A 60,948-nucleotide genomic window follows, 5' to 3' on the forward strand; every position below is an offset into this window, starting at 1 on the left:
GTGTCCACCACCGGGTTCGGGGATTGCCGCCTCGACAGGCACCGGAGACCTTACGGCCACAGCTCCGAGCGGCCGCTTCGACAATGGCGGTGGAGAACATGGTCCACTCGGACTCAATATCTCCAGCCTCCCTCGGGATCCAGTCGAAGCTCTGCCGGAGGTGGGAGTTGAAGATCTCTCTGACAGGAGACTCGGCCAGACGTTCCCAGCAGACCCTTACAGTACGCTTGGGCCTGCCGAGTCTGTCCAGCTTCTTCCCCCGCCATCGGATCCAACTCACCACCAGGTGGTGATCAGTTGACAGCTCCGCCCCTCTCTTCACCCGAGTGTCCAAGACATACGACCGCAGGTCAGATGAGACGACAACAAAGTCGATCATCGACCTGCGGCCTAGGGTGTCCTGGTGCCACGTGCACTGATGGACACCCTTATGCTTGAACATGGTGTTCGTTATGGACAAACTGTGACTAGCACAGAAGTCCAATAACTGAACACCACTCGGGTTTAGATCAGGGGGGCCGTTCCTCCCAATCACGCCCCTCCAGGTGTCACTGTCGTTGCCCACGTGGGCGTTGAAGTCCCCCAGTAGAACAATAGAGTCCCCAGTCGGAGCACTTTCCAGCACCCCTCCCAGAGACTCCAAGAAGGTCGGGTACTCTGCACTGCCGTTCGGCCCGTAGGCACAAACAACAGTGAGAGACCTATCCCCGACCCGTAGGCGCAGGGAAACGACCCTCTCGTTCACCGGGGTAAACTCCAACACATGGCGGCAGAGCTGGGGAGCTATAAGCAAACCCACACCAGCCCGCCGCCTCTCACCATGGGCAACTCCAGAGTGGTGAAGAGTCCATCCTCTCTCAAGGAGTGTGGTTCCAGAGCCCAAGCCGTGCGTACAGGTGATCCCGACTACCTCTAATCGGAACCTCTCAACCTCACGCACTAACTCAGGCTCCTTCCCCGCCAGCGAGGTGACATTCCACGTCCCTAGAGCTAGTTTCCGTGTCCAGAGATCGGGTTGTCTAGGCCCCTGCCTTCGACTGCCGCCCGATCCTCTTCGCACCGGCCCCTTATGGTCCCTCCTGTGGGTGGTGAGCCCACGGGAGGGCGGCCCCACGTCACCCGTTCGGGCTGAGCCCGGCCGGGCCCCATGGGGGAAGGCCCGGCCACCAGGCGCTCGCATACGAGCCCCAATACCGGGCCTGGCTCCAGGGTGGGGCCCCGGCTGCGCCATACCGGGCGACGTCACGGTACACATAATTTTAATCATCATTAAGGGGAACGCAGTATGTTATCGAACCATTTGCTATGCCCCTACAGTTCAATACGCACATGTGAACCGCAGAGTTACGATATGCCAGTCATTTTCCTATAATTTCCTAAACATTATTACTTATTGTGCTGCAGACTACACGCACGTAAGGAAACCAATTTGACCGATGTAATTGCTATTGTTAAAACAGTAAGCCCACTGATAACAGTAACATTACTGGCAGTACTTCACGGAACTGTCACCAAATAAAACAGAGAAATGCTGGGCGTTAGTTGGAGGCTTTTCGCTGTGTTTTTGTGTTTGTCACACTTCATATGGGATTCCACAGATTGAATTCCCATGAATGTGCCAAGTTAGAAAGAATTCTTGCAAAAATACACGTGGGTTTCATTATCTTTCCCTTCAATGGATTTCAACCATAAAGCAAAATTGTGGTTGTTCAACAACTTTTTTGATTGATAGCTACATTGTCTATATGTTTAAGAGTTAGTCATGGTTCTGCTGCCGCCTGCGTTTTTTTGTGAATAATTAAACAAGTAGCTAGATAATGGGTTCATATTTTGCCTGTAAACCATGGAAAAAGGTGTAATTTTTTAAACAGTATTGCGACTTTCTAGTGGATTCCATGATTCTCTCATCTTTTCACTTGACGAAAAAGTTAGTTATTGTCCCCTTGTGATGGCCATTCAAGGCTTCTTTAGCGTTTTCTTTTTCAAAATAAAAGCCATCATTAAAATATGTAAGTTAATATAGTTATCAATCTAGTCTGTGAAAAAGTACAAGAATAACATTGGAACGGACATTAAACATAAAATATACAGACTAGATTAACTATATTACCATATATATTTCAATGATGGCTTTTATTTTGAAAAAGAAAATCTGAGTTAACGCTGCTAGCATAATATCCTACTGCTAGAAGAACGGTAATGAAGCCTCGAATGGCCATCACTATCGTCACCTATATTGATAGATACTGTATCAATGTCATTCATGAATGGCTAATTAGCTGTTAAAAACAGCCAGTGGCAAAAGAGGATTTTTTTCAGGATAGACAAACTTCACTGGCTAAAAGCCCTAAGTGCAACGGTTTACTGTTATCTTGTGACTATTTCTGGTGTATTTTCAAGTTACAGACAAACACTTTGCTGACATTTTGCTGACTACATGATTCTCTCATCTTTTCACTTGACGAAAATGTCCGTTATCGTCACCTATATTGATACAGTAGTTATCTATCGATGTCATTCACGAATGGCTAACAATCTGTTAAAACGGCCAGTGACAAAAGCAATACAGTTCATAGATGCTATTTGTGGTGGAGGAAATCTTACTCAGTTTAACACAATGGTTAATGGTGTCTAAAGAAATATAAAAATATTGACATGATGTTAATGCGTGAAAGAATTATTAGTGGTTTGAGACACAACCTTTCATGTGGGTGATATGGGTTTGAATCTCGGGATGGCAAGAACGATCAAAGCTTTTTATTGCGGCCCGGCTGAACTAGGCTTGCCTGGTTTTTTGTTTACTTTGTATTATTCATTTTATTCATTATTTATAGCCTAAAACAATGTAATATGACAGTAAAGTCATCACAAAATCACAAAAAGCCATTGAAACAAAACTTGGTTTCTATAACATTTGGTAATACCATGTTGCAGAAATGTTTTCTATCACTGTTAAGCCTAGCCACAACCCCCTGACATGCTCCTGACCAAACCCACCACCATAGCCTCTTTTCAATCCAGAAAAAAACCTGATTTCATTAATTTTTATGCTCAAACAGTGTATGTTCAGATACAGTGTCAAATTATATAGTGGAGCTTGTAGTTCCGCAGTACAGAATCAATTGATAGTTTGGAGGGCTTGTCTTTGTTCTATGTTAATTGTTCCATTAGGGTAACGTCAAGAGAAAACAACAGATGATCTAATAAATACGAAAGGTAAGATATAGAAGGGCTGGCTCACCAAAAAGACCCAATGCCCATCACTACTAGCTGCTGTTCATTAAATAGATGTTATTTGACGACACTTACCTGGAGTAACCCAACCTCTGAAACGAAAACCCACCAACGAAAAGGAGGACGTATCACATAAAAAAATGGAGGTTGGAGATAAAGGAGTTTCAAGATGCTGCCTACATTAAGGTACTGAGGTTGTGGTGACAAGTTGTTCTGTAAAGACACTAAAAAGTAATTAATTATTTTGTCCGGTAAAAATATGGTGGATTTTTTTCATCTACCTGTCCCCTTGGCAAGTGAGACAATTTAATTTTGGTTACTGCTCACTGTAGTGGTGTTGTGGGTGACACTATATTGCATATTTTTGTACGTACTAAGATACCAACTATGCTTTGGAATCAGGTTTTGAAAACGTCTCATGATCTGGCTTGACACTGGTATTATTAAAACCTATGATTGTGTTTTATGGCATTGTTATTGGCCTTGTTTAAAGGAGGAGATTTCTGCCTACATCAATACATGCCAGCTGACTGGGAAGCCCAATCAACCATTAAGATGTTCCACTACATCCTATTCCTGTGTTTATTGTGTATTATTGTGTTGGGCCACTGCCTCGCTCTAAAGTTGGTAGTACCTATCTGTTAACCGTAATGTGTGAAGCTAACATATCCAGCGACGTCATGACAACATAACCAGTAAATCTGTTGTGAAAGCTCTGTCCCAATTCATGTCAATCTTTGGTGTACCTAAGGGGATTCAAAGCAATCTGGGTTCTAATGTCAGTTTGCATATATTTGCACAGGGTTTGCAACACCTTTGCATTAAACACAACCATGCCAGTGCTTAATGTGTAGTCAAGGGGCCATTAAGTGTTTCCATCAGACTTTGAAATTACTGTTATATGCATATTGCACTGAGTCGGAATGTGACAGGGAACACAGATTACCGTAGTTTTTTCCTGCTGCTAGAGAAGTGTCACAAGATTACAGGGTTTCGTCTTTACGACCTTGTACTTGGTCATGCGACGTGGTCCTCTCGCTGTGTGACATTGGGATTGGAGGATGGCTGAGCCACCTCCTAACATATACGTTAGTGTGTTTGAACACAGGTTGTATGCGCTTGTGAAATCGCTAAACAGAAGCTAGTGTCCTCCAAAGTAAGGATGAAAAGACTGTAATCTGCGAGCTGAGTCTTCGTCACTTCAGTTCAGATTACCTGGTTCTGGTTTTCTTGCCAATCATTGGTTCTCCCTTTGAGGCCAAGTTCACTGGGCCATACACTGTGGTTCGTAAGTTTTATCTAACTGTTTGATTTTTACCCAAGAGTGGAGGAAAGCACATTAGCTCTGTCATGTAAATGTTTTGAAGCCCTATGCTCAATCGTCTGACTCGGAGTTGGTTAAATCCAAGCCATATGAAGATCCACAAAAGATTAAAGATATTTCAACGGATGGTGTACATCCGGATGTAGCCACTCCACCACATTATAGAGTAGCTGAGTGTGAGGAACAGTGGGTGCCTGGCTCCAATTACTGTATTCTGCTAGGTAGGTCAAAGAAATTAAGAAACCCTGGTAAATTTGTAGACCTTGTTGGGTTATCCCTCGGATGTCTGTCGAATGGCATTAATTGATTGGATCACCAGTTTTTCATGTTTGTTTGCTCCCTTGGCGAGACACAATACAGATATTGGCGATTCAAACCCCCATCAGACAGCTCTTCTATCGTGTCTTCTTGGAGAAGCAACGTTACTTAGATTCAGAGGTTAAGTATATGCTAGATAATGATATTGCTTTTTCGTCGGCCTCTAGCTGAGCCTCCGTATTGTTTGGGGACTAACTTAAGGTGGGGTTGGGAGATTGAAGCGTGACATGGTGTGAAAATGCAGCATGTTGTTCTATTCAAATGGCAATGTGTATCGTTTGATTTAGGTTTCTCATAATGGTTTTCATCCGATCTAAAACAGATCCCTGATAAAATAAAGAAAATTAAGCAATAGTACAGGGCAGCAAAGATTCACAACGGAAAGAGTTGGACTGACCGATGGTGGTAGGATGCCATTGACTAAATACAAAACACTGCATGTTGTCCTATTCGATTGGCAATGTGTATCATTTGCTTTGTCTTTAGGCTTCTCGTAATGGTTTTTATCCGATCTAACGAACAGATCCCGGATAAAATAATGAAAATGAAGCAATAGTACAGGGAAGCAAAGACTCAAAACGGAAAGAGTTGGAATGACAGAATGTGATACAATGCCACTGACTCAATAGAAAAACGGAGCGCTGAAACCGAGACATTGCCTGCAGACCCTTTTACAACATGAAATTACCTCCAGAATTATCCCAAATCCTTCTATTAAAGGTAGATGGTTTTGACAAAATAAGTTTCAAACTAAATAATGAATACACTGGCTTATAGTTACGAGTGTAGGTGGCGAAGGAGCCGGTCGAAGGAGTTTAAGGGGGGGAATTTGTTTTATTACTCAAGTTCAAACGCCATATTGTAAACAGAGTGTGGCGTTATTGTTGATTTGATTTTACTATCAGAAAAATATCGCTTTACAGTATACTACTTTACAGTATACTACTTTTAATAAATAGATCCCATGGAATGTGCTTTTCGAACCAGAGACACAAACATGGATATCAGCCCTCAAACACTTTTAAAAACATGTTTGTTCAAGGTTTGCTGTTCCAATGTACTGCCCAAACCTTTTTTGAAAGCGTTAAACCAAGCCTCAGTAACATTACTTGTAACATTCAAATGTAGTTTCAGTTGTAATCAATAGATCATATTTTTGTCAAAATAATTGTTACTTGCAGTCCTACTGCTATTAACTGTGTATTCTTTCATCCAGATGCCCAGATGCTCATTGTCCCTGAGGAGGTTCATTGTGAGCAGGAGCAGAGGCCCAGTCTTGGACAGGAAGACTCATATCCTGCACACATTCAATGGGAACAGGAGCTCTCAACCAGTCAGGAGGGAATACACCATCAACAACTAAACTCTGACATCACAGAGTTGATATTTTCTCCTCTCTGTGGGAAAGGTCACTATGATCAGAAACAGCCAATGCCCTTACTAACACCCAACAGAACTGAAGCTATGGACACTGACCCAGAGCAAGAGAGAGACTATGTATCAGAAACCAGCAGCAACTTTCAGCCCATTTCTGTAACAAGTCCAGAACCCTCTGCATCTCAGAATTGCACCAGTAGGTGTATTGATATAGTACCGAATAGAGGACTGCTGTCAGCATTGGGGTTAGTACGGACAAACAGTGTTCAAACAAGTGTTGTAGGCCGCAGAACCAAAAGATTACCACACAAGAAAGTACAAAGCCCCAATTCCAGTGCCGTAGCCAGGAAAATTGCCAAATTACATAAGACAGCGCAAAGCCTCAATACCAGTACAGGAGGCCGTAGGACCACAAAGTCAACCCTCAAGACTGTGCAAAGCCCCAATACCAGTACAGTAGCCGGGGCAACTACCAAGTCACCCATCCAGACAGTGCAAAGCCTCAATACCAGTACAGTAGCCGGGACAACTACCAAGTCACCCCTCAAGACTGCACAAAGCCCCATTAACACCGTTGGAGGAACAAAATCTGGCAAGACAAACCTTGAGTGTGTTCAAAGCCCCAATACCAGTGTTAAAGGCAGGAAGACTACAAAGTTACCCCTTGAGACAGTACAAAACCCCAACAATAATATAGTTGGGACAAATACCAAGTCATCCCTTGTGACTGTGCAAAGCACCAATACTGGTGTGATGATTACAAAGTTACCCGTCAAAACATTGCGAAGCCCAAAGACCAGTGTTGGAGGAAGGAGAACTTCCAAGTCACCACATGTTAGAGTTGAGACAGGAGGACTACGGTCAGCACTACAATTAGTTCGGACATTGAGGACACGGATTAAGAAGGAACAGAACTCTCCCACCAGTCCTGAAGCTTGGAAAACTACAAAGTTATCCCACAATAAAGAACAAAGCTCTCTTACCATTGCTGTAGAGAGGAAAAACCCCAGATTATCCAAGGTAACATCACCCAATAAAAGCCCTACTTCTCCTCATTGTTGCAAGATGTGTGGGAAGTCTTTTGTTTTCATGAGTTACCTTGTCAGTCATGTACAAAAAATGCATTTAAAGGATAAATACCATCTTTGTGGGGTTTGTGGAAAAGATTTCATGTCCACAGACAGTATGGTGAATCATTTGCAAACTCACATTGGAGTAAAGCATTTTTGTCACGCCTGTGCTAAAGTCTTCACTTGTAGTTCAAATCTGAAGGTACATATGAGGATCCATACAGGAGAGAGGCCATTTAAGTGTAAAGAATGTGGGAAAGGCTTCACTGTAAGAAAATCCCTGAAGGACCATGTTAGGAATCACACCGGTGAGAGGCCACATAAGTGCTCCAAATGTGGAAAATGTTTTGCATCAACAACTCATCTAAGTCGCCATCAGGAAATCCACACAGGAGAGAAACCATATCAATGCAACGATTGTGGGAAAAGCTTCAGTCGGAAGGAAAAGCTAGCAGAACATATAAGGACTCATACTGGGGAGAAGCCATTTCCTTGCCCTAAATGTGGCAAATGCTTTGGTCTGAAAGGAAATCTGAACACCCATATGATTAGACACACAGGGGAGAAACCATGCAAGTGCATTGAATGCGGTAAGGGCTTCTCTTTGAATGCTGATCTGAAAATTCATATGAGGACACACACAGGTGAGAAAAGATACAAGTGCAATGTTTGTGACAAATCTTTCACCCAGAAGGGATATTTGGCTGGCCACATCCTGAAACACACAGGAGAGAAACAAAAGGATCAGTAATTTTTGGGATTACATCAATCAGATTAATTCTGAATGCTCTTGAAAGTTTTAATGTTTCCATTTATTCTAAGTTTCTTTATTGTTGTTTCATGTTTTCTGGTGTAACAGAAAATGGCAAAACATCACAACAGTACAAAAATGTGAAATCACCACATAATTTAGTGACTTATTAATTAAACCTGTGTTTTGTTAGATAAAGTCTAATGGATTGTATGATATTAATGTATCATCAATTTCAGCTTGATTTCATTTTACGGAATATATTTTTTATGTTTCATCTTTATTTTCACTTATTGTAATGGGCTTCTTTGGCTTGACATCTAGGTTTAACCTTTGTTGCTTTTTGTTTGATTTTCTGTGAATCCTTTGGAGATTTGTGAACTATTTCTATGAATAAAGAAAAAGCATAAATCTTGATTTTGCACTCCTTGCACACTACATGGAATTATGGAATTTACAAAAAGTGTTTAATACGGTCTTCACTCTGCTCTGGCAGCGTTGCATGGGCTTTCAACCATTTAATTGCCCTTTAAAGTTGGCTAATTGGGCAAGATTAGATTCAACAAGCACATAGTTATAGTAAGTGATGACAATTGTGAAAGGGTTTACTTTTTTTGCTTCAAATTGTTTTGTTAAACACTATGGGCTGGTTTCACAGACACAGATTAAGCCTAGTCTAGGACAAAAAAAAAAAAAACAAGCTCAATAGAGTTTTCTAATGAACTTGATTTTTTTTGTCCTATACTAAGCTTTAACCATGTCTGCAAAACCGGCCCCAAAAGATGGGCAGGACAGGAATAATCAGGCAACATCATACAAAACTTCAGAGGAAAGAAATGGGTGAACAAAAGGTACCCCATTACACTCTTCCCCTAGACAGATATGAACCCCTTCCCTCCCAACCACCCAAACTCTCCACCTGCTAATCCATCCCCTCTCACTCACCCCAACCGCTCCTCAGACAAAAGGGACTAGCACGTAACCCACAGTCTTGTACAGTAAGCACAACAGCAGCACTTTTAAAAATGCCAAAACTTTATCAATTTAAAAGCCAATAAATGTCTTGCTCTAATTACATAGTCTCTTATGAATTTTAATGGAGAACTTGAAAGATGTAAAAAGTTTGTTACAAAGCTGTGACTGCCAGGAGTGAAATTGGCGATTTGGAGATTAACATTTCCAATTTGGATTATTGTCTTCACTGGTTTTTTGATTCATTAGAACAGTGTTTCTCAACCCTGCTCCTGAAGGCATCCTGCCCTGCATGTTTGAGATCTCTCCCTCTCTATCAAATGATGAGCTCATTATGTTAGGGCAGGGAGAGATCTAAAATATGGAGGGCAGGGTTGAGAAACACTGAATCAGAACAATTGCATGTTTACTTTTTGAATGTTTAGCTTTTGAAAATAAATAATTAACTGCCTAGGCACCTTTCTATAGTAACTATAGTTTGACAGGAGTGACTACATACAAGTGCATCTCAAATAATTTGAATATCGTAATTCAAATTAAAAAGGGATATGTTCTAGATTCATTACAGAAAGTGAAACATTTCAAGCCTTGTTTTAATCTTGATTATGGCTTACAGCTCATGGAAATAAAAAAATCCAATATCTAAAATGTATTAGAATAAAGGATTTATAATACAGAAATGTTGACCTGAGAAGAACTCTAATCAGCTAATTAACTGAAAACACCTGCAAAGGTTTCCTAACATTGTTAATTTATGCACTCAATACTTGGTCCGGGCTCCTTTTGCACAAATAACTGCATCAATTTAATGTGGCATGGAGGCAGTCAGCCTGTGACACTGCTGAGGTGTTACGGGAGCCCAGGTTGCTTTGATAGCGGCCTTCATCTTGTCTGTGTTGTTGGGTCTAGTGTATCTTGTTTTCTTCTTGACAATACCCCACAGATTCTGTATGGGGTTCAGGTCAGTCGAGTTGGCTGGCCAACCAACCACAGTAATACCATGGGCAGCAAACCAGTTACAAGTCATTTTGGCACTTGGCAGGTGCCAAGTCCTGCTGGAAAATGATATCAGCATCTCCATAAAGCTTGTCAGTAGATGTAAGCATGAAGCGCTCTAAAATCTACTGGTAGATGGTGGCATTGAATCTGGACAGTGGACCAACATCAGCAGATGACATGGCACTCCAAATCATCACTGGCTGTGGAAACTTCACACTGGACTTCAAGCAACTTGGATTCTGTGCCTCTCCATTCTTCCTCCAGACTCAGGGACCTTGATTTCCAAATTAAATGCTACATTTACTGTCATCTGAAGAGAGGACTTTGCTTAGTGGTCCTAAGCAACGGCCCTGTTCTTTTTCTCCTTTGCCCAGGTAAGATGCTTCTGACGCTGTCTCTGGTTCAGGAGTGGCTTGACACTAGGAGTGCGACACTTGTAGCCCATTTCCTAGACACGTCTGTGTGAGGTGGCTCTTGATGCACTGACACCAGCTTCAGTCCACTCCTTGTGAAGCTCCCCCATGTTCTGGAATCAGCTTTGCTTGACAATCCTCTCAAGGCTGCGGTCATCCCTGTTGCTTGTGCACCTTTTCCTACCACATTTTTCCTTTCCAGTCCACTTTCCATGAATATGGTTTGATACAGCACTCTGAATAGCCAGCTATTTCAGTAATGACCTTCTGTGGTTTTCCCCTTTATGGAGGGTGTCAATGAGTGTCTTCTGGACAACTGTCAAGTCGGCAGTCTTCCATGATTGTGGTTGTGTGAACTGAACCAGACAGTGATTGAAGGCTCAGGGAGTTAATAAGCTGATCAGAGCTTCTCAGTTTTTATTGACATTTTTTGAGAGACTGGATATTGGATTTCTATGAACTGTGAACTGTAATCATCAAGATTGAAACAAAGAAGGCTTGAAAAGTTTCACTATGTGTAATGGATCTAGAACATGGTGTCACTTTTCCATGATATTCTAATTATTTGAGATGCACCTGTACAGTGTCTTCCCGAATGATTGGAACCCTAGGTAAATATGAATCAAAGGTATGTGAAAAAATGCTGTTGATCAGCTTTATCTTCATGTCATAGTTCTAACCTTTTGAGTTAAAAAAAAGTTATTTAGTACTTTTGACACCCTCTCTTTGCCAGAATAACCACTCTGTCTCTTGTATGTTTCATTTTGTGGGAGAACACATAGGAAGAGATTTGAGGCTTAATCTATTTGGCTAATTCCAGGAAATTTTGTTTTTAGTCTGGGGACAGCAGAGGCTTAATCTGAATATACATTGGTCTTAACATTTTCTTGGAGTGCCAAAAATGGTGTTACTTGTTTTTCTTATATTAATATTTTTCTCTGAACAATTTTAGACAAAGGTTCATATGATTGTGTGCAACTTTTTCACAACCTTTGTTGTTCATATTTACCTAGGGTGTCAATAGTTCTGGATGGCACTATGTATACACATACATGCAGTATCTCAAATACATGGGCGTAAGTAAGTCACAGTATTAGTTTGTGCTTATTGTTGGTACACTACCACCTTGATTTAATCTTTAAATGTGAAAAGGTACAATATGATTATGTAACATGTTTAATTATACTTACATCATAAAAATGAAAAAGAACTTCGACATTTAAAAAACCTTCTAGTTTTGCTTTAACTTCAATCTTTCTAGCTATGTGAAATGCTGTGCTTAAATATTAAGCGGCAGCTGAGTATTGGGAGACCAAGCAATAAACTAATCCAACAAAATTTAAAGTAATATCTCAATCTTGAAATCCTTTTTTGAAACTTCTCAATACAGAATATATTGTTTTCTCAACAATCAACCTTACCAATTGCTGGAATGTTGGAATTTTAAATGAGTAATTGAGTTAAATGTTCACCATACCCTTTTTGTCTGTGCAATGGAAAACCAATTTTACTCTTTAAATTAACTGCCTTTACCAATCTACAGTAGTTTTCCTCTTACCTTCTAAACAATATCCATTATCATCTTTTCACAATAGTATACATTTCTGACCAAAAGTTAGGATAGCTGTTATAATGGATTGGCAACTCAAGGACACAGCCGCATGCGTCAAAAACAGTTCACCTCTTGAATCCAGTTAGGGGGGTGAAGTTGATTGTGATGGTGTCAGACCCCTTCAGGTATGAATGTACATGTCCTACTGGACAGTCATTGTGGATGGAAAAACAAGACTTCAACCTTTCTGTATGTGACCTGCAGGTTTTCAAATGCTGATAATGTCTTCTAGCTGCTTACTAAATTGAGAGAATGCTTGCTTTCTCCAAGATTACTGGTGCAAGTTACTTCTCAGAGGCAGTGTGATGCTTTGGGCAATGTTCTGCTAGGAAACCTTGGGTCCTGCCATTCATGTTATTTTGACATGTACCAACTACCTAAGCATTGTTGCAGACCATATGCACCCTTTCATGGCAACAGTATTCCATGATGGCATTGGTCTCTTTCAGCAGGATAATGCACACTGCCACTAAGCAAAAATGATTCAGGAATGGTTTGAGGAACACAACGAGTTCAAAGTGATGACTTGGCCTCCAAATTCTCCAGATCTCAATCCAATCGAGCATCTGTGGGACGTGTTGGACAAACAAGTCAGATCCATGGAATCCCCACCTCAAAGGACTTAAAGGATCTGCAGCTAACGTCTTGGTGCCAGATACCACAGCACACCTTCAGAGGTCTAGTGGAGTCCATGACTTGATGGGTCTGGGCTGTTTTGGTGGCAAAAGGGGGACCTGCACAGTATTAGGCAGGTGGTCATAATGTTATGGCTGATCGATGTATTTCCCATTAGGAAGTACAAGTTGAATTTGTATTTCAGCATTTAGAAGGGTTTCATTACAAAAAAATATGAATTATGCAAATAGTTGTCCTCTGTGCACAATTACATTCGTTTTTTCAGTTCCAATGTGAGGAATGTGTTCTGGGGCAATGTGTCACCTGTTACATAGGATGGAGAGTGAAACTGATAAGAGGAATAAGCTTAACTGGTTTAGACCAGACAAACGTATTGATGAAATGTCAGTTATTTTGTGAGATGTTGTCACACCTTACCTATACAAATTGTGCACACCTTCCCTATTTTTATTGTGCTTCAAACAGTCTTTAACTGATCTTGTGTTAATGTCTTTCTGTCTATTTGCAAATATAATATAATAAACTCGTATTGTGTTAGAGTGTTTTGATCTCAGCTGGTAGAGATTGTGTTGGATGAACAGACATGATCCTGGGTCCCTTCATTTCTTCTAGGAGCTATATCATTTGTTTGTGGTTCAGGTGTTGCTGCATTTTAATGTTGCCTTTGGTTTGCTTTTTGTTGTAAAGCAGAATCTGATGAGTGTCAACTTTGTGTCATAATACAGTTTTCCTACTGTGGTACCATAATCCAGTGACAGTTCCTGGTAATCTGTAATATCCACTTCAAATTCACGGAAAGGATAGTTTGACCTAGATTCGTATTTGGGTGAAATAACTCTTACCCTGAGTTGTTCTTGAAGACCCATTTTTCACAACAAGCCATTATTCACCTCTGTCGCAGCCTGGAATTAACATTATTAGCATCGTCCAAATGCATGAATTGAAACTGCGTCCGAGCTACAAAATCTGTATTGCAAGTGAAAAGTCATAGAGGCAGATTTACAGTAGGCCATATTCTCTCCTTAATAATGGAGTTCACTGTGCTTTGGGGGTTATTCAGTGCCTTGGAAAGATTTGTATATCCTACCCCTGATTGGTGCCTGTGAAGAACCTTATTCTGGATTTGCTTTGAATGTCCCTTTGTCTTCATGATGTAGTTTTTGTTAAGAATTGTACTAACGAACTATGGGACCTACCAGATTCAGGTGTATGTAACCTGAAATCGTGAGAACCCTAAATGTGCACAGATGACCTCAATTCAACTAGTTACGTGAAATCTAACAACAATTGGTTGTACCACTGCTTATTTATGTTTGTAATTGCGAAAGGTTGAATATTATAACCATAATAGGGTTTAATTTTTGTAATTGATATATAACGAAATTATAGATTTTTGGGGTTGATCAGTGGCAAAAATGCTAATTAAATCCATTTTGATTTCATGTTGTAAGACAAAATATGGAATATGCCAGTGTGGTGAATACTTCTGTGAGCCACTGTATTTCACAATTCACCTCCATTATGTTTAATTATAGAATAAATATGCCAAGCTAATTGTTATTATAGGGCCACAATTGAACTTGTAGGTGTGTGATGTGATAATGTACTGTTTGTGTTGCCCTATGGCAGGTTGGCGCAGATGTGCATCTCTTGGACAAGTCAGCAGACTACAACCCTCGAAGCAGGTGAGAGGGCATCAAAGACATACAGTGCTCTTACCCTAGGCTAGGTACACTTTAGCTGGCCATCACACACAGGCATAAAGACAAAACCAGGCAGAATGACATAACCACTATCTCATTATCAACACCACCAGTGCTCTTTTTCTGTTTGGTTACTCTTTAGATATATAGTGGGCCTCTGAGTGTGGATGAAAAGCCCACTGTCTGAAAACTTGGAATCATTTGAAAGTTGTAAATGATCATGTCAGAATCAGAAGTAAGTTTCACAACAAACTAGGAATTTGTTCTGGTCAGTTAGTGCAGCAATTTTGTACTAAAGAAATAAAAACAAATAAGAATAGTGGACTGAGCGCAAAAAAGTGGACTGAGCATCAATAAATTACTAAGAAATATACTAAAAATATAGGTGCAAGATTGGTCCAGATGTGTGTGTATGTGGGTAGCGGTGTCATGCTTGAAATCATCTTGAAATTGTAACTATTCTTGGTCATAGCGGGGAGGCTGGCTGGGATGTTTTACATTTGTTTCAAACACTCTCTCTGCCTCTTTCACTGCTTGCAAGTGCAAAAACAACACGCTTGTGTCTATTAACTTGGTCTTGTTCAGAAATAACGCTTAAAAATGTCTAATCAGTATGATAGTGTGTACATTTCTTCCACTAGTCTCCTCATATCTAGCCTGGGGTTGAGATGTTATGTCCTACTTACCTACATTTTCTTGCATGTACATCACATTTAAAAGCATCCACCATTTTAATCATGTGACAACTCCATCCAAGTCATCAGGAGGGATCACTGAATTTATTATACCAACTTGTTTAGTACTTAATGTAGTCAAGTGGGTAAAATTACTTTCAACTTCATTGTCTGAGCTGGTTGGAGTCATGTCTAACCAGTTCATCAGGAAAGGAATTTGGAAGTCTCACCCACTTGAGTACATTGCAATGACAATTTGCTTGTACTCACAGACTCCAAAATGAGAAATGTATAGGAAACTGTCAGTCATTTTACTAAATTGGTCATACACCTAGGTATTCCTCTCAAATTATTCCATAGGTTTAAGTGCATGTGGTTGATTTGGAACTGCGCTGTAAACTAGTGTATGAGCAGTCGAAACAGGACACATTTGGACAAACTGGAAATTATGTACTGTATATAATTATGTACTGTAATTAACTGTATATATAACTATTTACTCATGCATATTTCTGCAGATATATGTCTCTTCCATGTCTTCTCATATGTGTCACAAATAAAACAAAGATATCTAGAAATACACACAAAATGTGAACCGCATTTTGGAATTTTAGTCCCATCACCTTTTTAAAAGTGATTTTAAGCAAAATAGTAAAATGTTTTACATTAAATGTGAGGAGTGAAATTAATTATAATATGACCTCAAATGAAATTATATAAATTAGATTTTTTTGTAATCTTCCTGTAATGAAGCAATTGTAATATAGTGTTGTTCAGTTATATGTATTTGTATAACATTTACAAGTGATATACTTTATTTTATGTATTAAAAAGTAGTTTTAAACCATGTCCCATGGATACACATAACCCTGTTACTAAAACATGATCCCCCCCTATTACATTTTTTTAACATTCCATGAATCAGATATTAACAGGAAGTTCCATCATCAATATATTTTCTGGACCATGGCCAGGCAACAAGTACCCTCATTTGATTTTCTCTATTTTCACAATAATTTTAGAGTTTAAACCTCAAGTATTCAACCTCAAGAATTCAACTCTGTTACCAACATTTTTGTTAGAAAATATATATGAAAATTGTTTTACTTTAATTTATGGAAAATATGTGCTTATCAATAGCTAGCATGCAACACATGCTCCAAGCTAGCTAACCCTTCCTGAGCAATATCTTCCTTTAACCTAGATCTGCAACCCTGTTACTTTTTGTTGGGTAATAGGGTTGTCTACTGTAGTAGTAACAGGGTTGCTAATCCTAGTTTTTGAATGGGAACATTTGTATTCTTATAAATATAGTGCATTTACAGGAATATTTTAACAAAATATAAATACTGAAAATAACAGCTATTGTTCATTATCTGTATGAGGCTTCATGTAGTTTTTAAATGTATACGTTACACAGGAAATGCAATATTTTCAGGCTGTAAGAGGAGTGTTCAGTTTGCAAGGACACCTGCTACAGTGGGGAGAACACTGTCGATTTTGCAGGTTTTCCTACTTACAAAGCATGTAGAGGTGTAAAGATGTTGTGGTGGTGTGTAGGGAGAAGGAGCCAAACGCAGCAGTTGTAGTATTCGATTTCTTTATCAAAGTAACAAGATATTCCCGGTTCCAGGAAAACAACTGAACACTATCCGTACACAGTCTCCAAAAGAAAGGAAGCGTCAAAGCGCAAAACAAACGGATAACGTGTTCTGTAGATCGCACAGTACAATACATCAAACATAGAACAATACCACACGAAGACACCCAGAAACACGGGAACTAATATAGGCAACCTAATGAGGGAATGGGGGTGTGCTTCTTCCACGCGCGTCCATGTTACAGTAACCCCCCCTCGACGTGCAGCTCCGGCAGCGCGCCCCCGCCGGCCCAGGGGCCAACCCGGAGGACGCCGCGAAGGACGATTAGGGCGCCGATGATGGAAGTCGGCGAGGAGCTCCTGATCAAGAACGTCCACTGCCGGCACCCAGCAAGGCTCCTCCGGGCCGTACCCCTCCCACTCCACCAGGTACTGCAGGCCCCTCTCCCGGCATCTCGAATCGAGGATGGAACGGACAGAGTACGCTGGGCCCCCCTCGAAGTCCAGAGGGGGTGGAGGAACCTCCTGCACCTCAGACTGCTGGAGGGGACAAGCCACCACTGGCCTGAGGAGAGAAACGTGACAAGAGGTCTGTCATTTTTATCATAGATAAACTTCAACTGTGAGAGACGGAATCTAAAACAAAAATCCAGAAAATCACATTGCATGATTTGTAAATAATTAATTTGCATTTTATTGCATGACATACGTATTTGATCACCTACCCACCAGTAAGAATTCCGGCTCTCACAGACCTGTTTGTTTTTCTTTAAGAAGCCCTCCTGTTCTCGACTCATTACCTGTATTACCTGCACATGTTTGAACTTGTTACCTGTATTAAAGACACCTGATCACACACGTAATCAAACAGACCTGTCCACAATGGCCAAGACCAGAGAGCTGTGTAAGGACATCAGGGATAAAATTGTAGACCTGCACAAGGCTGGGATGGGCTACAGGACAACAAGCAAGCAGCTGGGTGAGAAGGCAACAAATGTTGGCGCAATTATTAGAAAATGGAAGAAGTTCAAGATGACGGTCAATCTCCCTTGATCTGGGGCTCCATACAAGATCTCACCTCGTGGGGCATCAATGATCATGAGGAAGGTGAGGGATCAGCCCAGAACTACCCGGCAGGACCTGGTCAATGACCTGAAGGGAGCAGGGACCACAGTCTCAAAGAAAATCATTAGTAACACACTACGCCGTCATGGATTAAAATCCTGCAACGCACGCAAGGCCCCCCTGTTCAAGCCAGTGAATGTCCAGGCCCGTCTGAAGGTTGCCAATGACCATCTGGATGATCCAGAGGAGGAATGGGAGAAGGTCATGTGGTCTGATGAGACAAAAATAGAGCCTTTTGGTCTAAACTCCACTCGCCGTGTTTGGAGGAAGAAGAAGGATGTGTACAACCCCAAGAACACCATCCCCACTGTGAAGCATGGAGGTGGAAACATCATTCTTTGGGGATGCTTTTCTGCAAAGGGGACAGGGCGACTGCACTGTATTGAGGGGAGGATGGATGGGGCCATGTAACGCGAGATCTTGGCCAACAACCTCTTTCCCTCAGTAAGGGCATTGAAGATGGGTCGTGGCTGGGTCTTCCAGCATGACAACGACCCGAAACACACAGCCAGGGCAACTAAGGAGTGGCTCCGTAAGAAGCATCTCAAGGTCCTGGAGTTGCCTGGCCAGTCTCCAGACCTGAACCCAGTAGAAAATCTTTGGAGGGAGCTGAAAGTCTGTATTGCCCAGCGACAGCCCTGAACACCTGAAGGATCTGGAGAAGGTCTGTATGGAGGAGTGGGCCAAAATCCCTGCTGCAGGTCAAGAACTACAGGAAACGTATGATCTCTGTAACTGCAAACAAAGGTTTCTGTACCAAATATTAAGTTCTGCTTTTCTGATGTATCAAATACTTGTCATGCAATAAAATGCAAATTAATTATTTAAAAACCATACAATGTGATTTTCTGGATTTTTGTTTTAGATTCCATCACTCACAGTTGAAGAGTACCTATGATAAAAATTACAGACTTTTACATGCTTTGTAAGTGTGAAAACCTGCAACATTGGCAGTGTATCAAATACTTGTTCTCCTCACTGCATATCCTGTCCAGCCAATATGATTCCAAAAGCCAAGTCTCGTTCATCCAGTGGGCTACTGTTGAAAACAAGAATGACCAAAATGGCAAATCAAAGGTCACTGTCAAACAGGAAGTGGAGAGCACTCAGAAGGCCATTTTTAGCACACCTCAAAAATATAAATGTCACACATACAACGTCAAGCAGCAGTACCTTTACTGCAGATCCTTGAAACAGGGCCTTACACCCAATGAATGCCTAATTCAAAATGAATTCTGTGAAGTTGAATGTAGTCTTGTGTGGATATTGTATATAGGATTTAGCTAATTTATGAATTGACTGTAGATGTAAATTTTATTTTGCAATGTTTTTGTGAGCTGTGTGATCCTAACCCGTGGGACTACGGATGGAAATTAGCCCTTGGCTATAATCCGGCATGTTTACATGCATGTACTCCATGTCTTGTTCATTAACATGCACTGTCCCAATGAAATAAAATAAAGAAAACAAAAATAAGAAGAAGAATTACCACTGCAATCATTGCTCTGAGATATAGGCTGTTCATTTTGGTTCCTCCCACCTACAACCCATCCTTCATACTGGTGTATTGTATACAACCAATAATCACATTTGCTTCACCACTGTCTTCATCAAAATCCAAAGGTCCACCCGCAATATGGCAACATCTGAAGCCAGTGCTTGAATATGTCCACAATGAGCATCCCACCATCTCCATTGTCCACTCTTAGTGATGGACCGTGCACACAGTGTAGGAGAAAATGACTGCTTCTTCAGCGCCAGTCATGGTGCCCCTCATTAGGTTAGGGAAGTACTGGAGAGGACACCTGAACAGCTAGTCAGCCAAGGCATTGAAATCCCAGATGCTGCTGCGCTTTTCCAGGTCCTGAATGCCTCCTAAACCTCTATAAAGGTCTTCTATGTGGATCAAGAAGCTGTTGAGAGGGCATTGCAAGAAATTCCTGTCAACATCCCTGCAGTACCATTCACCATGATGCTGCAACTTGTTGTTACCATTGCCCCTGGAAACATCACATACTTTGATGTCAGCTGCCTTTGCTCCACACAGAAGAACCTCAGTTGTGAGTGTTTCAACACTAACCAAATGTCAGTGTTAACCAAATTCAACCATCTAACAGTGTCCTCTAGTGTTGCAGTGGCAGATAACATTTGGTAGAGCAAATATTTCCTAGGGAAGTGTTGTGCACTTATCAATGATGGCACTGTGTACTCAGAGGTAATACTGGAAAATTATGATAGTCACTGCTGGGTAAAATGTATGCACAGAGTAGGCCCAAACAGGTCATTTTGACCCTTCAGGGATGATGTCCTGTAGTATCCCTGTTTGATAACGGTCATTAAATTACCTATTTGATCAAGGTCATTTCTGCCCTTCAACAGGTAACATTGTGTCTCGTTGGCATTGACAAGGAGGTGGTCAAAACTAATTCGATTTGAAAGACAAATTAATCTTGAGTACATCTTGTTAGAGTAATGTAATACTCTACATTTTACTACTTGATTAATCTGTTCCATATCCATCTGTTTGCATGTTATCCAGGTTATTACATTTGTACAGAAAATACAGTGCTCAACAAAAATAAATGCAACACATAATCATCCCGGTATAGCACCAAGTCAATTAAACTTCATGGACATCAATCTGTCCAGTTAGGAAGCATAAGTAATTGTGAATCAATGTCACCTGTTTTGGTGCAAATGAAAGTGACAACAGGTGCACTGGAGAGGCAACAGCATGACAACTCCCAAAAAGGGAATGGTTTTGTAGGTAGTTGCCACAGACAATTGCTCTCCCCTTATGCTTCCTGATTCTTCTCTAGTCACTACTGGTTGTATAAGTGGTACATGCAGCCCACTCAAGCTGCACAGACAGTCCAGCTACTCCAGGATGGCACATCCATATGTGCCGTCGCAAGAAGGTTCGCTGTGTCTCCCAGCAGAGTTTCAAGAGAATGGAGGAGATACCAGATACTACAGCATCCTGTACTGGGACCTGTGCTCACAGCCCAGCACCATGCAGCTTGATTGGCATTCACCAGAGAACACCGGAATTTGCAGGTCCGCCATTGGTGCCCCGTTCTCTTCACAGATGACAGCAGGTTCACACTGAGCATGTGACAGACGTGAGAGTCTGGAGACACCGTGGTGAACGTTGTCAGTGGGTCAGTGATGGTCTGGGGAGGCATATCCTTGAAGGGTCGCACAGACCTCCACATGCTGGCCAAAGATACCCTGACTACTGTTGGGTTCCAGAATGAAATCCTCAGACCCATTGTCAGAACTTATGCTGGTGCAGTGGCCCTGGGTTCCCCCTGGTGCATGACAATGCCTGGCCTCATGGTGACCAGAGTGTGTAGGCAGTTCATGGATGATTAAATCATTGATGCCATTGACTGGCCCTCATGTTACCCAGACCAGAATCCAATTGAGAACCTCTGGGATGTTATGTATCGGTGCATCCGATGCCGCTAAGTAACACCACAGACTGTCCAGGAGCTCACTGATGCTCTGATCCAGGTCTGGGAGGAGATCCCCAAGGACACCATCCATCGTCTCATCAGAAGCATACACAGACGTTGTCGGGAGTGCATACAGGCACGTGGGGCCATACACACTACTGTGTCACATTATGAGTTGCCATGATGAAATTCACACAAATTGGAACAGCCTGTGATTTAAACAGTTTACTTTAAATATCAATGTGAGTTTGAATCCAGCCCTCAATCGGTTGGTGATTTTGGTTTCCATTGACCGTTGTTACATAATTTTGTTCTCAACGAATTATACAATGTACAGTAGAGATTTTTATCTTTAATATATTTTGTTCATTGAGTGTTCCCTTAATTGTATTTAGGTAATAGATTTTTCATACTATTTAATTTGTATGGCTTTTGTTGAATACATGTGTTGATGCCTGCAATAATTCATGTTGATTTGAATGATTATGACTGAATATTGTTTAATTTGTTAAATTAATGATTGTTTGGTGTCTTGTTCAAGGCCAGTGTTTCTCAATCCTCTGGAGGCACACAGCTCTACATGTTTTAGATCTCTCCCTGCTCTACCACACCTGATTCAAATGATCAGCTCGTAACCAAGTCCTTGATGAGCGGCATTAGATATGTTAGGGCACGGAGAGTTCTGAAACATACTGGAGGGTGTGCCTCCAGGAGCAGGATCCAGAAACACTGTTCTAGGCTACTGTGCTTGGCATCTTGGGGATTAGAACTATCTATCCTTTCCTTTTTACCTGTCACGCCCCTCAGATTTTGTGGAGCCCAGCCTGGCTCGACAACAAAGTTCAAACCTGTAATTCAGTCATTTTTTTAATTAAAAGATTATTTCAACATTTAATATTTTAATAATCTTTAAAACAGGGCTGCCCAACCCTGTTCCTGGAGATCTACTGTCCTGTGGGTTTTCTCTACAACCCCATTAGTGACTAACCCGGTTAAGCTTTTCATCCAGCAAAATGATAGTTGGAGAGAACCAACAGGACATTAGATCTCCAGGAACAAGGTTGGGCAGGCCTGCTTTAACACATGTACTTTACTATTATCCTTATTACATTATCAATGTAAAAGTAGAACAATATTAGATGATTGGTAACTGACAATTAGTAATATATTCTCTTTATATAGTTGTTATACACTCACCTAAAGGATTATTAGGAACACCTGTTCAATTTCTTATTAATGCAATTATCTAATCAACCGATCACATGGCAGTTGCTTCAGTGCATTTAGGGGTGTGGTCCTGGTCAAGACAATCTCCTGAACTCCAAACTGAATGTCAGAATGGGAAAGAAAGGTGATTTAAGCAATTTTGAGCATGGCATGGTTGTTGGTGCCAGACTGAGTATTTCACAATCTGCTCAATTACTGGGATACAGCAGGATAATGCACCATGTCACAAAGCTTGAATCATTTCAAATTGGTTTCTTGAACATGACAATGAGTTCACTGTACTTAAATGGCCCCCACAGTCACCAGATCTCAACCCAATAGAGCATCTTTGGGATGTGGTGGAACGGGAGCTTTGTGCCCTGGATGTGCATCCCACAAATCTCCATCATCTGCAAGATGCTATCCTATCAATATGGGCCAACATTTCTAAAGAATGCTTTCAGCACCTTGTTGAATCAATGCCACGTAGAATTAAGGCAGTTCTGAAGGCGAGAGGGGGTGTTCCTAATAATCCTTTAGGTGAGTGTATATTAAAACAACAATAAAAAAGTATCAAGGATATGTAACAAGTGACAAAACATGGTGAATTGTTAGTTGCACCTTATATGCCTATTACTGAGCACTTAAACTTAACCACACTGTTTAGCCTTATAGCTTCCTATGTTTTTATCCCATTTTTAATCTTTATATGTTTTCTTATTGTATTTTTTTCTTAATGTTTTCATTTGTTTTGTTTTCATTTGAGTATTTATTTAATGTTATTGCACTTTCAAATATTTTTATTTTTATTTGTAAAGCACATTGAATTGCTTCGACGTATGAATTGTGCTATATAAATAAACTTGCTTGCTATATTGAGAGAATAAAATGGATTATATGGAAAATACATTTTATGTCTAGAAAACCGAAAACTAGCTTACAATGTATTTTTAAATGTTATTCAGAAATCAAAATAAACATTGGTAACAAGGTTGCGAAATTGCTACGAATTTCTGAAAAAAAAACTTTAAGCTCATAAAATATTGCTTGAGGTGGGCAAATAACATGTCTATGTTGAAATAAACAAAACTAACTTCATTTGTGTAAAATAAAAAAATGCTTCTGAATCAATTTCTTCTCCATTCGTGGAAAGTGCCGAACAAATCGTTTTCACCAATGAGTAGAGCGGAGTAGAGTTACGGTGTTCCCTGCGTCACATACACGGGTCCAAATATGGTAATACCTTGGCAGCCATCTTTCATTTTCTACCCGGTAAAACCGGGACCACGTTATACCTTGCTGTTTGAGAAGACAGCTTTTGTTTCTCAGTTGGGCCTTTCACTTGCAATATATCCAAGTTTGGGTTCATAAATTGAAGTATTATTGGTGATTCTGTGGATGAATTTCGATATTGACGTTATTTTAAAAAAAAAATGTCCAATCTGCAGCAGTTGAATGCGTTTCTAACCGAGCGATTTAATACGGTGGCGGTTGAGATATGCGGTGAAGTGGAGAAAACGCTAACAGTGTACCAGGAAGAAATCTCCCGTTCAAAGGAGGAAATCGATCGTCTACGAAGACTGCTTCATATCGTTACCCAACCGAAGATTAAATTACATAGAACAGGTTGTTGGCTGCCTACATTTGCAGACAGAATATGCTATCCAATAAATTACACATACATCCTTACATGTTCTGTATTTCAGTTACGCTGGGAATGATGATTTATCACCACGCCTTAATAGAGTAGTACTGTAGTACGCCAGAGAGAAATACGAAGCAAATTAATCCACAGTTCTAATTTATGGAAATCGGTTTTCGCGTTTCAATAATGTTTATGCACTGTTAAGAATAATCGTATAGTCAGCATGCGTTTCACTTGGACTGAGACAGCTAAGATAAAAGAACTGGCATTATATTTCCATTTGGGTTTGCCTTTCCTGATGCAAATGTAGTGTTTTATGTTGTTGTTTTTTTTAATCTAACACTAGTTTCAAGTCAGTTTTTTTAAATGATGTGCGTGTCTAGAACATCTTCTCATACCACTAGTTTAACCAATTTCATGTAGCTCTTAAAATGGCACACATTTCAGATAATCAAAGGCTTGGTGATCGTTCACTATCAGAAAAATACTACACTGGTTTTTACGACACCCATTCAGTTTATTTACCAAGTGAATATTTTTGAAATGATCTCCTTTCTCCCAGATGCCCAGCAGCTCATTATCCCTGAAGAGGAAGTTCACCCTGGGCATCAGCACAACAAACAGGAGTGGAGCCTCAGCCTGGGGCAGGATCCGGAACCCACACAGATTAAAGAGGAAACCGAGGAGCTCATGACTAGTCAGGAAGAGAAGTGTAAGGGTCTTGAGTCTGATAATAGCATTCTAAAGTTTTCAGACTCCTTTGTGAAAAGTGACTTCAGTCAGATCAATCCACATACATGCTCTCAACTTTTCCACACACAAACATTGAAGAACAGAGAGCAGGATTTGTTGTCTGCTAGCACAACTGAAGAGATCAAAACAGAACCTGATGAGGATTGTTACAGGCTAGCAACACAAACTAGTGACTCTCAATCCCTCTCTGTAGAAGCTCCTTACAGCTCTGTGAGTGCATTTAATAAATGTCAGCTGATTGACATGGCAGACAAACCTTATCAGTGCAACGTATGTGGCAAATTTCTCAAACGGGAGCGAAGTCTTATTGTTCATAGAATGGGTCACGCAGGAGAGAAACCCTTTACCTGTCCTATATGTAACAAAGGCTTTGTTGCATTAGGAACTCTAAAGACACACCTGAAACTTCACACAGGTGAAAGACCACACCGGTGCTTTGTTTGTGGAAGGTGCTTCAAACTGAAAGGAGCCCTGACGGAGCACATGAGGATACACACTGGTGAGAAACCCTTTCGCTGCCAAGATTGTGGTAAATGCTTCAGTCGGACAAATGCCCTTACAAATCACATGCTGCAGATTCATAAGAAAAAAAGAACATAGGTGGGGAGAACCTAAGGAGAAAATGAGTCAGTCTGAAAACAGAAGTAGCCTTTCTACATAACTATTGTAAACTATAAGGAATAAACTTTCGACCAATTTCTAAACAAGAGTCCTTGCTCCTTTTATGAAGTTTAATGTCAGAATCCTCCATTTATTAAGAACACTGAAGACAGACAAACATTTTTACTAAATTATTTAAAGCAAAGTAGGTAAATAAAACAAAGAACATTTGGAAAAACAAATCACAGGATAAGAGGTCAGGCCCATCACTTATCTGCCCTTTCGGCCATGCACCGTGTGTGACTCTTGCCACATCAAATCTCCACAGTAGTATTCCTGTTGGAACTGTAATCCAAGGGGGATAAACAATAACTGATTCACAAAATGTTACCTAAAAAACACAAAATTTAAATAAATAAATAGCCTGTCAAAATAGTTATGCTGGGAATAAAGATGGATGCTGTGGAATTCTACCAAAAGGCTTTTAGGGTGGAAACAATAGTACAACTTCAACACAAGCTGCCCATTTCTGACCATTTTCACTGCATTGAAAATGATCAAATGTAACTGGTCAAAAAACCAAATAGTGGAAGCAAGATTAAAATTGGACTTCCTATGTAAATGTAGCCTAAGAATCCATTTCTAAAATCCAAACAATGTGGAAGTGGAATCCCACCAGAGAACATATGGCAGTGCAGAACACAGGATGGCCAGATTTTGGGTCTCATCTGTCTGGCCGGATCATACCCGGTCTGATTAGCATCATTGGCCGATGGGGGCGCATCATATGTGGACCAGGCATCATCTGCATGTGGACCATTGGTGGACGCATACCTGGACCTAGAGGACAGAGAACATCGCAGAGATTGTAGTGGATTTCATGCAGTATTTCAATACATACTAATCATCTCATAATGCCAAAAAATTTGTTCAAACTGAGGTCTAAAACTAGAAAAATCCAAGTCACTTGTGAAACCATAAAAGCCCATAAATGTTTAAATATCATGACAGAGGTAAAAAATAAAAAAGGTGACAGACCTTACTCAGGGTCCACAAACTAAATAAGAAAATTAACGGAAGTGGACAATATAGACCAATCAAAAGTAAAAACAGACTACTGGTACCAGTCAAACAACAGAAAAAACCAGTCACCATTAAGTCAATGCATTGCATGGTTCACCCTTGGGACATCTTTTGTTGTAAACTGAACAAAGTCTCACCAGCTACAAGTCACTGAAAATGAGAACTTGTCCAAGTAGAACAGGAAATGGCCAAACTAACTATGTGAACACCACTTCAATTTAGTGGATTTGGCTATTCCAGCCACACCCATTGCAGACAGGTGAGGAATGTTTCTGACACAGGATCCATGGCCAAAGATTTCAAACTGTTGTGGAGGCAAGGGGGGGGTCCAAAATGGAATTAGTAGGGCTTACATAAAATGAGCTAGTGTACATTTTGACAGTAAAATGTAATGTTTTATACATCTCCTGGAAAAATTTTGACCACTTCACCGATTTCTTTCCTTTCCAAAAAGGTTGAAAAGGAACATTTTGAGTGAGGAACAGAAGTGTTCAATTGGCAGTGGTCTCTTAATTTTAACCTCTGTTACTCAAAACCTTCCTTTTCGACTTTTTTGGGAAGGAAAGAAAAAGGTGCAGTGATCTCAATTATTTCCGGAGCTGTATATAGCTTGATAATCCTAGTTAGGATTTCAGAATATTCGAGGTGACAGTAAAGAAAGTCACCATTTGTTTGAGGCCATTTATACATGTTTTACAACTTTGAAAATTGTAATTGTATGCTTGAAGTATTTGGTAGGACAACATGCTCAGCTCATGATTTGATTAAATATTGTCACAATATCAGAAACATATGAAGAAAGATGACTGGGTTTATATCATTAAGGAGCAGCACTGGTGAATAGAACACTGAGACCATCAGCTAGGTATAATTTTTCCAACCAGCGGTTCCAGAGGTTGAAGAAGGGAATCCAATTCCACCTTTACCTTACAGCAGCCATTGCATAAAACAAAACACCAGTGAATCACTGACATATCTGAAAGTGATAGTGTTACAGCTATCCATAAATGTGACTACTAAACTAAATGTCTACACATGAAAACTGATGCAGTCATATTCAATTTCTGGCCCAAACAGTTTTCCATGGTGAACAAAGGGAAGAAACAGAGACTAATTGGCTACATTGAGTAATTATGACATTACTTGTTATTATGAATCATTTTGGCACATAACTAGTATTTGGCCCATATCTCTTGCACACAAAGACTACATCAAGCTATTTATTACAAACTTGCTGGTATTTGACTATTTGGTTAACAGTAAAGTAAATTGTAATTGAGTAGAATAATTGTGGTGGTGATAAGAGTATTTTTTTGTAAAAAAACATTTTAATAAACCTGAGATTACAACGATTAATGAGATGCTTGAGAAAAATGCTTGATGTGGTCAATGATTGCTAACATCAAACCAAATACTTAAAATTTGACTACTGTTATAACGTTTGTTCTGTTGTCCAGTATAAAACATTCAATCTCAGCATTCTACAAAATATTGAGTAAAGCCACAAGAAAAAAGCAACAGTGTTTTTTCTGGGAATTTATTTAAAAAATTGCTGTGGGGGGACTTTCTATACAGGGGGGTGATTACAGGCACACATATCACTACCGATATCTAAAAATGTATATTAGCACAAGCCGCTTGCAATTCAAAATGTGCCATCTAAGACACCTAACATTGCTGTAACATTATTTTCTGAAACCAGTTTAATTTAAAAGGGGACATAGGACTGAGGGTGTTAATAGAAGAAAAATCATGCAATATTTGTGCACTTTGCACAGAAATTAGATACACAATTGTGTATCATATTCCGGGGTGGGCTCAGTTGAAAATGTGGCATGTGCTTCCTTTACACAGCGGAAACGCTTCATCTAATCAATTGAGAATTTCAGCTGATAGGAACAACCTTAACAGTGGGATAATAATCTTACCTCCAGGCATCATTCCATGTGGTGGGGGGCCCATCATTTGCATCATAGGTGGACCATGCCCTCCCATAGGGGGACCGGGTGCTGGTAGCATTCCTGGGCGTGGAGGGCCATCTGAGATTCACAATTCACAGGGTAAAAATCAGTTCCTGAGATACCAAGTTTACAGAGCTACATTCGACAAGATTAAATCCCCACCCAATACTAGTCTAGCACTGTTGAGGTTGTCTACTTACTAATGTTGGGAGGAGGGAGCATGGCTCCGCCTGGGGGAGGGGCACCAGGGAACGGAGTAGGGGGTATCTTCCCTGACTGGAAGGCAGCCGCTGCAAAGAAAAACAATAGACAACATGTTAACCCATGGTAGCATTTTGAATCCTGGTTGGCGCTATTGTATACACCCATCAAACTCAACTCTGGTCCTCGAAGCTAGTTCCAATTCCGTTTCTGAATTTCAACCCTCTAATCAGGGACCTATTTTGACCTGGGACACCAGGTGCATACAATTAATGATGAGGTAGAACAGAAAACCAACAGGGTAAGAGTTAAGTACCCCGGTATACACTATTCAAACCATACCAATATTATCAAAGTATGTGGGGCTTGTGATTTTGTTTCTGTCAGAACAAGCCGGTCCTTAAATACAATGATTTTAGCTATTTCCTTTATCTGCTCACTTGTTTTATCTATGAGACTCTGCGCTTGCTCCTCCATCCATTTCTGGTAGTAGTCTTTCACATTCTCTTTATGTTTTCGTCCACTACAGTGAGTCTTTCTCACTGAAGGCTGTAGAACGAAAACATTTTGAATGTTAGTAAGCATGTATGGCTTGCCATTGTTACAAGGTTCAAAGACTGAAAATTAAAGGGGAGGCTTACCGAATCATGTGTAAGATATGTGTCACAGTAATCACAATAAAATCTGCAGGATACAAAAATGCAAATTAGCCAAGTCACTGAAAATCAAAATCACTGTTTATAGCTAGGCACTGAAGCTCAGCTACTAGCTTGAAGCAGCAACTTTGTCTACCATGCAAACAGAAGGCTCAGGAAGGGAGCATTGGCAGAAACTTGAAAATTAAGGTTTGCCATTAGTGAGTGGGGAAAATAACATACACACCACAGTATTACTTTTGCACTAGTTTGTTGTATCCAAACCAATGTGTGTTTCCTTCCCGGTTTCCCTCTGCATTAGACATGGTGAGCAATATATTTAGAATGGTATCACAAAAAATCCTCATTATTGTCATAATTGTGAAGAACCTGGCAATTTCCAGCAAGTCTAGTGGACTTGTCAAACAAAATGGAATAGTCATAAGGGATATTTAAAAAAAAATTACAGATAACTACGCAGCATTTGCCAGAGCACTTAAGTTCAATTAAATATTGTCTCAAAGCATTAGAAGGGCAGAGGTATTTACAAACTTAGTTTCTGCCACTGCACGCTCTGTGTGTGAATTTAATGATTCACAGAGATCATAGGTCATGTGGTCTAGGCAAAAAGCTCAAAGTAGGCACTCTTCTCCACTATCAATGGAGCATGCATGATAACAACACTCAACAGATAATCTTAATAAAATGGGGGTTTGTTTTCAAACATGGTGTCACTAATCTACATAGACTTTTTTCAATCCTAAATCCAAACTGGAATCAATCAATTAATACAATACTGACAGAGTAATTTTTTTTTACTAGACCAGTAATTGCATAGGGCAAGATTACACAATGCAATTCATTATGCATGTGTGTAGAATAACATGGCAGCTGTTAATCTATAAATATAACTTATTAATAAGTAAGCCAACAAAGTTACTGCGGGTTAAAATGACTTTCATCCTCCCCAAGGCCACAGGTTTTCCTCTTTTACTGACCTGATTAGAAAAAACACCATTCCCATCAGGGTGTATATTAAACCTTTTTAAAATAGCATATCATACCATAGGTCGAAAGTTTTACCTGGTTAGGATACCAGATCAGGAAAAACTACACGCCCCAGAATGTTACTTTCGTCACACCACTAGCGGAACTGTTGTGCCCCCTTTTATGGTAACTGAGAAGGAAGAATGATGGATTATGTTAGGAATGAAGATCTAAAACAAGCGCATATATAGGCTGTTTGGTTGTTTCATTATCCAAATACAATCCATTGCATTATTCCTACTAAAGTGCATTCTGTAATTTAATTACTCAAAATTACCAGTATGTAATATAATGTAATATAAAATAATGTTGCCCGTTTACATTTTCATTATGCTATCCCCATGATGACATTAATAATTGTTACCCCTGTAACCATTTCGGGGGCACTGAGGTGGTCATTAAGACTAGGTTTCAGGACATAGCATGTACAGGTTTTACTAGGCTTCTGAATGTCATTGACAAATTAAAGACCGCCCGCCCCCCTTAACACGTTGATGCACCAAAGTGGGGGCATTGTGCACCACTGGTCTACATGGAATCTATTTCACAATTTACCACGAACAAAATATTCACAATTTCTGGTGAACTATTTATGAAGGCAAATTATATTATTGCCATGATGTGGCACAGCTAAGATGTAAGCGATACTATCGGCGATAGGTAAATATCGAAACATAGCAAGCTAATACTAACAAATTAGCTTAAGTGGAATGAATGAACAAAATGGTGTCGTGTTCTCATTGCTAACAGTAAGCTAGCTAACACAGTAAAGTAGCTACCTAGAAACAACACAATGTACACACTCTAGAATTAAAATTATCGTTTACAAGCAGGCGTCGTAACGGTTTTGTTTTTTTTAATCCACGACTGGATGTAACGCAGTGATAATACTTGAAATAACACCAAAATGTAGGGATTCTACAACTTACTTCGGCATGTTTTTGTGTTATGCAAGAAATGCTTGATCGGAGCGCTCATTTCCGGTGTTCGCACTCAATTCTTCAGAAATGTAAACGTTAACGAAACAGTTCCGGCTACACTGAAATTACATAAATAATGTAAACTAAAATAACAATTTAAAAATAAACTGAAATAACAATGCTTTCATTAAAAACAATTACATACATTTCAAAAGACTGTATTTTTTAAGCAAACATAGAACTAATAACCTCCAATCCCTCAATGGCTTGGGAAACAGACACTTACGGGCTGGACTCCAATCGCAAAATAGACAGCCCCTAAGCACTCGTCATGCGTCATGCAGGCAACATTAGAGATTCCGTAGCAACAATAAGACTTCCGGTTTTCGGATTTTGCCTTCAAAATAGAAGTCCGCGGTAAAACGCGATTTTAATAATATTAAATGTATCTATTTTGACACTTTGCTTAGTGTATATTGTAAAAATGTACTCTAGGAAATGTTCAGGAGACTCTATAGAATAATTATATGCAAAGAAATCAAGGGGCACTATGTATTTGCAATTGTTGCTGGTGTTTTACTCCACCCATCCTAGATCCTATTGGCCACAATGTAACTCAATGGATATGAAATATATATTGGCCTATAAAAAAAAACTGTTCTATACGCCGCGGTGAATGTATTGTAGGAAATGTTCAGGAGACTCTATAGAATGATTATATGCAAAGAAATCAAGGGGCACTGTGTATTTGCAATTGTTGCTGGTGTTTTACTCCACCCATTCCATTGGCCACAATGCAACTCAATGGATATGAAATACATATTGGCCTATAAAAAAAAAACTATTCTACACGCCGCGGTGAATGTATTGTAGGAAATGTTCAGGAGACTCTATAGAATGATTATATGCAAAGAAATCAAGGGGCACTCTGTATTTGCAATTGTTGCTGGTGTTTTACTCCACCCATTCCATTGGCCACAATGCAACTCAATGGATATGAAATACATATTGGCCTATAAAAAAAAAACTATTCTACACGCCGCGGTGAATGTATTGTAGGAAATGTTCAGGAGACTCTATAGAATGATTATATGCAAAGAAATCAAGGGGCACTGTGTATTTGCAATTGTTGCTGGTGTTTTACTCCACCCATTCCATTGGCCACATTCCAAATAGCTGAATAGCCTTTAGATCCATTTTTCCTTTTGTTAATGGAGGTGATTATCACCACTTGGTGATCACCTAACAATTCAGCCAATGATCTAATGTTGTTGTCAATGACATATATTAACTGGTCATTAACCTGTTGTACCACCTTTAGAGATGTAGGGGAGTCCAAAAGACCATTTACAGTTTTATACCTTTTAGATTAGCAAACACATTTTTACAACAGAGTCAAATCATAACCAATATCCAACTATTACGTACTAGAATAAGTCAACTTATTAGAAGGATATATGTTATTGCAACTACATTCCAGCCTTAGCTTAATTTGTAAAAAGAATATGTATTTGTCCTTATATTGAAAGATACATGTTTTAAATGAGACAGTGAGGAAAGAAAATATTTCATCCCCTGCTGATTTTGTACAAAAGACACCTGTCCACAGAAGCAATCAATCATTCAGATTCCAAACTCTCCACCATGGCCAAGACCAAAGAGCTGTCCAAGGATGTCAGGGACAAGATTGTAGACCTACTCAAGGCTGGAATGGGCTACAGGACCATCACCAAGCAGCTTGGTGTGGAAGGTGACAACAGTTGGTGCGATTATTCGCAAATGGAAGAAACACAAAAGAACTGTCAATCTCCCTCGGTCTAGGGCTCCATGCAAGATATCACCTCGTGGAGTTGCAATGATCAGGAGAACAGTGAGGAATCAGCCCAGAACTACACGGGAGGATCTTGTCAATGATCTCAAGGCAGCTGGGACCATAGTCACCAAGAAAACAATTGGTAACACACTACGCTGTGTAGAACTGAAATCCTGCAGCGACCCCAAGGTCCCCCTGCTCAAGAAAGCATATGTACAAGCCTGTCTGAAGTGTGCCATTGAACATCTGAATGATTCAGAGGAGAACTGGGTGAAAGTGTTGTGGTCAGATGAGACCAAAATCGAGCTCTTTGGCATCAACTCAACTTGCCGTGTTTGGAGGAGGAGGAATGTTGCCTATGACCCCAAAACACCATCCCCATCATCAAACGTGGAGGTGGAAAACTTATGTTTTGGGGGTGTTTTTCTGCTAAGGGAACAGGATAACTAATTCGCATCAAAGGGACGATGGATGGGGCCATGTACCGTCAAATCATGGGTGAGAACCTCCTTCTCTCAGCCAGGGCATTGAAAATGGGTTTTGGCTGGGTATTCCAGCCTGACAATTACCCAAAACACATGGCCAAGGCAACAAAGGAGTGGCTCAAGAAAAAGCACATTATGGTCCTGGAGTGACCTAGTCAGTCTCCAGACCTTAATCCCATAGAAAATCTGTGAAAGGAGCTGAAGGTTTGAGTTGCCAAATGTCAGCCTCGAAACCTTAATGACTTGGAGAAGATCTGCAAAGAGGAGTTTGAATCCCTGCACAACGATGTCTAGTTGAATCGATTACCTGTATTTCCTTAAACAAAGTGTCCTTCATCAGGGTAGCCATAATTGGCATCTCAAAATCATTGCTCAAATGAATCTTTTTAGCCACTGCTCATAGGGCCTGGAAGGCCCTGAACGTCTCCAATCCGTAAGTCACATCCAGATCCCATGCTTGGGTTTCATACTCCAGGGCCAGCAGTTCTTGGTAATTGCCTGGGAGATGGATGGGCTGGCTTCAAGGTTGTTACCAGGAATGATCAGACATACTATGACTGGGACAAGGCCTCTGGGTAACACCTCCCCACGAACATCTGCCATCAGATGTGAAACTCTTGCTCCAGGAGTGGACATGAAGCCAAAAGCCATGGTAGATCGACCAGTGGAATCAATCTGATTTGGCATGGGGACAATGTTTTCCACTAAGGCACGAAGATGAGAATTACCAATGACCAGGACAAATTAAAAGGAAAGAAAGTTAGAGATTTATCCCAATAATTACATTTTTTTTTAAATATATATATAATTATTTGAAAATATGTGCATCCTAAAACCTTCAAAGTAAATCCTGAATGTGGGCTGTTAGGTTTTATCTAAATACAACTAATATGGGGCATTACAACTCCAAACTTACATCAAACAACATGCAATATAAAAGATGATGTACTAAATCATAACAGGATAGGGTACACAGTACATATAGTTAATCAAACCAGTTACTCAACTTTCTACCCAAGTTGATCTCCTTCCGTCTTGGCTGTCTTTGAGTTTATGATGCTTAGGATGGGCATTGTATTACGAATGTGGCCAATTCTTTGCGGTCATGACATTTCTGTCATGACTGAAAAGTCAATATTATTTCCGACTGGCTAGAACGAGAACATTTGCTTGGAGACAAATATACTCCAGGACTGCAAAATGTTGGTCCTGGAAGGGCAAAACACTTTTCTGTTTTGTTTCTTAAAGGAAGTTAGCACTCAGACCAACTCAACTGTACTCAGATGGTATCCCCGGTCAAAATAAGTCAGTAAAGTGAGAATGAAGACCTGGGTTTTGGCCCTATGCGACCAACATTCAGGGCAGCCATATGCTATAAATTTGTTAACATAGAGATGTCCATGGTGCTTTAAAGACCTCTCTGGGAATATTGCTATGAATACTTTTTAAGAGTTTTATTTTAAATAATCTAAATAAGCCAATAAAGAGAAGCTGTTTGTATTGATTTTCTGTCTCTACATTTGGCTATAAAAATCCTTCAATCAATCAGAATTTTGCTCAGGCAAATAAAATTAACAACATATGCATACCAACATGAATCAAACAGCAAAACCAACAAACTGAGAAGAAATTGCCAACCTGATGAAGAAACAAAGCCTCTTAAAAAAAATTAACAGTGATTCAGAACAAATGTAAGCTGATCCAAGCAGAGTCCAAACAAAGACAGCAGGCTAATGGCCAGTTAATATAAGTAATTGACAACTACATTAGATCATTGGCTGAATTGTTAAGTAATCACCAAGTGGTGATAATCACCTCCATTAACAAAAGGAATAATGGATCTAAAGGCTATTCAGCTATTTGGAATGTGGCCAATGGAATGGGTGGAGTAAAACACCAGCAACAATTGCAAATACACAGTGCCCCTTGATTTCTTTGCATATAATCATTCTATAGAGTCTCCTGAACATTTCCTACAATACATTCACCGCGGCGTGTAGAATAGTTTTTTTTTTATAGGCCAATATGTATTTCATATCCATTGAGTTGCATTGTGGCCAATGGGGTGGGTGGAGTAAAACACCAGCAACAATTGCAAATACAGAGTGCCCCTTGATTTCTTTGCATATAATCATTCTATAGAGTCTCCTGAACATTTCCTACAATACATTCACCGCGGCGTGTAGAATAGTTTTTTTTTTATAGGCCAATATGTATTTCATATCCATTGAGTTGCATTGTGGCCAATGGAATGGGTGGAGTAAAACACCAGCAACAATTGCAAATACACAGTGCCCCTTGATTTCTTTGCATATAATCATTCTATAGAGTCTCCTGAACATTTCCTACAATACATTCACCGCGGCGTGTAGAATAGTTTTTTTTTTATAGGCCAATATGTATTTCATATCCATTGAGTTGCATTGTGGCCAATGGAATGGGTGGAGTAAAACACCAGCAACAATTGCAAATACAGAGTGCCCCTTGATTTCTTTGCATATAATTACTCTATCCACCTTCCTTGACATTTTCTACAATACATTCACCGCGGCGTGTAGAATAGTTTTTTTTTTATAGGCCAATATGTATTTCATATCCATTGAGTTGCATTGTGGCCAATGGAATGGGTGGAGTAAAACACCAGCAACAATTGCAAATACACAGTGCCCCTTGATTTCTTTGCATATAATCATTCTATAGAGTCTCCTGAACATCTCCTACAATACATTCACCGCGGCGTGTAGAATAGTTTTTTTTTTATAGGCCAATATGTATTTCATATCCATTGAGTTGCATTGTGGCCAATGGAATGGGTGGAGTAAAACACCAGCAACAATTGCAAATACACAGTGCCCCTTGATTTCTTTGCATATAATTACTCTATCCACCTTCCTTGACATTTCCTACAATACATTCACCGCGGCGTGTAGAATAGTTTTTTTTTTATAGGCCAATATGTATTTCATATCCATTGAGTTGCATTGTGGCCAATGGAATGGGTGGAGTAAAACACCAGCAACAATTGCAAATACAGAGTGCCCCTTGATTTCTTTGCATATAATTACTCTATCCACCTTCCTTGACATTTCCTACAATACATTCACTGCGGCGTGTAGAATAGTTTTTTTTTATAGGCCAATATGTATTTCATATCCATTGAGTTGCATTGTGGCCAATGGAATGGGTGGAGTAAAACACCAGCAACAATTGCAAATACACAGTGCCCCTTGATTTCTTTGCATATAATCATTCTATAGAGTCTCCTGAACATTTCCTACAATACATTCACCGCGGCGTGTAGAATAGTTTTTTTTTTATAGGCCAATATGTATTTCATATCCATTGAGTTGCATTGTGGCCAATGGAATGGGTGGAGTAAAACACCAGCAACAATTGCAAATACACAGTGCCCCTTGATTTCTTTGCATATAATCATTCTATAGAGTCTCCTGAACATTTCCTACAATACATTCACCGCGGCGTGTAGAATAGTATTTTTTTTATAGGCCAATATGTATTTCATATCCATTGAGTTGCATTGTGGCCAATGGGGTGGGTGGAGTAAAACACCAGCAACAATTGCAAATACACAGTGCCCCTTGATTTCTTTGCATATAATTACTCTATCCACCTTCCTTGACATTTCCTACAATACATTCACCGCGGCATGTAGAATAGTTTTTTTTTTATAGGCCAATATGTATTTCATATCCATTGAGTTGCATTGTGGCCAATGGAATGGGTGGAGTAAAACACCAGCAACAATTGCAAATACAGAGTGCCCCTTGATTTCTTTGCATATAATTACTCTATCCACCTTCCTTGACATTTTCTACAATACATTCACCGCGGCGTGTAGAATAGTTTTTTTTTTATAGGCCAATATGTATTTCATATCCATTGAGTTGCATTGTGGCCAATGGAATGGGTGGAGTAAAACACCAGCAACAATTGCAAATACACAGTGCCCCTTGATTTCTTTGCATATAATCATTCTATAGAGTCTCCTGAACATTTCCTACAATACATTCACCGCGGCGTGTAGAATAGTTTTTTTTTTATAGGCCAATATGTATTTCATATCCATTGAGTTGCATTGTGGCCAATGGAATGGGTGGAGTAAAACACCAGCAACAATTGCAAATACACAGTGCCCCTTGATTTCTTTGCATATAATTACTCTATCCACCTTCCTTGACATTTCCTACAATACATTCACCGCGGCGTGTAGAATAGTTTTTTTTTTATAGGCCAATATGTATTTCATATCCATTGAGTTGCATTGTGGCCAATGGAATGGGTGGAGTAAAACACCAGCAACAATTGCAAATACAGAGTGCCCCTTGATTTCTTTGCATATAATTACTCTATCCACCTTCCTTGACATTTTCTACAATACATTCACCGCGGCGTGTAGAATAGTTTTTTTTTTATAGGCCAATATGTATTTCATATCCATTGAGTTGCATTGTGGCCAATGGAATGGGTGGAGTAAAACACCAGCAACAATTGCAAATACACAGTGCCCCTTGATTTCTTTGCATATAATCATTCTATAGAGTCTCCTGAACATCTCCTACAATACATTCACCGCGGCGTGTAGAATAGTTTTTTTTTTATAGGCCAATATGTATTTCATATCCATTGAGTTGCATTGTGGCCAATGGAATGGGTGGAGTAAAACACCAGCAACAATTGCAAATACACAGTGCCCCTTGATTTCTTTGCATATAATTACTCTATCCACCTTCCTTGACATTTCCTACAATACATTCACCGCGGCGTGTAGAATAGTTTTTTTTTTATAGGCCAATATGTATTTCATATCCATTGAGTTGCATTGTGGCCAATGGAATGGGTGGAGTAAAACACCAGCAACAATTGTAAATACAGAGTGCCCCTTGATTTCTTTGCATATAATTACTCTATCCACCTTCCTTGACATTTCCTACAATACATTCACTGCGGCGTGTAGAATAGTTTTTTTTTATAGGCCAATATGTATTTCATATCCATTGAGTTGCATTGTGGCCAATGGAATGGGTGGAGTAAAACACCAGCAACAATTGCAAATACACAGTGCCCCTTGATTTCTTTGCATATAATCATTCTATAGAGTCTCCTGAACATTTCCTACAATACATTCACCGCGGCGTGTAGAATAGTTTTTTTTTTATAGGCCAATATGTATTTCATATCCATTGAGTTGCATTGTGGCCAATGGAATGGGTGGAGTAAAACACCAGCAACAATTGCAAATACACAGTGCCCCTTGATTTCTTTGCATATAATCATTCTATAGAGTCTCCTGAACATTTCCTACAATGCATTCACCGCGGCGTGTAGAATAGTTTTTTTTTTATAGGCCAATATGTATTTCATATCCATTGAGTTGCATTGTGGCCAATGGAATGGGTGGAGTAAAACACCAGCAACAATTGCAAATACAGAGTGCCCCTTGATTTCTTTGCATATAATCATTCTATAGAGTCTCCTGAACATTTCCTACAATACATTCACCGCGGCGTGTAGAATAGTATTTTTTTTATAGGCCAATATGTATTTCATATCCATTGAGTTGCATTGTGGCCAATGGGGTGGGTGGAGTAAAACACCAGCAACAATTGCAAATACAGAGTGCCCCTTGATTTCTTTGCATATAATTACTCTATCCACCTTCCTTGACATTTCCTACAATACATTCACCGCGGCGTGTAGAATAGTTTTTTTTTTATAGGCCAATATGTATTTCATATCCATTGAGTTGCATTGTGGCCAATGGAATGGGTGGAGTAAAACACCAGCAACAATTGCAAATACAGAGTGCCCCTTGATTTCTTTGCATATAATTACTCTATCCACCTTCCTTGACATTTCCTACAATACATTCACCGCGGCGTGTAGAATAGTTTTTTTTTTATAGGCCAATATGTATTTCATATCCATTGAGTTGCATTGTGGAAAAAGAGGGTGTGGAAATATTGTGTTGCTAGATGTAGCACACTGTTCCCCATGATTAGACAGGTTTGTCTTACTCTACACATTCTCCTGGACATTTCCTACACTGCTTTCTCTGTGGAATATTGAATAGTTTATTAGTTATGAGGCAATATGTATTCCATATTCTGTCATTGGCATTGTCTGAATTTTACCCTTGGAACGTGTTTTAACACCCACTAACACCCACTTTTTATCGAAATTACTCTTAAATATGATCATATGTGAATTGTTGTCAATGTTTTGAGAGTTACATGTTCTCAAACAATTAATAAACTCAATTTATCTCCGTTTTTAAGTAATTCGTTGGTCTCTTTTATTTTGAAAAATTCCAGATTTTCGTGACCCGGAAGTGTTTCTTTAATGTTGCTCACAAGACGCAGATGTCCTTGCCACATTCCTTTGGGATAATACCCATCAAAACCTGATGCGGTTTTGATTGCCATCTTCAGTCCAATTCACATAAGCTGCTCCCTCTGCCCTTAATTTAACTTTAGGGGATAAGCAAACAATTTTGCTCATTTACAGGGTTGATATCACTCAACCTTCACTGATGTGATTCTGTTGCGTGCAAAATCTTTCCTGCAACTTCAAGAAAAAAATAACAATGCATTTTGTTAGACAAATGCCACAATTAGTCAGGGTACAAACCCGTTCTTATGGGTACTTAGCTCATTGGGCTATTTTCTGCATGCAATTTGGGAAACAGATCACACTGTCATAGAAGTCGGAGCCACCAATACGCTCTATGCAGACGAGCTGAACAATAAGCATCAACGTCCTCATCGCGCTTGAAGGTACAAGTCGTTTGTTTGCGTGTCGGCGTTAATTAGCTAACTACGTAGTTAAAACAAATTATCACCTAATTTAGATGTAGCTATCAATATTCCGGCCACAGTTGTATCCCCCAGTTATATTGAGATGTATTGAGAAACACATAAGTTAGGCAAAGCAAATTTTGCTACCTACCTGTACTATTTTGCCATGCTAGCTAGTTTTTCATTCAACGCTAAGCGCACCCCCCCTCCCAGAAACATTTCCCAGAGGAAACACTTGTTCACTGCAAACTGTGGTCACGTCTAACACTGGTGACTGCAAAGTGTCAAATATAATCAACACAAAAACATTGTGTCAGACTCAAACTTCATTGGTCAGACTCCTCGTTGCCATTGTTTATTATAAATAATCCATTGTGTTTAAATAAAATGAATCCAAACAAAACATCACACAAACAAACTGTATGAATGTGTGCACATTATCAATTGGTGGCAGAGAACCTCAAATATCACAATAATTTACACGTATCCACTGTATACATGAATGCTCATGCTGATGGTTCAGTCTGTCTTTGGTCCATTGTGTGGTTCCAGTAAAAACAACTTGATTTACTATACAGGAGCAATTGAAGAAAAATGCAGTCGATTGCAGAGTAAACCTCATAACATTAGATCTCATGGTCACAGTTTTAATATTGGTGCAAGAAAAAATTATCACCATAATGCATTAAACTTTAAAAGGTTGTCACCAAATATTGTGAACATTTCTACAAGAGTTGGATTAAGAATTTAATGAACATAAAACGAACATATGTAAAATTATGTTGTATTTTTACTTTCAATGAGAAAGTGTTACACTCACAAGCTTGGAAATAAGATTGTGCTGGTCATAAAATTAGAATATCATAAAAAAGGAGATTTATTTCAGTAATTCCATTCAAAAAGTTAAACTTGTATATTATATTCATTCATTCATTACACACAGACTGATATATTTCAAATGTTTATTTCTTTTAATTGTGATGATTATAACTGACAACTAATGAAAATCCCAAATTCAGTATCTCAGAAAATTAGAATATTACTTAAGACCAATACAAAAAAAGGATTTTTAGAAATGCTGGCCAACTGAAAAGTATGAACATGAAAATTATGAGCATGTACAGCACTCAAAACTTAGTTGGGGCTCCTTTTGCCTGAATTACTGCAGCAATGCAGCGTGGCATGGAGTCGATCAGTCTGTGGCACTGCTCAGGTGTTATGAGAGCCCAGGTTGCTCTGATAGTGGACTTCAGCTCTTCTGCATTGTTGGGACTGGCGTATCGCATCTTCCTCTTCACAATACCCCATATATTTTCTATTGGGTTAATGTCAGGCGAGTTTGCTGGCCAATTAAGAACAGGGATACCATGGTCCTTAAACCAGTTACTGGTAGCTTTGGCACTGTGTGCAGGTGCCAAGTCCTGTTGGAAAATGAAATCTGCATCTCCATAAAGTTGGTCAGCAGCAGGAAGCATGAAGTGCTCTAAAACTTCCTGGAAGATGGCTGCGTTGACCTTGGACCTCAGAAAACACAGTGGACCAACACCAGCAGATGACATGGCACCCCAAACCATCTCTGACTGTGGAAACTTTACACTGGACTTCAAGCAACGTGGATTATGTGCCTCTCCTCTCTTCCTCCAGACTCTGGGACCTTGATTTCCAAAGGAAATGCAAAATTTAATTTCATCAGAGAACATAACTCAGCAGCAGTCCAGTCCTTTTTGTCTTTAACCCAGGCGAGATGCTTCTGACGCTGTGTCTTGTTCAAGAGTAGCTTGTCACAAGGAATGCGACAGCTGAAACCCATGTCTTGCATAAGTCTGTGCGTGGTGGTTCTTGTAGCACTGACTCCAGCTGCAGTCCACTCTTTGTGAATCTCCCCCACATTTTTGAATGGGTTTTGTTTCACAATCCTCTCCAGGATGCGGTTATCCCTATTGCTTGTACACTTATTTCTACCACATCTTTTCCTTCCCTTCGCCTCTCTATTAATGTGCTTGGACACATAGCTCTGTGAACAGCCAGCCTCTTAAGCTATGACCTTTTGTGTCTTGCCCTCCTTGTGCAAGGTGTCAATGGTTGTCTTTTGGACAGCTGTCAAGTCAGCAGTTTTCCCCATGATTGTGTTGCCTACAGAACTAGGCCGAGAGACATTTAAAGGGCTTTCCAGGTGTTTTGGGTTAATTAGCTGATTAGAGTGTGGCACCAGGTGTCTTCAATATTGAACCTTTTCACAATACTAAAATTTTCTGAGATACTGAATTTGGGGTTTTCATTAGTTGTCAGTTAAAATCATCAAAATTAAAAGAAATAAACACTTGAAATATGTCAGTCTGTGTGGAATGAATGTGTACATTATACAAATTTCCCTTTTTGAATGATGATATTCAAATTTTATGACCAGCACCTGTACTGGATGTGAGAGGTCAAACCACTCCTCTGGCAGTGATTAGGACAATAATGACAAATGTCTAAACCATTTCACAGTTGAAATGGACTTTTAAGAGGACAAAGACACTAAAACGTGGGTCTAACTAGCAATGTTGCACATGTAATAAAATTTGGCATGCTTATCCATTCTTTTGAGTGAAATTGCATAAGCTCAACAATAATGTGATGCCTTATGGGAATATATTTTGCTTTTGGAGGTTGCAACATTGAAGCATGGCTGAGGCAATCTACATTTCTCACAGCAAAAGGAGAGCTTACAGATTTGAGTCAGCTGTAATTAGCCCCTACTGCCTTGATAATTTTCACTCAGCTTTGGGACCATTGGCGAGTGAGAACACGAAAAGGGAGGGCCGAAAGGGAATTACTTTTTGGGAATGATTAAAAACAGATTTAATTCAAGTCTTTGGTACGTGTGTGCTGCTTTTTTCTAGTTGGTCCGTGTGCATGCCACTCTTAACTCCGTAAAATTGCTAGGCCTTGGGCACAGTGAGACTGTCAGAGAAGATTAATAAAGCAACTGTGACTGATCTACAAATCACCTCTCATCAAAAATAACAACTCATTATTGCTCTTAGATCAATCGGTCAGTCACAATTTACCCATGATACATTGCAGATTTGTACTTCTATAACATGGCCATTGAATTCATTCTTATCCTTGAATTGTAATGAATTCTCAGTGTGAGCCATTTGTTGCTTCAGAACGAAGATTACAAGTCCCTATCTAGAAAGTTATTACTGGATATGTTGGTCATTTATCACATTAATATTACAGGAGCAATATGGGTTTAATGCCTTTCATCTGGACGTTTTTCAGTTGTTGCAGGTACATGTCTACCTCAGGAACCTCACCACTGCTATCCCTGCATTTCAGTGGCACATGCACCTTGTACATTCAATATGGCTCTTTGCACATTTAGAATTGCCAATGTGCCTGCAATGGTTTTTACAGTTGTTACACACATCTACCTCAGGGACCTTAGTGCTGCTATCTCTGCATCACGGTTGCTCATGCTACTGTCCTACATTACTCCTTTATTTGTTTTGTTCACACATCTTGAATGCCATTTAGAAATTGCCATTTGTACCCGAACAACTATTATCCCACTTGTAACATACACTATACCTAATACTTGTAAATGTTCTGCCCTCCTCTATTGGCCATAATTGCCCATTTAGTACTGCCATTTGTACTGCATCTGCCTTGATTGCACATCTGCACATTTTACATGTAATATACATATACTTACTACTTGTAAACACTTGTACATTTTCTGCACTCTATTTGCACTTCAGGTTAGATGCTTACTGCACTTCGTTGTACTGTTCTTGTATTGTTAAATGACAAAGTTGAATCTAATCTAATCTTGTTGGCACTGGGATTTGAAATAGTAACCTTCTAGTTACTGGTCATATTGTCTCACTACTAGGTTATCTGGTGCAAATACAATCCACATGTGCACATTACCACAGAAAAAAAGCAACCTGTACGAAATTGGTTTCTATCATCAAGTGCTGGTCATAGCAGACTTTTTGTCTGTGAAAATATACCCAAGGAGTCCATAATCATCACATACCCTTAAATGTTTAGCCGTGTTACAGACACACAAGGTGACACAAACAGGTAAAAATGGCAATTAAATGAGAATTTCCCACAACTGTGGCTTTTTAAATTGCAATTAGTGTTTGTGTATAAATAGTCAATGAGTTTGTTAGATCTTACGTGGATGGATTGAGCAGGCTAGATACTGAGCCATTGGGAGCAGAAAATAACTGTCAAAAGACCTACATAACAAGGTAATGGAAATGTATGAAGATGGAAAAGGATATAAAGATATTCAATCACTTATTATGAGGTGGACAATTTGGGGATCTCTTGATACCAAGCCAAGGTCAGATAGACCAAGAAAGATTTCAGCCAAAACTGCCAGAATAATTGTAAGGGATACAAAGAAAAACCCACAGATAACCTCAGGAGAAATATACGCTGCTCTGGAAAAAGACGGTGTGGTTGTTTCAAGGAGCACAATATGACAGTACTTCAACAAATGATGCAATACACAATATTCAGAACAGTGGCGTCTGGGGCTATAGGCCCAGATCTCAAACGGACCAAAAATAATAATAATAAAAAAAATATGATAATGTTCTATTCATCTAAAATTCCGATCGCGCATTATGAAAATGTAGATGTGTAGGGTGCTAGCGTGTACATCGAAAGTATCCGCATGTACATTCAAAACCCTGTACTTTCTGTCCCGGGCGGGCCGGGAGGGTGGGCTAAGCCCCGAATGTATTGTGCTCTTAGCGATGCCTCTGATTCAGAACTAAGGGTATGCAGACTTTAGATTTTTTCTTTGTTGCCATGTTTTGTTTTATGATTGTGCCATTCTGTTGTAACCTATAGTTGAATGTGAATCTGATAAGAAATAAGACTTGTTTTGCCTGCTCATTCATGTTCTTTACAAATAGTACATACAGCTCTGAAAAAAATTAAGAGACCACTCCTATTTTTTCTTAAATCAGCATCTCTACATGTATGGCAGCCATTCCATTCCAGTGACTGTTAAATTCCAACACAGGCACACCTCATTTTACTCTAATTTAATGAGGAAAGGTATAAAAACCACTGCTGTGGTCATCACTATCCTCTAGCAATAGGACCAGCTGGATGGCAAAAACAAGGTAATTTAATAAAAAAATAACTATTAAGCATGTCAAAAGAGTTGAAAAGAAAAGCTTTGAGTGAGGAAAAGAAGGGTTAAATTCTGGCTTAATTGGCAGAGGGATACAGTGAGCATCAGCTTGCTTCCATCCTGAAAAATTCTATGATGGCGGTTCAAGAAACAGACATTAGGGAGAACAAAGTTACAGATGGGCAGAGGGCAAAAACGATTGTCAACTCATTCGAATGTCACTCAACAACTGTAGGATGACATCAAGTAACCTACAAAAATAATGGCAAACAGCAGCTGGGGTGAAGTGCACTGTGAGGACTGTTCGAAACAAGCTCCTAGGGGCAGGGATGAAGTCGTGCAAAGCTAGAAAAAGCCCTTCATCAATGAGAAGCAAAGAAGAGCCAGGCTGAAGTTTGCAAAATACCATAAGGATTGGACCGTAGGGGAATGGAGTAAGGTCATCTTCGCTGATGAGTAAAATTTTCAACACCTGGTCGTCTTATGGTTAGACGGAGACCTGGAGAGGCCTACAAGCCAGTGTCTCGCACCCACTGTGAAATTTGACTTTTTTTGGTTGGTATTTTGACCAGTTGTTGTTTTCTACAAATAAATACTCTAACTGACAATATTTAAATTTTGCATTTGGAAGTAATGTTATCACTAGTTTATAGAATAAAACAAAAATTTAAATTTTACTCAAACACACCTATAAATAGTATAACCAGAGAAACTGATCATTTTGCAGTGGTCTCTTAATCTTTTCCAGAGAGGTATATTACCAATTCTCCAAGGGTATGCAAACTTTTGAGCACAACTGTACAACAAAGCCTGTGGGGAATTTAACCACAGTCTGTGGCCACTCTGTGGGGATGGCCTTGTCCACAACAGAAATGTATTTTGACTGGCTGACTGGTCTAGAAAATAAAAAATAATATGTTGTTATTAGGATGCAAGGTGATTTGTAGATAAATAGCCTGCATGACCTTTGAGAATGGCGATTGATTTTATCTGTATCCATGACTTACCATGCTTTCTTAACGGAAGCCATACAGTTACACAGACAAAGATCTGTAATGGAAAAGAACAGCACAAGCAATTAGAAAAGAACAGAACATTATTTCATGCACAACAACTAACCAGGTTCTTTGTTGTCGTTGTGGTCATGGTCTTATTAAAGTGCAATTTCCCACTGGGAAATAGGTACTTCTGAAGTCAGTGAACGCTGCTTAACACAAGACCGAATAGCAACAGATGACGTGTGGAAAGCATCCTCGAACAGTGACGTCAGGTGACACCGACGTTGTCCCCCCCCCACCCCCCCACCCCCGCCATGCGTATTAAGCTTGTTGTTGGACTGGTTGTTATTATGACTGGACAAGGCCTCAGACTAAATTAGGAGAGTAACCCCCGACGCTACCCGGGGAAACTTGCCAATGGAGGGCATGGACATAGACCTGGACCCGGAGCTCATGCAGAAATTCAGCTGCATGGGCACCACTGACAAGGATGTCCTTATATCAGAGTTCCAACGGCTGCTTGGATTCCAACTCAACCCGGCAGGATGCGCCTTTTTCCTTGATATGACCAACTGGTGAGTTCGTGGATATGGGGCCTAGCGTGGCAACATTTTGCCCAGTGCAATAAAATCTCCTAAGTAGTTGTCATTTATTGTGGAAATCTCTCCCTCTCGTTCTTGTTCGGGTAAAAGTATATACTTGTGTAGATTGGTCATTGTCAGGACATAGAGCAGTTTGGCCAATGAGATCTGCGCTAACAGCAGAAACAATAATATTACCAGTCTGCCTAGGTCTAGTTTGTTAACTTTGCTAAAAAAGTATTTATGGCAACAAAAAATATAAACATAACCTTACCGCGTTTCTTTAAAATAACGTGTAGTTAGCTACAGTATATATTAGTATTTGAGTTTGTGGTCTAACTAGACGCGTGTGAAAACTTTCGCCAAGGGGCTCTAGAGTTAGCTAGCGCGCGTGTGGTATGTGACGTAATACAATTTATTTGTTTAATGATCACGACTTAAGCTTAAACGACATTGCCTTAATAAATGACCAGTTGATTAATATTCTTTATCAGCAAATTGGACCGTTTTTTTTATTGGAACGTTTTTGTTTTGTGAAATTGTTTTATGAACTTGATAAGCTAGATTTTGAATAATAATTAAACATGGCATTGATTCACCCACTGTTGTCACTACCTTTTCCCATTAATATAGGAATCTACAGGCAGCGATTGGTGCATATTATGACTTTGAGAGTCCCAGCATCAACACACCATCTATGTCCTTTGTGGAGGATGTGACCATTGGTGAGGGAGAGTCTGTTCCCCCCGACACACCGTTCACAAAGACCTGGAGGATACAGAACACGGGTGGGGTTACCTATTGGTCATACTGGTTATATGATCCATGAAAAGTGAAGTAATTAAAGAACAAATAACTTCACTGCAATAGGAGAACAGGAAGCTCCTTGCATGTTTTTGCAGTGGATGTGAAGTATCTGTAGGCCTAACTGCATAGTTGGCCAGCTTTGTGTGACAAATATCTTTGTCTGTGATTCACAGGTGCACAGGCCTGGCCACCTGGGGTATGTCTCAAGTACATTGGAGGGGACCAGTTTGGCCATGTAAACATGGTGATGGTGCGCTCTCTAGAGCCCCAGGAGATCTCTGACATCAGTGTGCAGATGCGCAGCCCCACAGCACCCGGGATGTACCAGGGTCAGTGGAGGATGTCCACAGCCACAGGACTGTTTTATGGAGGTAGGTCCACAACCACACAGACATACTGTTTTGTGGAAAGAAAAAAGTCACAAAATCAATGTCTAGAAATTGCTCTGCTTGACTAAAAATGTAAACACTCAAGAGGTAGACATGTTTTCAACCAGTTTCCATAAAACCATTTAATCTCGATAAATTACCTAGTTGCTTTAACTAAAAGGAAGAGACAATTCGTTTGTTTGACAGGATGGAATCCTTTTATTGGCAAAATCAATAAAGCAGTGGCAGTGCAACAACCTTTATGCAAGAATAACCATCAAATCGAATAAAACTCAGTCATTCAATGGCATGTTGTGTAGGCTGAACACTACGTCACGGGAAAGCATGCTGTTTGTTAGGCTATAAATTACATTTGGTGTGATTCGCTTTAAAGGGTGTCATAAGTGCACAGTGATAATTTCCAATAAATATTGACAGTCTTTTCTTCTGGTTACATGATGATCAATGGTTGGCTGCTGTTTGTGTGTGTGTGTGTGTGTGTGTGTGTGGGGGGGGGGGGGGGGTAAATCTCTCTTATGCATAATTGTCTCATCATAGAGGTCTGCCTACTTGCACTGTTTATGAAAGGTTCTAGTATGAGCACAAGGGCCAAGGTCAGTATGGGCAGATTTAACCGAAAGTGGTGTAGTCATACCTCTATAATTACATTATTATCACTACCTTGAAGGTCTGGGTCATTTTGTAATAGCAAAAAGGTTTTATATGTAACAGTGGTTACAAGTAGAAAGATTTTCATAAGCTGTTACAAAACAGTTTTTTCATTGTTAATATTCTAAACAGAGCCTTGTAATTGGAAAACTTTAGCATACGTGGAGTTTTGCGTTCCTTGTGACATGACCATATGGGAAATTTAACAATGGATTGCTTTTTTGCCAGACCGCATAAGCAGAGCTGGCTAAGAGCGAATCTCACTGACTGACTGTCTACCCCTTGTTAAATAGCGTAGTGGTTAGAGAAGCGGACTTGTGAATTATAGGTCCCGAGTTTGTATATCCTCGCAGGCGAAGCGATCTACGCATTATGAATTATTCCATATAGACGAAAACTTCGCTGGCTAAAAAGGTTAGTATCTACATTATAGTAAGCCTGAAATAAGACGGTTTACGTTTATATTGTAAATGTTTCTGGTGGATTCCGAAGTACTAATCTTTGCATGCGTTTTGGGTCAGGATAGACAAACACATTTGCTGGTTTACATACATTAGTTACATTATAGTAAGCCTTAACTGAAACTGTATAGTTATATTGCAACTGTTTCTGGCATGGAAAAGTTCATCTTCAGTCTCACTAGCAATTGCTCAATTCATATGATTATTCCTAGGAAGTTAGTAGATTCTAGTAAGCCTATTACTGGCTAATAAGCTGTTATCGTGGAGGTAAACTTAATAAGAAACGTTAGTCAGTTTAACACAATCCTCAGTGGAGTCTAGCGACTGCTGAAACGTGTCATGCCATGGCGTAGTGGTTAAATACAGTGCTTCTCGTGTGGAAGTTTGAATCTATTGAGAGCAACGACATTTATTAATTATTTCTGGTAGATTCCACGATTCTCTCATCTTTTCACTCAATGAAAAAGTCAGTTATCGTCGCCTTTGTTGATAGTTACTGTATAAATGTCATGCACAAATGAAAGAAAAAAGTATGTTCTTATGCCATGAAATTAAATAGCTTTGGCAGACTCTCTAGCAATTGCTCAATTCTTATGACTATTCCTGTAAGTTAGTAGATACCGGTAAAACATATTACTGGCTAATACGCTGTTAAAACGGCCAGTTGCAAACGCCATACATAGACGCTATTTCTGGTGAAGGGAAACTTAGTAAGAAACGTTAGTCAGTTTAACTGTATCAGTGTCATTCACGAATGGCCAATGAACTATTAAAATGGCCAGTGGCAAAAGAGGATTTGTTCAGGATATACAGATGCCGGGTGTAAGTATAGACAAGAGGCTATACTTACAACCTGTAAATGTACATCTCTGGTGTAGTGGTTAACGACACAGCCTTTCACGTGGTTGACCCGGGTTCGAATCTCAAGATGGCAACACTTTCTGTTGCGGGCCGACTGAACTACGCTCGCCTGGTTTCTTTTTTTGCCACCTTCCAATGCAGGATAGGTTTATGTAATGCTCTTTATATGATAATTATATGATAATCTGTGCACCATTATTCCACTATGAGCAGTGTTTCTAGACCGTGCCCCATGCTACCTCATTCAACGAATGACCTAGCTGTGCAGGTCTGAGAAGGGAGCTCCTCCTTTGCCAAATGTAGATTAAGTTTTAACAGCTTGTTTTAGATTCCCATCCCTAGTCCAGATACTTTTTTTGTCTGAATAGTAGGTAACCCTTCAAATTACAGCCAGTTACTTACAGGGTAGTTCCCACGTAACTACATAGAAACAAGAATATAGATATGTGGTAAGAATGGTTCGGAATGTATGAAAAATTTCGTTGTTTTGTATTGTTACTAGGAATTAAGCAGCTAACCACTTCTCAACTTACAGTGTAGTACCCACATAACTAAGAAGTAACAAGAATGTAAGAATGTCGTAAGCATTAGTATTTATGTAGCAGCAATTTAGGTTTTACAAGTGCTTACATGAACGAAGAATGTTACTACTTCCTAACTGCTTAGTAAATAGAAACGTGATAAAAACGTGATATAATTTTCATTCTTGTTTGTATGAATTTACCATTTGAAGGTGCCCTTAATTATTTTCTTGTAAGTTTGCTCATTAAGGATTTAAAGGTGCCTTATGCAACTTAACAACACCTATCGGCTGTGAGTTGTATATTGGTTCTATAACTCCATTAGGATCTGACTAATGGAGTTATAGAACTATTGGCATACTGACCTGTTTGAAGCAGTGTCACTTACAACCATTGATGCTGGAACAATGAACACACACTTTTGTTTCAAATGGGGTTAAAGTTGATGGGCCTTTTCCATTACTACAGAACATAGAATTAACAAAATAAACGGCTAAACTAATCAAAACATCATCTAGGCTATCTATTGCTTAGATACATCGCCATAATTCAGAGAGTTGATGATGGCTATCTAGTGAACGTGAAACCATAATTGTGCTAGTTATCACTAGCTGGAACAATAATGTCCACACTTTGACCAGTTTGCACAAGCCTAAATCTAGCTAAAAGGCAAAATAATTGCTTTTTCCGAGCAATATTCTCATATGCATAAGGTTTAGTCAAACAACTAACAATGCAAAGTTGTTTTTAAAACATTTTGCAGATAACACCAGATTGTAACTCTATTTTCCAGCAAGAAATGGAATCAAGGAGTGTCTGCACAGACACAACGTAGCTTGTTTGCTTATTGTCTCAACCAAAGACTTTGGAGAAACATTCCCAAAACGTAACTGCGCTCATACAAATAGAATTAACAAGAACATTGAATTATTTTCTATGTAGTGTTATAGATTTCATATAGATTTCCTTGACTATCTACCCAACTAGCTAAATGTGGCGATGTAACCTACTTGTCAAGTAGAACGTAGCAAACTCTGCATCACTATTCACACAAACTTCAGTTCTCGCCATTAAATGCAAAATTGACCCTCTTTTGTGTTATGCTCACATTCCTTCTGTATATTTTCGTTTCTGGAGCGTTCAGTGTAGGCTACATGAACCCAAACAAAGCTTGTCATTGGCCTTCCCCTCACACACCTTCAAGGAAGTACACGCCTACAAACGTCCCGGCCTTCTACGTTTTACTTGCAACCATGGCACTGGGGATAGTGTCAGTCCTGACACTCTGCCAGAGACTGTTTATTAACGTTAACTGATGGTATGTAATGGTTATTATCGGATATTTTAAATCTTAAATGCTGCATAAGGCACCTTTAAGCGAGAACATAAGAGAGCTTTGTGTTGTGCAACTTTTCACCATGCCAACTCGCTTTGGACAAATGAAAGTAGTGTAAATGTTGCACAGAAATTAATCTTATTATTTATTTTTTTAAAGCAACTGCATTTGGTCTCAAACTTTCAGCACTAGCACGAGTGCTTTCTTCTCGACAGAACACGTCACCCTTAATGTCTGTTTTGTGTCACTCTGTATCCACATAGACGTGATATGGGTAATCCTCAGTGTGGAGGTTGGGGGCCTGTTGGGTGTGACGCAGCAGCTGTCCTCCTTTGAAACGGAGTTCAACACCCAGCCGCACCGAAATGTGGAGGGAGATTTCAACCCTTTTGCCTCACCACAGAAGACCAAACACGATGCTGGAGACAATGACAACTTCAAAGACGCCGGAGTACCCTGGGAGGGCCCCCCAAATGCCTTTCAGCAAGAACAAAACAGACTGTCTCAAAATGCTGTAAATAGATCATCAAATGGTCTCCAAAATAATCTATCAGTAGTGACTTACAGCCAGGTATGTATATATTAATTAATCCTAGTTGGTTTGTCTCAAGAGAAAACATTTCCACCTCACTGTTGTAAACATATTGCTTGTGGAAGTATTATCTCCACACATTATTATTATTATTTGTTAGAATCCATTTAGCTGTTAAGGGCGATGGTGGAGTAATTGTATCCATATTAGGAATTTTTTTTTTTTTTACAGGGGTTGAATATTTATGCAAGCTCTTACAGATATTTCCTAACATCAAACCAATACTATAATTGATTTTGAGTGTTAAAAATCCAAGATTAAAAAGAACAATATTTAATTTCTAATTCAGTAATACGACAGAATTGTTCAGTGTTTTGAATACTTTTGCAAGGCACTGTTTCCGCTATGCTGAAAATAGAAAAATGTATGAGATGATTCACATTTGAGGTTATTTGTTTAACTTTTTTACATTTTAGTCATTTGGTAGGTGCCCTTATCCAGAACAACTTACAGTAAGTATATACAGTGGATATAAAAATCTACACACCCCAGTTAAAATGACAGGTTTTTGTGGTGTAAAAGAATGAGACAAATCATGTCAGAACTTTTTGCACTTTTACTGTGACCTATAATGTGAACAATTCAATTGAAAAACAAACTGAAATCTTCAAGGATTTGTTCCAGGTTAGAGACAAGAGGGTATACTGACACCAAGCAACTGTACAGCTCCATGGTGTAGTGGTTAACGACACAGCCTTTCACGCGGGCGACCTGGCAACATTATCTATTGCGGGCCGGCTGAACTAGGCTTGCCTGGTTTCTTGTTTTTATTTTATTGTTATTTTATATGCACTAATGATGCTGCTGAATATGACAGCTTGTTTGCTGTTCACTTTCTCCAGCAGTACCTCCACTTCAGAACTACTGACTTTTGGAGTCTGGTGCTACACCGTCTTTAAATTTTGGTTTGGGCATTCTTGACCTCTCTCTCAAATGTTCTTTAGAATTTCGGCCTGAATCTCAAATCGCATACTAGATACTACATACTGCAAGTATGTACTTTGCGGGTGATGATGAAGTATGTTTAGTAGAAGTCAGTATGCCAGTATTGGGATATACTACTTTGTCATAAAATTATGTCTTAACATTGGAGAATTTTTTTGCACATTAACATCATGCCAAGTTTTACTATTTCGCTAGACACCATTTAGCATTGTGTGAATGTCATGGGAGACTATCAGTATTTCCCAACCTTAGTACACTGAAAATAGTATGACAAAAGTTCCCGGATAGTCTAATATTTTTGGTGGATTTTTAAAGTTTGCGTCTATGTGTACGTTTTGGGGTAATATAAACCACATCCCCTTGGACATTAACAGGGGTTTCCATGATTCTCTCGTCTTTTCAATTGACAAGAAAGTTAGTTATCGTCACCTATAGTGATAGTTATTGTATCAATATCATTCACAAATGCAAGAAGAACGAACATTGTTGTGCCATGAAATGAAATAGCTTTGACAGTGTAAAATTCGTCTTCAGTCTTGCGAGCATGGGCTCAGTTCTTATGACTATTCCGAGTAGTAACATGCTAGTATTACTGGAATGTAACGGCCGGTGGGAAGAGCCAGTTCATAGAAGCTATTTGTGGTGAGAAACATTAGTCAGTTTAACACTGATTAATATTGGTGTGATGTTAAAGAGCAACAACATGTCTAATATTGAGATGTAATTTTATGACGAAGTAGTAATAAAACTGTACAAAACGCAAAAACAAATTATTTGGCACAAACATGTCGGCACTCAAATGTGCATAAGTGTGCTCTTGAGTATGCATAGATTCTGTTCTTACCTGAGAACGAATACCAAATAAGAAAACATTGGTGAATGTCAGAGTCTTTGTGGAAACTGTGTACGTGGATTTTAAGAAGGAATTTCTTAAGAATGGTTGATGAATGAGGCCCAATATTCGTATTTTTGTTCCTAAGCACTTTTTATGCTGGATGCTACCTTTGTTAGCGATAATCTTGAATGAAGTGTAAATAATGCCTGTGATAGCGCAGTGGTTTCCAACCTTTTTCAGTTACTGAACCACCATCTTTGAGTACCCCCAAAGTACTAATAACCCTGCAGTCTCATGAGTGTTCAGAAGTACTCCCTGTTGATAAGCCAAGTACCTCCATGGGTCCTAGTACCCCTGGTTGAGAACCACTGTGAAATAAGATAGATTAATGTACGTGTTTAGAAACAATCATAATCAATACCCCAAAATAAATTGCATATTGTTCAGAACTATTCAGCCCAAAATACTCTGAAACATACCCAAAACACATTAAAACCTATGCTATTGTTTGGTTCAGATACATAGACGCCCTAACATAGGACAATGCATAAAGTGTTGTCATGTCTAATTGGTGAAAACTATTTGTACACCGATACCCTTGAATAGAAGCTGAGAATCAGACACATTGCAACCCAATGTCCCCTTCCCAGTTTTATCATGGGAGATAACTGAAGAGTTCATGGTAATTTAAAGATTTCTGTACACTAGTGGAACTTATACAACTTGAAGGAGCTGGAGCAGTTTTGCCTTGAAGAATGGGCAAAAGTCCCAGTGGCTAGATGTGCATGCTTATAGAGACATACCCCAAGAAACGTGCAGCTGTAATTGCTGCAAAAGCTGGCTCTACAAAGTATTGACTTTGGGGGGGTTAATAGTTATGCACGCTCAAGTTTTTTTGTTGTTGTCCTTTTTCTTGTTTGTTTCACAATAAAAAAGATGATATCTTCAATGTGGTAGGCATGTTGTGTGAATCAAATAATACAACCCCCCCAAAATCCATTATAAATCCAGATTGTAAGGCAACAAAATAGGAAAAATGGGAAGGGTGTTGAATCTTTTTGCAAGGCGCTGTACCTATTTTTTTCTGCATCTGATGTTTTTCAGTAACTGCCAAAATGTTATTTAGATCCTCAAGTTTAATATTTCAACTGTTATTACTAAACTGCATTTTTCTCTGGCATTAAAGTTAAGCCTAACTGCCTTTATGACCAGAAACAACAAACAGACCATTCTGTAAACATTAGGGGCCAATTTCACTGAATTCTCCAGTGAGCGGGATTTTTGTTGAGTCCTAGACTAGGCTTAAACTGTGTCCGTTAAACTGTCCCTAAGAGTGTTGGGGAAGTTCCGCTTGTAAAACAGAGTAGTCAAGTGCAGTAATCTGGGGATTTGGTTCACTTTAAAAGCCATTCGGAGGCAGTCTGAAGCCCTACCTTTAATGCAAAGGCAGACTTGCTCAGATGCCACTAGTAGTAGTACAATACGTACTTGTGTTCTGCTGAGCTGAAGGCATCTTTTTAGGATTTCAGTTGGACAGTATGTACTGCATGTTAAGATGTTTTCTGCTGAGGAGTGTGCTGCAACCGCGCAGGGATAATGCACCAGAACGTTTGCAGAGCATGCAACGCTTCTATTTGCCTCTAAGAGAGGCATGCGATGCATATTGTAAAATCATGCACTGATTTCAAATGTCTTAATGTTGCCTGCTCACGCCCAACAACAATAGCCTTCAGGCACTCACTCACTTTCACCATCATCTGGTTGTGTTTACCATAATCTAACTGAGTTCTGGGGTTCTCCTCAGGGTATTCATGGCGCCTATCCGTTTGACCAAAGTTAAAGGAGACAGCGCACCAGGCCGGGTGGTGCTGAACAGACCTGGGCACACTGATGCTGACCTGCAGGCGGGGGGCACCAGAGAGAGAAGGGACCTATTTCATACAGACTCTAGAAACTCTCTCATTTGCCAAACCACCGAAACACAGGCTACAGTGAAAAGGAGGCGGCACCTGTCCCTTTGACTAACCCCCCGCCCCCCATCAACATTAACACCTTTGGGCCAAGATCCGCATGTGTGAGCGCTCCATAGTGCTATACATCCTAAAACCACGTCATACTACTACTATTGTTTTTATATTATTTGTAGCTGTCAACACCTCATTGGGTAGGTACTGCTGGATGACATTTGCAAAGGGATGGATGTGTGTGTGAGCTTGATCGAATGAAATGTGTGAGAGTGGAATAAGCCATCTAAAACTTCTGCCTGTTGAGTGATTTTTGAATCACTACATACACTGGACATTGTGTGTGCGCGTGAGTGCGTGCGTGCACATGAATGGATTCCTTTAAAAATGTACTTAACATAAAACGGTTGTTACTACTTTGATAAAGATGTTGTGGTGACTTATGGAAAACACTCATTCTAAAATGTAAGAAATATTGGTACAGCCCTGTGAATGAATTGCTTTGTAAATAATCCTTTGCTGTACTCATCACAGGTATGTATCATTCAGTGGTAACACTGGTTCTCTAGAGCCAGCAGGTGGTGCTATTAATTAAAAGACCAAACCGAACTCTCTCTGACAGATAACATCATTGCAAAATATACTTCACTTTTCCTAATTTGGGTGATGTATCAACATCAGCACAGTTATTTGGTTTGTGCTGTTTTCCAGATGCCCCTTAGAGACGTTTACATGTTGTGGTTTGATTTACTTTCTGAATGCTATCTGAATCTAGAGCTTATTTTCTTTTGTCATTGGACAATATGTATTCATCTTACAAACATGTACAGCACATTTACTCCCGTTTCAATTCTCAAATAAAATTTATTGGATACATTCACTCAAAAGGACAAAGATTCAAAAATGGAATTATTTGTACTCTGCATAAAAGTCGATATTCCAACCAATTATGTTAATGGTTGTTTACAAATACATGGTATCATTCAGCTGAGTTCAAATGATGTTATGCAATCTGTTTGCAATTAAGAATGTTGTTTTAAACTATATTTAAATAAAATTACAAAATTGAAGTTTGTGACAGTTGTTATTCTTAGACTAAAGAGTCGAACTGACTCTGTTTCGTGGTTTCTTTTGACTGGAAGTCCCTGTTATTTTTGTGGCTGTATTTATCAAAGTCCCACTGTATGTTCTTCCTGAAAGTGTTCACTGTACTGCCTTTTACTCTAGCCCCCCAAACTGGAGTCGCTTGCGTGTGTGGTGAGTGTGCAATAGAGAGAGAGTTTAATTGCATTCTTCTTTTTTGGTCTTGTACAGTTTTAAGCAGGGTGGTATGGTGAGTGGAGAGTTTGCAAAGTCTTATGATCGACCACTTTTGAGTAAAGAAAATGTTAAGCCCTTTTCCCTGTGTGTATAAATTAACATTTGTATGATTAAATTAACACTGAAACAAGAAATATGTGGGACCATGTTTCTTATTTCTTGTTGATTAATGGACTTGCTTTATTAACTTCCAGGTAGCAGTGCTAATGATTTCTCCTGGATTGTTTAGGGAGACTGTGGTAGCCAAACGTTTGAAAAATAACTGATTAAGTCAATGACAGAAACAATCCTGTGAAAAACCTGTATTGGTCAAAACGTAGCAGTTCTTTAGTTGACCAGAGTGCCTTTTGCATACATTTTGAATATTAAATAATCCACCAATATTACATTTTAAAAGCCTGTTCTTTTGAAATGCTCTTGAACCACATGGAATATTTAAAACTTGTCATTGCAATATGTTACAGTGGGGAGAACAAGTATTTGATACACTGCCGATTTTGCAGGTTTTCTTACTTTCAAAGCATGTAGAGGTCTGTAATTTTTGATCATAGGTACACTTCAACTGTGAGAGACGGAAAAATCACAGAAAATCTCATTGGATGATTTTTAAATCAAACAGGTTTCTGTACCAAATATTAAGTTCTGCTTTTCTGATGTATCAAATACTTATGTCATGCAATAAAATGCAAATTAATTACTTAAAAATCATACAATGTGATTTTCTGGATTTTTTCTGGATTGTCACTCAGTTGAAATGTACAGACTTCTACATGCTTTGTAAGTTGGAAAACCTGCAAAATCGGCAGTGTATCAGATACTTGTTCTCCCAACTTTATATTCAGCTCTGGAAAAATTAAGAGACCACCTTTTTCTTTCCTTTCCAAAAAAGTCAAAAAGGAAGGTTTTGAATGAGAAACAGAAGGGTTAAAATTAGGAGACCACTGCAAATTGAATGCTTCTGTTCCTCACTCAAAACTTTCTTGGAAAGGCAAGATAAAGGTGCAGTGGTATCTTAATTTCTTCCAGGGCTGTTTATAATATGTAAAATGAATGAATGCATTAATTGCTGTATCATAAATTAATACATTGTTTTGTGGCCAAATACCTGAATTTCTTGATGATTTAAGCCCACTTAAATCCAAAATGTTATCCAACTTTTACTTTCAATGGGAAGGTTTAGGTACCTCCTTGCTTTATTTTTAAGTAATGTTTTAAAAAATAAGCATAAAAGTCTAGCAACTGTATAAAAGCAGATCAGTTGTTTCTGGGTTTTTTTAACCATTTTGCATACCACACCAACTCATGTTACCAGCATGGGTTGAAATATTCTGTGGAATTCTCATGCCCACCAATTTATCCAAGGCAAGGCAAGCTATGACAAGAGTATGATATGCCATCGCCGTTTCTTTTTGCATTTGCTCTAGCTGCCTTCACTTGAATAAAATCCTCATTATTATGCCTATTTAAATGTTGAAGTAGATGCTATTGGAAAGAAGTCAATTTGAAGAATTTCAAGTATTTAAATAAATATAATTAAAAATAAATGCTGATGTCTTATTAAATAATACACATTCATACCATTAGGGGAAGGTGTCAAGGCAACAGGTGACAATTAACAATTTGAAGAGATTCTTTCAGGTGATATTTTGCACCTGTTACCAACATCATATCCCTGAGGGCAGTAACTGTAACACGGAAATAAAGAAATCACTGGGTTGTGTGGTTGTCCAACCTAGCTGTCTTGAAAAGACAAATGCACTAACTGAAAGTCACTTTAATAAGATTGTATGCTTGATTACTTAAATTGTTCACGGTTTGTATGTGTGACTATGGGATTGTTTCTAATAATTAATAGGACTTAGTATGCTTGATATACACCCTTCTTTCCAAATAAGTTGGGACCCTACCTAAAATGCAAATAAAAACAGAATGCAATGATGTGCAAATCATTTATTCCTATATTTAATTGAAAATAGTACGAAGACATATCAAATGTTTAATACTGCCAAATGTTATGGTTTTTGGGAAAATACATGCCCATTTAGAATATGATGCCAGCAACATGTTTAAAAAAAGTTGGTACAGGGGCTTGTTTACCACTGTGTTACATCCTCTTCTTTTAAGAACAATCTGTGAGTGTTTGGGAACTGAGGATACCAACTGCTAAATGTTTTCAATGGGAGACAGGTCTGGAAAGCAGGCTGGCCAGTTCAGAACCTGGACTCTTTTACAATGGAGCCATGCTGTTGTAATACGTGCAGAATGTTGTTTGGGATTGTCTTGCTGAAATAAGCATGGGCTTTCCTGAAAAAGACATAGCCTGGATGGCAGCATGTGTTGTGCCAAATCGTGTACAGTGGGGAGAACAAGTATGTGATACACTGCTTACAAAGCATGTAGAGGGCTGTAGTTGTTATCATAGGTACACTTCAACTGTGAAAGACGGAATCTAAAACAAAAATCCAGAAAATCTCTTTGTATGATTTTTAAATAATTAATTTGCATTTTATTGCATGACATAAGTATTTGATAAGAAGCCCTCCTGTTTTCCACTCATTACCTGTATTAACTGCACCTGTTTAACCTCGTTACCTGTATAAAAGACACCTGTCCACACACTCAATGAAACAGATTCCAACCTCTCCACAATGGCCAAGACCAGAGAGCTGTGTAAGGACATCAGGGATAAAATTGTAGACCTGCACAAGGCTGGGATGGGCTACAAGACAATAGGCAAGCAGCTTGGTGAGAAGGCAACAACTGTTGGCGCAATTATTAGAAAATTGAAGAAGTTCAAGATGACGGTCAATCTCCCTCGGTCTGGCACTCCATACAAGATCTCACCTCGTGGGCATCAATGGTCAAGAGGAAGGTGAGGGATCAGCCCAGAACTACACGGCAGGACCTGGTCAATGACCTGAAGAGAGCTGGGACCACAGTCTCAAAGAAAACCATTAGTAACACACTACACCGTCATGGATTAAAATCCTGCAAAGCATGTAAGGTCCAGGCCCGTCTGAAGTTTGCCAATGACCATCTGGATGATCCAAAGGAGGAATGGGAGAAGGTCATGTGGTCTGATGAGACAAAAATATAACTCCACTCGCCGTG

The 60,948-nt window shown here is 39.5% G+C and overlaps 4 protein-coding genes across 9 annotated transcripts in view; 3 read left to right on the plus strand and 1 right to left on the minus strand.

Moving 5' to 3' along the window:
• LOC105009380 (zinc finger protein 614-like) overlaps positions 1 to 17,324 on the plus strand; it is a 22,654-nt gene extending 5,330 nt beyond the window's left edge. The window contains exons 2-3 of one of the 2 annotated variants that reach the window (XM_034287334.1): positions 14,336 to 14,391; positions 16,950 to 17,324. In XM_034287334.1, coding sequence (XP_034143225.1) covers positions 14,336 to 14,391; positions 16,950 to 17,012 — 119 coding nt within the window. In that variant the 3' untranslated portion in view covers positions 17,013 to 17,324. Of the gene's footprint in view, positions 1 to 6,092; positions 8,492 to 14,335; positions 14,392 to 16,949 lie in introns of those variants that run through there. The other variant, XM_010868801.3, reaches the window with a different exon arrangement.
• Positions 17,325 to 23,730: 6,406 nt separating this feature from the next.
• LOC117592735 (putative zinc finger protein 66) lies at positions 23,731 to 25,572 on the plus strand. The gene is made up of 2 exons (XM_010868800.3): positions 23,731 to 24,098; positions 24,680 to 25,572. The coding sequence occupies exons 1-2, from the start codon at positions 23,906 to 23,908 to the stop codon at positions 25,468 to 25,470; spliced, it is 984 nt and encodes a 327-aa protein (XP_010867102.2). The 5' UTR covers positions 23,731 to 23,905; the 3' UTR covers positions 25,471 to 25,572.
• A 15-nt stretch (positions 25,573 to 25,587) lies between these two features.
• Positions 25,588 to 31,644, minus strand: LOC105009378 (U1 small nuclear ribonucleoprotein C). 3 transcript variants are annotated; one of them, XM_020055587.2, is made up of 7 exons: positions 31,604 to 31,644; positions 31,327 to 31,436; positions 29,357 to 29,399; positions 29,156 to 29,264; positions 28,715 to 28,804; positions 28,482 to 28,592; positions 25,588 to 26,310 (listed from the first exon to the last, which is right to left on the minus strand). In XM_020055587.2, the coding sequence occupies exons 2-7, from the start codon at positions 31,332 to 31,334 to the stop codon at positions 26,195 to 26,197; spliced, it is 477 nt and encodes a 158-aa protein (XP_019911146.1). In that variant the 5' UTR covers positions 31,335 to 31,436; positions 31,604 to 31,644; the 3' UTR covers positions 25,588 to 26,194. The 3 variants fall into 3 exon arrangements, with proteins under 3 accessions (XP_019911146.1, XP_019911145.1, XP_010867101.1); XM_020055586.2 differs by lacking the exon at positions 31,604 to 31,644 and adding an exon at positions 31,567 to 31,584; XM_010868799.4 differs by lacking the exon at positions 31,604 to 31,644 and adding an exon at positions 31,523 to 31,539.
• Positions 31,645 to 46,890: 15,246 nt separating this feature from the next.
• Positions 46,891 to 57,587, plus strand: ilrun (inflammation and lipid regulator with UBA-like and NBR1-like domains). Of its 3 annotated transcripts, none has more exons than XM_013138427.3 (6): positions 46,891 to 47,152; positions 47,792 to 47,946; positions 48,139 to 48,336; positions 52,445 to 52,752; positions 53,190 to 53,225; positions 56,358 to 57,587. In XM_013138427.3, exons 1-6 carry the CDS (start codon positions 46,995 to 46,997, stop codon positions 56,391 to 56,393), a joined length of 891 nt encoding a protein of 296 aa, XP_012993881.1. In that variant the 5' UTR covers positions 46,891 to 46,994; the 3' UTR covers positions 56,394 to 57,587. The 3 variants fall into 3 exon arrangements, with proteins under 3 accessions (XP_012993881.1, XP_012993882.1, XP_010867385.1); XM_013138428.3 differs by having other exon boundaries at positions 47,792 to 47,883; XM_010869083.3 differs by lacking the exon at positions 53,190 to 53,225.
• Positions 57,588 to 60,948: the final 3,361 nt, after the last annotated feature.

Source organism: Esox lucius, chromosome 17 (genome assembly GCF_011004845.1).
Source record: "Esox lucius isolate fEsoLuc1 chromosome 17, fEsoLuc1.pri, whole genome shotgun sequence".
In the NCBI taxonomy this organism is placed as follows: Eukaryota; Metazoa; Chordata; class Actinopteri; order Esociformes; family Esocidae; genus Esox; species Esox lucius.

Excerpts from the sequence above, each read along its gene's own strand:
- LOC105009378 (XM_020055587.2), bottom strand. Across the intron at positions 29,265-29,356 it reads CATATCTTACACATGATTCG|CCTTCAGTGAGAAAGACTCA; the intron begins GTAAGCCTCCCC and ends TTCGTTCTACAG. Across the intron at positions 28,805-29,155 it reads GAGTCTCATAGATAAAACAA|CGGCTGCCTTCCAGTCAGGG; the intron begins GTGAGCAGATAA and ends TTTTCTTTGCAG.
- ilrun (XM_013138427.3), top strand. The coding sequence starts at position 46,995 with ATGGAGGGCATGGACATAGACCTGGACCCGGAGCTCATGCAGAAATTC. Across the intron at positions 48,337-52,444 it reads CACAGGACTGTTTTATGGAG|ACGTGATATGGGTAATCCTC; the intron begins GTAGGTCCACAA and ends GTATCCACATAG. Across the intron at positions 52,753-53,189 it reads CAGTAGTGACTTACAGCCAG|TCATTTGGTAGGTGCCCTTA; the intron begins GTATGTATATAT and ends TTTACATTTTAG.
- LOC117592735 (XM_010868800.3), top strand. The coding sequence starts at position 23,906 with ATGTCCAATCTGCAGCAGTTGAATGCGTTTCTAACCGAGCGATTTAAT. Across the intron at positions 24,099-24,679 it reads GATTAAATTACATAGAACAG|ATGCCCAGCAGCTCATTATC; the intron begins GTTGTTGGCTGC and ends CCTTTCTCCCAG.